This window comes from Musa acuminata, chromosome BXJ1-8, assembly GCF_036884655.1.
Source record: "Musa acuminata AAA Group cultivar baxijiao chromosome BXJ1-8, Cavendish_Baxijiao_AAA, whole genome shotgun sequence".
NCBI lineage: Eukaryota > Viridiplantae > Streptophyta > Magnoliopsida > Zingiberales > Musaceae > Musa > Musa acuminata.
Window position 1 is genome coordinate 33,693,437 of NC_088334.1, and position 72,089 is coordinate 33,765,525.

At 38.2% G+C, this 72,089-nt stretch overlaps 2 protein-coding genes across 2 annotated transcripts; both read right to left on the reverse strand.

Moving 5' to 3' along the window:
* Positions 1-29,498: 29,498 nt before the first annotated feature.
* LOC103973479 (oil body-associated protein 1A-like) lies at positions 29,499-30,999 on the reverse strand. Its single transcript, XM_009388054.3, has 3 exons — positions 30,510-30,999; positions 30,031-30,434; positions 29,499-29,960 (listed from the first exon to the last, which is right to left on the reverse strand). Exons 1-3 carry the CDS (start codon positions 30,632-30,634, stop codon positions 29,785-29,787), a joined length of 705 nt encoding a protein of 234 aa, XP_009386329.2. The 5' UTR covers positions 30,635-30,999; the 3' UTR covers positions 29,499-29,784.
* Positions 31,000-52,873: 21,874 nt separating this feature from the next.
* On the reverse strand, positions 52,874-53,815 carry LOC135680322 (pentatricopeptide repeat-containing protein At2g33760-like). The gene has a single exon (XM_065194202.1). The coding sequence runs from the start codon at positions 53,813-53,815 to the stop codon at positions 52,874-52,876; it is 942 nt and encodes a 313-aa protein (XP_065050274.1).
* Positions 53,816-72,089: the final 18,274 nt, after the last annotated feature.

The window sequence follows — 72,089 nt, forward strand, 5'->3', positions numbered from 1 at the left end:
GGACTGCCTTTTGGGTCCCTGAAGGATTATATGAATGGCTAGCCATGCCATTTGGGCTTAAAAATGCACCAGCAATATTCCAGAGAAAAATGGACGAATGCTTCAAAGGTACCGAAGAATTCATTGCAGTATATATCGATGATATACTAATTTTCTCTGAAAATGAAAAGGACCATGCAAGGCATCTAGCCCAGATGCTAAAAATCTGTCAAAACAATGGCCTGGTACTAAGCCCATCCAAAATGAAAATAGCAGTGAAGGAGATTGAATTCCTTGGGGCAGTCTTAGGAAACTCAAAGATCAAGTTACAACCCCATATTATCAAGAAGATCACGGAATACCAAGAAGAGGATCTTACCACAAAAAGGGGTCTTAGATCATGGTTAGGCATATTAAACTACGCCCGAAATTACATACCTAACCTAGGCAGGCTCTTAGGCCCACTCTATTCCAAGACCAGCCCAACTGGAGAAAAGAGATTTAACGAACAAGACTGGAAATTGATCAGGAGCATCAAAAGCTTGGTCAAAAATCTTCCAGACCTGGAGGTCCCTCCAGAGGAGTGCTTCATCATCTTAGAAACAGATGGTTGCATGGAAGGATGGGGGGGGGTATGCAAATGGAAGAAATACAAAGGAGACCCCAGAAGCTCCGAAAAAATCTGCGTTTATGCCAGCGGAAAGTTCAGCCCTATCAAATCTACTATTGATGCAAAAATGCACGCAGTTATGAAGACGCTGGAAGCATTAAAGATATATTTCCTAGACAAGAAGGAAGTTATTATCCGAACAGACTGTCAAGCAATTATTAGCTTCTTCAACAAGTCTGCACAGAATAAACCTTCTAGAGTTCGGTGGATTGCTTTCACAGACTATATAACTGGGAGTGGTGTAGAAGTAAAATTTGAACATATTGAAGGAGCCAGCAATACCCTAGCAGATTCTTTATCCAGACTAATAAACATTTTAGTTGCAGGATGGCCCAACGAGCAGGTGTTCACGCTACTAGAAGCCACCCGGGAGGTCCAGACGCAACCAAACCCGAAAGTGTTGAATCTCGGATTTTGATGATAAAATCAATTGATGGGTTATTTGATCTAATCCATATTATTGAGTTAAGTATGCAGGATTAACTACGATAACCAGAAAGCACAAAGCGAGATTACCGGAGTCAAGTTCGATGGACGTTTAAGAGTCCGAAGAATCGTCGGAGATGCTGCCAGAACCAACCGAGAAGAAATCGGGAACCTGTCGAAATTTTTGAAAGTTCGCCGAAGAGATCGTCGTAGGTTCACGGAGATCACCAAGAAGGCTCGGCTACTCATTAAAGTCATCACAAGTTCAGGAGCTTGCTAGAAGCCCGTCGGCAGAAAGTTCGTCGGAAAGCTCGCCAGAACAAGACTCGACGTTCGCGGTTGAAAATTTGCTTAGGATGTGTTTTGGTTATGTAGTCCACTTGTAATTAGGATTAGGATTAAGAGATAATCCTATATCCTGGTTAGGGGCCAACTGGGCCCAAAGTCAGAGTTGGTTTAGGCTAAAAATTAAGCTAAACCAGCGAACTAGAGAGCCAAGATTGAAGCCCAACTAGTGGCTGAAAACACTATAGTCGGGCTGAAAACACTGTAGGCGGTGGCACCGCCTAGTTGGGTGGTGGCACCGCCCAGCACCCGAGTGCTGGGCGGTGACACCTCCTTGGCTGGGCGGGTGCACCGCCCAGCACCCGAGCGTTGGGCGGTGGAACCGCCAGCACCGGGAACCCTAAGAGAATTCAAATTTTGGAGCCCAAAATTTGAATCCTCTTGAGGCCTATAAATACCCCTCAAATCTCAGCTGAGGTTACAACTTTTGAGAAGCATTTTGATTGAGAGAAAAGTCTTAGAAAGTCTTAGCAAGTCTTGTTTTCAATTTGCTAGAGAGTTCTCCTCCTTCTTTCTTATTGAAAATTTGTAAAAGGTTGAGCTGCTTGTAAAAGGTTGTAAGAGGGGTGTTTACCCTTCCATTTCAAGAGACTTTCTAGTGGAAGGTGGGAGCCTCATCGAAGAGGGGCCTCGCAAGTGGAGTAGGTCATTTGACCGAACCACTCTAAAAATCGGCGTAATCTCTGGTTTGCTTTTTATTATTGTCATTTACATTACTGCAAATCTTCTTACTACTTTAGTTCCTTATTACTCTTGCTGCGCAACTTCAAGAATACGCCTTCAAGTTAAATTTCTCAAGTTTCGTTCTTAACGTACGAAAGATTTTGATTAAAATCGAAGTTTTAATCCGCTGCACTAATTCACCCCCCCCCCCCTCTTAGTGCCTCTTCGATCCTAACAAGTGGTATCAGAGCAAGGTTATCTCTCATATTTGGTTTAATACCCAAGAGAGATGGCTTACTCCGGCATGCAAGAGGGCCATTCTATTGCACGACCACCTTTGTTTAATGGGTCGGATTACACATATTGGAAGACTCGCATGAGAATCTTCCTCATTTCTATGGACTTTGAGCTTTGGTCTATTGTCGAGAATGGATTTCAAAAATCTTCTCTTCCGATGAGCGAATGGGATGAATCGGAGAAGAAGGTTTTTGCTCTAAATGCAAAGGCTATGAATGCCTTGTTTTGTGCACTAGACAAAAACGAATTTAATCGTGTTTCAATGTGTGATTCGGCTTTTGATATTTGGAGAACTCTTGAGGTCACTCATGAAAGCACTAGCCGAGTGAAAGAGTCCAAAATCAACATCCTTGTGCACTCTTACGAACTTTTCCGAATGAAACCAAGTGAGTCCATCGGAGACATGTACACCCGATTTACGTATGTCATCAATGGACTCAAAGCTCTTGGTAAAGATTTTACTAACTTTGAACTAGTAACTAAAATCTTAAGATCCCTCCCTAAAAGTTGGGATCCAAAAGTTACGGTCATTCAAGAGGCCAAAGACCTTAAAGCATTCCCTCTTGAAGAACTCATTGGGTCTCTAATGACCTACGAAATGACATGTCAAGCTCATGACGAGATCGAGAACCCCCTTCCAAAGAACAGGAAGGATATGGCACTCAAATCACAAGAAGACCACTTGAAAGGAACATCAAGTGATGAGGACAGTGACAATGACATTGCACTTTTGACTCAAAAATTTTAAAAATATTTAAGAAAGAACAGATTTAAAAATAATACAAAAAATAAATTTGAACAAAAGAAGGACCAAGTGATTTGCTATGAATGCAAAAAACCGGGACACTACAAGAACGATTGTCCTCAAGCCAAAAAGAGGACATCAAAGAAGAAGGCGTTCAAGGCAACGTGGGATGATTCAAGCGCATCCGAAGAAGAGGAGTCCAACACCGAGCAAGTTGCTCATTACGCGCTAATGGCGTTAGGAGAAGAGGTATGTGATTTATTTAATGAAGATTTATCTTTTGAAGAACTATCTATCGCTTTTCATGAATTATTTGATGAATGTAGAACTGTTAGCAAGAAGTTAAGTATCTTAAAGAAAGAGCATGCTTTGCTACAAGATAAGTTTGATAGTCTTCAAACTCCTCCATGCTCTAAGTGTGAGCACTTAGAAGCAATAAAAAATAAAAATTTGCTTCTTAAGGAAACCTTAAACAAGTTTAAGGTTGGTAGCAAAGGATTAGATATGATCCTTGCACACAAGGGTCACATCGCAAATAGAAATGGAATTGGATTTGTAAAAGGATTACATCAAAATCCTACCACTTTCAAAAAAGGACCTACATTACATGTTTCCTCTTATATGAAATGCAACTTTTGTTGCAAATCCGGACATATTGCCTACAAATGCCCATTTAGGAAAATTAGTTCAGAAAAATTAATATGGGTTCCTAAAGGAACTATAAAGAATTCAATCATAAATAACAAAGTTAGTGGGTCAATTTTTGAGGCACCCAAAATCAAATGGGTACCTAAAAATCATCCTCTTTTGTAGACAAACCCACAAGCTAGGAGCAAGAGATGATATCTCGATAGTGGATGCTCAAGACATATGACTGGAGATCCATCTCATTTCTCTATGCTCACTAGCAAAGAAGAAGGGTACGTTACCTTCGGAGACAACAACAAGGGCAAAATCATTGGCAAGGGAACTATTGGTAACAAATTTAATTTTTCCATTGATGATGTCTTACTAGTTGATGGATTGAAACATAATCTCTTGAGTATTAGTCAACTATGTGATAAAGGTTACATCGTTAGATTTGAATCAAATATGTGCATTATTGAAAAACCAAATCATAACATGACTATGATTGCTTTAAAACAAAATAATGTCTATACCATCAATCTTGATGAACTAAGTAATGAAATGTGCTTCTCTGCCGTAAATGATGATGCTTGGCTTTGGCATAGGAGATTAGGCCATGCAAGCATGAAAACAATATCTAAGATCTCATCTCAAGAATTAGTACGAGGAATTCCAAATATAAAGTTTATTAAGGACAAAGTATGCGATGCATGTCAACTAGGCAAACAAATAAAAACAAGCTTCAAACCAAAAAATCAAATTAGCACTACTAGACCATTACAATTGATCCATTTGGACTTATTTGGACCAATTGATACAACAAGTCTAGGTGGAAGCAAATATGCTTTTGTGATTGTGGATGACTACTCTAGATACACTTGGACCTATTTCTTAGCTCACAAAAGTGATTGCTTCAAGTGTTTCTCTAAATTTTGTAAACTCACTCAAAACGAAAAAGGCTTCATGATTTCATCAATTCGGAGTGATCACGGTGGTGAATTCCAAAATCGTGACTTTCAAAATTTTTGCGAAAGTAATGGGTACAATCACAACTTCTCAACTCCAAGAAATCCTCAACAAAATGGAGTAGTTGAAAGGAAAAATAAAAACCTACAAGAAATGGCAAGAACTATGTTGAATGAACATAGTTTACCTAAGTACTTTTGGGCCGAAGCCGTAAATACGGCTTGCTACATCATGAATAGAGTTCTAATAAGACCATCCTTATCCAAAACTCCCTATGAATTATGGAATAACAAAAAACCAAACATCTCCTATTTTAAAGTTTTTGGTTGTAAATGCTTTATTTTAAATGAAAGGGATGCTTTAGGAAAATTTGATGCTAAATCCGATGAAGGCATCTTTCTTGGTTACTCTTCCGTTTCTAAAGCTTTTCGGGTTTTTAATAAAAGAACTTTAGTAATTGAAGAGTCTATTCATATAGTTTTTAATGAAATTTCCGATTTAAAGAAAAATAATTTTGATGATGATCTTGTTTTTGATAATTTGAATTTAAATGAACCCTCTCCTCAAAATAGCCATTTGAATGCATCTTCTTCCGAAATTTCTTTACCAAAAGAATGGAAGTATGTAGATGCTCATCCAAAAGAGCAAATTATAGGAGATACATCAAAAGGGGTTCAAACTCGTTCTTCTTTCAAAAATTTCTGTGCTAACGCCGCTTTCCTTTCTCAAATTGAACCTAAATGCATTGACGAAGCCTTAAAAGATGATTTTTGGATCATTGCAATGCAAGAAGAATTGAACCAATTTGAGAGGAATGAGGTATGGAAGCTTGTTCCTAGACCAAGTGACCACTTAGTCATAGGTACTAAGTGGGTCTTTAGAAACAAGCAAGACGAAAATGGTATCGTGGTTAGAAACAAGGCTAGATTAGTGGCCAAAGGTTTCAACCAAGAAGAAGGTATCGATTACGAAGAAACCTTCGCTCCCGTGGCTCGATTAGAAGCCATAAGGATGCTCCTTGCCTATGCTAGTAGTAATAATTTTAGACTATTTCAAATGGATGTTAAAAGTGCCTTCTTAAATGGTTTTATTTCCGAAGAAGTATATGTCGAACAACCTCCCGGATTTGAAAATACTCTTTTTCCTAATCATGTATTCAAATTGACTAAGGCTCTCTATGGCTTGAAACAAGCTCCTAGAGCTTGGTATGAAAGGCTTAGTTCCTTTCTTATTTTAAATAATTTTACCAAAGACAAGGTTGATACTACATTGTTTATTAAACATTTTGAAAATAATTTTCTTATTGTGCAAATTTATGTTGACGATATTGTGTTTGGCTCTTCGGATGAATCACTATGTGAATCATTTGCCAAATGTACGAGTCTTGAATTTGAAATGAGTTTAATGGGTGAATTAACTTTCTTTTTGGGATTACAAATCAAACAACTTAGTGATGGTATATTTCTTAACCAATCCAAATATACATTAGAATTGTTAAAACGATTTAACATGGATAATTCAAAAGCAATAAACACCCCTATGAGTACTGCGACTAAGTTAGATATGGATGAAAATGGTGAAAGTTTCGATCAAAAAACATATAGGGGAATGATAGGTAGTCTACTCTACCTCACTACGACTAGACCGGATATTATGTTTAGTGTAGGACTTTGCGCTAGGTTTCAATCTAATCCTAAATTATGTCATCTTAAGAGTGTTAAAAGAATATTTAGATATCTTAAAGGAACTCCAAATTTAGGATTGTGGTATCCAAAATCTGAAAAATTCAATCTAATAGCTTATGCAGATGCCGATTTTGGCGGATGCAGAATAGATAGAAAAAGTACATCCGGAACATGCCAATTTTTAGGACATGCACTTGTTTCTTGGACTTCCAAGAAACAAAATTCAGTCGCACTATCTACGGCGGAAGCCGAATACATTGCTGCAAGTGCATGTTGTGCACAAGTCATTTGGATGAAAAATATATTAGAAGACTATGGAATTCACTTTAAAAATATTCCCATAAAATGTGATAATACTAGTGCCATATGTCTTACTAAAAATCCAATTCAGCATTCTAGAACTAAGCACATCGACGTTAGGCATCATTTCATACGCGATCATGTCCTTAACAATAATGTTGTTCTAGAATTCATTGACACAAAGCATCAATTAGCAGATATATTTACAAAAGCCTTGAATGAAGACCAATTTGAATTCATACGAAGGGAATTAGGCATGTTAAATTGTCCCTAAACAATAAACTTATTTGATTGGATTTTCCGTAAAGTTTTTCATCTTCTTTCCATCTCTCATTCTCCTTCAAATTCCATATGACATGTTGTGAAATCTCGAAATCGACTTTGATGACTTGATTATGAATTTCAAGTTAGCGATTTGATTTAAATAAGTTTTATCTAAATCATAATCTTGATCTTGCAAAATTGGAATCACAAATAATATCTTTTGGCATTCATGAATTGATACTTACAAATATGAAAGTATTGGCATTCATGACTTGAATTTGATTGAAACATTGTATGCTTAAATTAATCATTCTCCTATGTTTCAAAAATTCTTTAAATGCCTTATGTGATGTTTAAAAAGTAATGTTGAGATTTTCATTAATTTGACGATTTGAATGAGTTTGTATTCGAATTATGATCTTGACTTCGTGAAATTATTACTTGAATTTTTTTTTATCCCAATCTCTCTCTTATATACATCTACAATTTCTGTTATTCATAGAAAGAAGAGATTAGATAATATGAATGCATGCTGAATTTTCCTCTAAAATGAACTCTGCGTAAATATTTTTGCATACTTAATTTTCAATGATAAAATCGTTGTATGACAAAATATGTGCTTCAAGTCTCATTTTCCTTTTTGTTGATGACAAAGGGGGAGAAAAGTGATGACTTATATCATTCTTAATAGCATGACAAAATATGAATTGCAAAATCCTTGAAAATATCGTAAGATTGATTGATCATATTGAATGCATGTCTAAAATGTATAATCATGCAATTCAAGTTGAAAATCTTTATCTCTTGTCATAGTAAAATTTGTCTCTTATCTTTCGACTTGAAAAAGATTTTCATCAAAGTTTCGCATTTACATTATGCTTAATAAGAATAACGATAAGTTCTACGGTTAGAGCTTATCGGTTTATACTTGAATTCAATGATAAAATTCATGTGTTTTATCTTCTCATAATATGGCATATAGATAGGGGGAGTTACGTTTAACTCCGTCATCAATTGATTGTCATCATCAAAAAGGGGGAGATTGTTGAATCTCAGATTTTGATGATAAAATCAATTGATGGGTTATTTGATCTAATCCATATTATTGAGTTAAGTATGCAGGATTAACTACGATAACCAGAAAGCACAAAGCGAGATTACCGGAGTCAAGTTCGATGGACGTTTAAGAGTCCAAAGAATCGTCGGAGATGCTGCCAGAACCAACCGAGAAGAAATCGGGAACCTGTCGAAATTTTCGAAAGTTCGCCGAAGAGATCGTCGGAGGTTCACGGAGATCACCGAGAAGGCTCGGCTACTCATTAAAGTCATCACAAGTTCGGGAGCTTGCTAGAAGCCCGTCGGCAGAAAGTTCGTCGGAAAGCTCGCCAGAACAAGACTCGACGTTCGCGGTTGAAAATTTGCTTAGGATGTGTTTTGGTTATGTAGTCCACTTGTAATTAGGATTAGGATTAAGAGATAATCCTATATCCTGGTTAGGGGCCAACTGGGCCCAAAGTCAGAGTTGGTTTAGGCTAAAAATTAAGCTAAACCAGCGAACTAGAGAGTCAAGATTGAAGCCCAACTAGTGGCTGAAAACACTGTAGTCGGGCTGAAAACACTGTAGGCGGTGGCACCGCCTAGTTGGGCGGTGGCACCGCCCAGCACCCGAGTGCTGGGCGGTGACACCTCCTTGGCTGGGCGGTTGCACCGCCCAGCACCCGAGCGCTGGGCGGTGGCACCGCCTAGCTGGGCGGTGGAACCGCCAGCACTGGGAACCCTAAGAGAATTCAAATTTTGGAGCCCAAAATTTGAATCCTCTTGAGGCCTATAAATACCCCTCAAATCTCAACTGAGGTTACAACTTTTGAGAAGCATTTTGATTGAGAGAAAAGTCTTAGAAAGTCTTAGCAAGTCTTGTTTTCAATTTGCTAGAGAGTTCTCCTCCTTCTTTCTTATTGAAAATTTGTAAGAGGTTGAGCTGCTTGTAAAAGGTTGTAAGAGGGGTGTTTACCCTTCCATTTCAAGAGACTTGCTAGTGGAAGGTGGGAGCCTCATCGAAGAGGGGCCTCGCAAGTGGAGTAGGTCATTTGACCGAACCACTCTAAAAATCGGCGTAATCTCTGGTTTGCTTTTTATTATTGTCATTTACATTACTGCAAATCTTCTTACTGCTTTAGTTCCTTATTACTCTTGCTGCGCAACTTCAAGAATACGCCTTCAAGTTAAATTTCTCAAGTTTCGTTCTTAACGTACGAAAGATTTTGATTAAAATCGAAGTTTTAATCCGCTACACTAATTCACCCCCCCCTCTTAGTGCCACTCCGATCCTAACAGAAAGCAGTAGCGATCCTCAACAGACTGATTGTAACCTTGTCCAGTAGTACCAACAAAAGCTGGACGAGCTCAAGGCAGAGATACGAGGAGGAATCACCTTTAGCAAGATCAAGGCAACAGAAGGAGAGCTTCTTACAATTCAAAGAAAAGCCGCCAGACAAGCCTGTGAAGCATTACAATGCTTCCATGATATCCACTCAGCAAAAGTTAGAGAATATCAAAGGAAGAGTGGGGGAAGGGATAACTGGTACAAAGACTGGCTACCGACAATCTGCCAGCAGCAACAACAGTTGGAAAGGGCTCTGGCCCTGACCAAAGATTCCACCCATAGAATTGAAAACTTCAAATTCTTGTGAATGGGCAGAATCTCGGAAGGTCTTGCATATTTGTCTACTAGTGTCGGCGCACTTAGTTTTGCGCCACTAGTTTTTGCACTGAGCCTCGGGGAGCCGTGCATATTTGTCTACTAACGTCGGCGCACCTGGTCTTGTGCCACTATTTTCTACCTAATGCACTGAGCCTCGGGGAGCCGTGCATATTTGTCTACTAGCGTCGGCGCACCTGTTTTTGCGCCCCTGGTTTTCTTTTATCCTCTGTGCCCATGTGTTGCACCTCTAGTATCAGTAAAGGCAATATGGAAAATCTTGGATAGGACGTCGATGGGGGCCAATGACCACCCAATCCTCTGTCCAAGTTTCTCTATATGAAGCCCTAAGTTCAGCTCATTACAGAGCAGGCGGAAGAGATCCGAAGTTCTACTTTGAGTCCAAAGTACAAATTCAGAGTCTGTAAGTTTCCTCCTAGTTCTTATTTCTTCCTAGTTCTTATTACCTATCTCTAAAGTTGTATTTGGCTTTCACGTTTCTCTTATATTAGTCTAAGATCACTTTCTGGTATGTCTAAGATCACTTTCTGGTATCAGAGCCTTAAGTTACGCTTATACTAAAATTGCTGGATAATAACATCTCTTGCTATTCAAAACCTGTAAGGAGCCCGAGGAAGGCAACAAGGCCAAGAGAGCCATAGTAAGACCTTTGACGCAAGCTTCTATGGTTAAGAGAGTAAGAAGACTTAAAACCATGCATTTCTAGTATATATCTAAACTTTGGGAAGAAGCTATCCAAAAGTGGTATACAGATTCTCATACCTCTCATCTTGACTATTTGAATCTAGCTGAAACCACAAAACCAACTAGGAAAGAACTAGCCCACAATATCTCTGTCATTTATGACAGAACTTGTTTATCAAGCCGAGTAAATCTAAGAAATTTTAAACTTTTGCTCGAAGAAAACCATAACCTTGAACAGAGGATAAGGAAACTTGAATCTTCTGTAAAAATATTATCCTCCTTATTTTCTGAGAACAAACCTCTCACCCAATCTGAGGTTCAAAAATTGGTCTTAGAAATATCCAAACAGCCTAAGCTTATTGAAGAAGAGGCTTTAAGGTTATCACAAGACCTTAATCAAAAACTCCAAAGAATTGAAGTTCTTTTGTCCAAAATAGAAAAGCAGATCTTTGGATGAAACACATATCCTCTAGGAACACAGAATCCTACAAAGAAGCTCTTAAGGCTACTGAGTCCATTGAACCTCCATCACTTGGATTCCTCAAAACAAGTGACTTTCCGGGAACTCTTAGCCATCAAGTTGCTGTAATCAAGCAGCACAACGTACAAATACAACTCCTGATACAAATAGACCCTCAAGCACAACTACAGCTATCCATGAGGGAGAGAGCGGCAATAGCACCTGCTGAAATATTATATCACTCAAGAAGAGATGATGCGCATCACAGGGTCTACACGCATCGATCAGAAGAGGCCATGCTAGTCACCAGTAACCAGGAAGACAGGGCCTTTATACAGGAGCAAAGCTTTGACCAACTGGTCAGAAGTGGGATGAGATATATTCATCTCGGGATTCTACAAACTAGAATCCAGACTCTCCACAGACAGGAAGAGGGAACGCTGGCACTACTAGTATTCCGAGACAACAGGTGGGCCGATGACAGGTCCATCATCGCAACCATGGAAGTAGACCTTACCAGAGGAAGTCAACTGGTCTACGTCATACCAGACACTATGATGACGGTAGGAGATTTTTACCACAATATACAAATCTCCATACTAACCCGTGGATATGACACATGGCAGAATGGAGAAGCAAATTTGTTAGTCACTAGGGGAATGGTGGGGCGTCTTTCAAATACCCCAAATGTCGCCTTTGCTTATGAAATTTCTGGGGTGGTGGATTACCTGACAAGCCATGGTGTAAGAGCTCTACCAGGCAGAAGGCATTCCACATCGGAAATCAGAGGAAGGGACTGGATGATTAGGCCGACTCAAGTCTCAATCCCAATGCAGCCTGCCGAACTCAGAAGTCGAAACCTAATTGATGGAAGAATATCCATTAGTTTCGACAATTATAAAGCCACATCAACATCTAGCCGGATCAACTACAATACTGCGGACAACGAAGCATTCAGTGATGAAGAAGAAATCCGGGGACACAAAATAGCCGTCAATATCCAATTATCATATGACAGCAACAATGAGGCAGAGGAACTGTGTAGAAATCTTAATTCCTACTTTCAAGATACCTACATCTCAGAAGAGGAAGGAGAGTTGCCATACCCCCAAAAGCCCCAAAAGGAAGTAATCGCAGCAGGATTAGAAGATTTAGCAATGGAATACCCACAACTTGCAATATTATCTCAACAGGTATATTCATCCTCCGCTGTGTCAAATTATAGGCCACCAACAGACTCAACCATGGGGCCAGCAAACTACCCCCCGGCCATAAATGTGGAATCATCAAATCAAAAACCAACATATGAAGGCTATACAAGGCAGCCGAAGTTTAAAGTAAAAGACTTCTCAGAAGCCTGGAACCTCCCATCGGCATTCCAACAACAAGGAGCTATGTTCATAATCCCATCCCAGCTCGGGATGTTTGATGAGGTATTCATGAGATGGGAATCCATCACTAAAAATTTGGTTTCCTTACAGGGATTCACAGATCCGCAAGCAAAAATGGAATTCATCGAAAATTTACTAGGAGAAGCGGAGAAGTTAGCATGGATCCAATGGCGCATGGCATACCTAGAGGAATATCAATTATTAATGGCTAACGCAGATGGATCGGGAGGAACGCAAAACATCCTCTCACAACTAAGGACCATCTTCATCTTGGAAGATCCATTCCAGGGCTCAACAACAGCACAGGAAGAAGCCTACCGAGACCTTGAAAGGTTATCTTGCACAAACCTTAAATACATTATTCAATTCTTAAATGATTACATGAGGCTGGCATCAAAGACAGGAAGGTTATTCACAAGCCCTGAGCTTTCTGAAAAATTATGGTCCAAAATGCCTGGTGAACTTGGAAAAAGAATAAAAGAGGCATTTGAAGCAAAATACAGGGGAAATACTATAGGAGTAATCCCAAGAATACTTTTCTCCTACAAGTATTTAGAAGCTGAATGCAAGGACGCTGCTTTCAGAAGGGCCTTGAAAGACCTATCTTTCTGCAGCGAGATCCCAATCCCAGGATATTACAATAAACCTGAAAGAAAATACGGCGTAAGGAGAGCAACAACCTACAAAGGTAAGCCACATTCATCTCACGCCAGAATAGAGAAAAAGAAACACTTGTTAAGAAATAAGAAGTGCAAGTGCTACCTATGTGGTGACGAGGGACACTTTGCAAGAGAGTGCCCCAATGACCGGAAGAACATCAAAAGAGTGGCAATGTTCGAACAACTTGACCTTCCAGAGGACTATGAAATATTATCAGTACAAGAAGGTGAAAATCAAAGTGACGCAATCTACTCCATTTCTGAAGGAGAAGATGTAGAGCAAGGTATACACTCATTTACCCACGAGATCTTTGCACTAATAGAAGATAGTAGAACTTGGTGGATAGGACCCGAGTCAGGCTACCGGGCCAGGATTCAAGTCTCCCAGGAACAAGCCGAATGCAGACACATATGGGAAATCAACACTGAATTACCAGCCAATCTGGAAAAGTGTAAGTGTTGCAAAAGAATATCACAAAGAAGGCACAGGAGACATTGCCCCCTATGCAAAATGACTTCATGCGGAATGTGCAGCATATATTACTTTGACAAAAGGACCCCCGTAATGATGGAAGAACCACCAAAGTATGAGACTAAAAACCTGCTTCAACAACAGCAAGATTACATCAACCATTGTGAAGCAGAAATCAGAAGGCTGAAGATGGCTGCGGAATCTGAACAACAGAAAGCCAAGGAACTGGAAGAAATGCATGTCCAAACCGTAGCTACCGCCCAGGAGAACCTTCGCATACGACAAAAGATATGCGAATGGACAGAAAAATATGATCAGCTTGAAAAGGAAATAATGGAAATGGACAGACTGAGACTAGAAAAGGCTGATCTGATAAGAGAAATTGAAAATCTAAGAACTCTGAAAAACAAAGAAGAAGAAGAAGAAGACATCTTCGTCTTACTTATAGAAGAAACGCAAAAGGTCTTATCTGTGGAGACCAAAGAAACGACTGGCTCAAGGAAATCCAAAAATATGCTGTTCAATCTAAAGGTACAAATAGAAATTCAAAATATTCCCCCTTTTAAGGTAAATGCTATATTGGACACAGGAGCAACAACTTGCTGCATAGATGAGGATGCTACACCAGATGCAGCGGTGGAAGAGAACCCTTACACTGTACACTTCAGTGGGATCACGTCCAAAACAACTGCAAACCGAAAACTAAAGGGAGGTAAAATGACCATTGGTGATAACACGTTCAGAATCCCCTATACTTACGCATTTAAGATGAAACTCGGGGATGACATTCAAATGATAATCGGATGCAACTTTATCAGGGCAATGCAGGGAGGAGTAAGGATAGAAGGTAATATTGTTACTTTTTACAAGAACCTTACTACAATTAACACACTGCCTTACATCCCAGCAGCAGCAGCCATAGAAGAATTAGATCTTGAGGAAAATGACTATGTTCAGATCCAAGAAGCAGTATTTTTCTCCGCCGAAGACCAACAAAGTGATAATACTATCAGGGCAAAGTTTGGAAGCCTACTAGACCAACTAAGGGCCCAAGGATACATTGGGGAGGACCCCCTTAAACACTGGGAGAAAAACAAGATCCAGTGCAAATTGGAAATTAAAAACCCTGATTTCGTGGTAGAAGACAAACCACTGAAGCATCTCACACCACAGGCTAAGGAGGCGTTTTCAAAGCATATAAGGGCCCTGCTGGAAATTGGAGTAATAAGGCCCAGCAAAAGTAAACACCGAACTACCGCCATAATTGTCAACTCCGGGACAACAATAGATCCCATCACTGGAATAGAAAAGAAAGGCAAAGAGAGAATGGTATTCAACTACAAAAGGCTGAATGACATCACCGAAAAAGACCAGTACAGCCTACCAGGAATCAACACCATTCTAAGAAAGGTCAGCAATAGCAAAATTTATTCAAAATTTAATCTTAAGTCTGGCTTTCATCAAGTTGCTATGCACCCAGATTCAATCGAATGGACTGCCTTTTGGGTCCCTGAAGGATTATATGAATGGCTAGCCATGCCATTTGGGCTTGAAAATGCACCAGCAATATTCCAGAGAAAAATGGACGAATGCTTCAAAGGTACCGAAGAATTCATTGCAGTATATATCGATGATATACTAATTTTCTCTGAAAATGAAAAGGACCATGCAAGGCATCTAGCCCAGATGCTAAAAATCTGTCAAAACAATGGCCTGGTACTAAGCCCATCCAAAATGAAAATAGCAATGAAGGAGATTGAATTCCTTGGGGCAGTCTTAGGAAACTCAAAGATCAAGTTACAACCCCATATTATCAAGAAGATCACGGAATACCAAGAAGAGGATCTTACCACAAAAAGGGGTCTTAGATCATGGTTGGGCATATTAAACTACGCCCGAAATTACATACCTAACCTAGGCAGGCTCTTAGGCCCACTCTATTCCAAGACCAGCCCAACTGGAGAAAAGAGATTTAACGAACAAGACTGGAAATTGATCAGGAGCATCAAAAGCTTGGTCAAAAATCTTCCAGACCTGGAGGTCCCTCCAGAGGAGTGCTTCATCATCTTAGAAACAGATGGTTGCATGGAAGGATGGGGGGGGGTATGCAAATGGAAGAAATACAAAGGAGACCCTAGAAGCTCCGAAAAAATCTGTGCTTATGCCAGCGGAAAGTTCAGCCCTATCAAATCTACTATTGATGCAGAAATGCACGCAGTTATGAAGACGCTGGAAGCATTAAAGATATATTTCCTAGACAAGAAGGAAGTTATTATCCGAACAGACTGTCAAGCAATTATTAGCTTCTTCAACAAGTCTGCACAGAATAAACCTTCTAGAGTTCGGTGGATTGCTTTCACAGACTATATAACTGGGAGTGGTGTAGAAGTAAAATTTGAACATATTGAAGGAGCCAGCAATACCCTAGCAGATTCTTTATCCAGACTAATAAACATTTTAGTTGCAGGATGGCCCAACGAGCAGGTGTTCACGCTACTAGAAGCCACCCGGGAGGTCCAGACGCAACCAAACCCGAAAGCAGTAGCGATCCTCAACAGACTGATTGTAACCTTGTCCAGCAGTACCAACAAAAGCTGGACGAGCTCAAGGCAGAGATACGAGGAGGAATCACCTTTAGCAAGATCAAGGCAACAGAAGGAGAGCTTCTTGCAATTCAAAGAAAAGCCGCCAGACAAGCCTGTGAAGCATTACAATGCTTCCATGATATCCACTCAACAAAAGTTAGAGAATATCAAAGGAAGAGTGGGGGAAGGGATAACTGGTACAAAGACTGGCTACCGACAATCTGCCAGCAGCAACAACAGCTGGAAAGGGCTCTGGCCCTGACCAAAGATTCCGCCAATAGAATTGAAAACTTCAAATTCTTGTGAATGGGCAGAATCTCGGAAGGTCTTGCATATTTGTCTACTAGTGTCGGCGCACTTAGTTTTGCGCCACTAGTTTTTGCACTGAGCCTCGGGGAGCCGTGCATATTTGTCTACTAGCGTCGGCGCACCTGGTTTTGCGCCCCTGGTTTTCTTTTATCCTCTGTGCCCATGTGTTGCACCTCTAGTATCAGTAAAGGCAATATGGAAAATCTTGGATAGGACGTCGATGGGGGCCAATGACCACCCAATCCTCTGTCCAAGTTTCTCTATATGAAGCCCTAAGTTCAGCTCATTGCAGAGCAGGCGGAAGAGATCCGAAGTTCTACTTTGAGTCCAAAGTACAAATTCAGAGTCTGTAAGTTTCCTCCTAGTTCTTATTTCTTCCTAGTTCTTATTACCTATCTCTAAAGTTGTATTTGGCTTTCACGTTTCTCTTATATTAGTCTAAGATCACTTTTGGCTTTCACGTTTCTCTTATATTAGTCTAAGATCACTTTCAAGATCACTTTCATCTAAGATCACTTTCAAGATCACTTTCACTAAGATCACTTTCAAGATCACTTTCATCTAAGATCACTTTCAAGATCACTTTTGGCTTTCACGTTTCTCTTATATTAGTCTAAGATCACTTTCAAGATCACTTTCATCTAAGATCACTTTCAAGATCACTTTCTGATATCAGAGCCTTAAGTTACGCTTATACTAAAATTGCTGGATAATAACATCTCTTGCTATTCAAAACCTGTAAGGAGCCCGAGGAAGGCAACAAGGCCAAGAGAGCCATAGTAAGACCTTTGACGCAAGCTTCTATGGTTAAGAGAGTAAGAAGACTTAAAACCATGCATTTCTAGTATATGTCTAAACTTTGGGAAGAAGCTATCCAAAAGTGGTATACAGATTCTCATACCTCTCATCTTGACTATTTGAATCTAGCTGAAACCACAAAACCAACTAGGAAAGAACTAGCCCACAATATCTCTGTCATTTATGACAGAACTTGTTTATCAAGCCGAGTAAATCTAAGAAATTTTAAACTTTTGCTCGAAGAAAACCATAACCTTGAACAGAGGATAAGGAAACTTGAATCTTCTGTAAAAATATTATCCTCCTTATTTTCTGAGAACAAACCTCTCACCCAATCTGAGGTTCAAAAATTGGTCTTAGAAATATCCAAACAGCCTAAGCTTATTGAAGAAGAGGCTTTAAGGTTATCACAAGACCTTAATCAAAAACTCCAAAGAATTGAAGTTCTTTTGTCCAAAATAGAAAAGCAAATCTTTGGATGAATCACATATCCTCTAGGAACACAGAATCCTACAAAGAAGCTCTTAAGGCTACTGAGTCCATTGAACCTCCATCACTTGGATTCCTCAAAACAAGTGACTTTCCGGGAACTCTTAGCCATCAAGTTGCTGTAATCAAGCAGCACAACGTACAAATACAACTCCTGATACAAATAGCCGAAGACATAAAGGGAATACGAACAGAACTACAAACGATACGGGAGTTACAACAAACGAGATCGACCCAATCTCAAGTGATACCTGAAGACTTGATCACCAAATTAGCAAATCTCAACCTTGGCCCCTCAGAAAGGCCTAAGGAGACAAAAGGCAAAATCCTGGTTTTCAAGGATCCTATAAAAATCCTTCAGGAAGTAAAAAGATGACCTCTAGAACGCAAACCCAGGAAGTATCCACATCAACTCCTCTTATAGAGGACCAGATCAGAAGCTATAGGAGAAACCAGAGGAGAATATTCAACGCCAGACGGCGACTTGGGCAATTCATTTCCAGGAGCCCAGACCCAAGCATACAAGTTTTAGAACAACAAATAGACCCTCAAGCACAACTACAGCTATCCATGAGGGAGAGAGCGGCAATAGCACCTGCTGAAATATTATATCACTCAAGAAGAGATGATGCGCATCACAGGGTCTACACGCATCGATCAGAAGAGGCCATGCTAGTCACCAGTAACCAGGAAGACAGGGCCTTTATACAGGAGCAAAGCTTTGACCAACTGGTCAGAAGTGGGATGAGATATATTCATCTCGGGATTCTACAAACTAGAATCCAGACTCTCCACAGACAGGAAGAGGGAACGCTGGAGGAAACTTACAGCGTTCTACTTTGAGTCCAGAGTACAAATTCAGACAAGAGGAAACTTACAGATCCGAAGTTCTACTTTGAGTCCAAAGTACAAATTCAGAGTCTGTAAGTTTTTGAACCTCTACAAAAAGTAACAATATTTTTGAACCTCAGACCTTTATCAGCCTATTGTTACTTTTTACAAACTTTATCAGCCTATTGTTACTTTATCAGCCTATTGTAGAACTTCGGGGTTCAAAAATATTGTTACTTTTTGAACCCCGAAGTTCTACAATAGGCTGATAACAAACTTTATCAGCCTATTGTTACTTTTTACAAGAACCTTACTTTTTGCGCCACTAGTTTTTGCACTGAGCCTCGGGGAGCCGTGCATATTTGTCTACTAGCGTCGGCGCACCTGGTCTTGCGCCACTATTTTCTACCTAATGCACTGAGCCTCGGGGAGCCGTGCATATTTGTCTACTAGCGTCGGCGCACCTGGTTTTGCGCCCCTGGTTTTCTTTTATCCTCTGTGCCCATGTGTTGCACCTCTAGTATCAGTAAAGGCAATATGGAAAATCTTGGATAGGACGTCGATGGGGGCCAATGACCACCCAATCCTCTGTCCAAGTTTCTCTATATGAAGCCCTAAGTTCAGCTCATTGCAGAGCAGGCGGAAGAGATCCGAAGTTCTACTTTGAGTCCAAAGTACAAATTCAGAGTCTGTAAGTTTCCTCCTAGTTCTTATTTCTTCCTAGTTCTTATTACCGATCTCTAAAGTTGTATTTGGCTTTCACGTTTCTCTTATATTAGTCTAAGATCACTTTTGGCTTTCACGTTTCTCTTATATTAGTCTAAGATCACTTTCAAGATCACTTTCATCTAAGATCACTTTCAAGATCACTTTCTGGTATCAGAAAGTGAGCCTCGGGGCTAGATCTTCCAATTTTAGTACCACTATTTTCAGTAACTTAAGCTTATACTTGATTCAATTTAAAATAAAATTTCTATCAAAGGGCTATAGTCCTCATCGATTGGCTGTACAAAGGCTAAAAATATATCAAATTTGAAGTATACAATCATACTATGCCCAGACAAAGCAGGCTACGTCTTAAGGCACTTATAGCTCTTTATGCAAACTATAATTTGTAAAGAAATGTTGATAGAATCTCCACCAAATATGCTACACTCAGCCTATGAAAGCATTCAAATTTCAACACTCATTCCCCAATAGCTCAATCTATAATTCATGATATAGTATTTACCAATTAACCAACAATATATTTCTATGAAGAAATATCTTTTCACTATTATTGCTGACCAAACCATCTTATATTATTATAAAGTAACGATTTGTCAAGTCAATTTCTTTGTTAATAATGTGTGTCTCATCTCATAGAGTCATATCGACCATTTGATCGGTGCCACTCTATCAATTTTGTAAGTTTGGGCCTTGATATGTTAATCAAGTCAAGTATTAGCCAAGTGAAGCTAACACGTTAGCTATGTATCGATTGAGTCAGATGGAGATGACAGTACTCTCTTTCTCCCATAATATCAAAATATCTAGCCTAACAAAAAAAAAAATCATGGTAAAAAATTATCACGTCCACTCATCCTATTTACAACCAATTTGCTACACAATTAACACGTGTTAATTGGAGAGTTTGGCATGCTCAAAACAATTCAACAAGATAACAATATCATGGACAATGTTGGAAATAATCCATAGTCTTACACTTTGCCAAGATATGTTGGTAATTAAGTCGTCCACTTAGTTTTTTTCTCTCAATCATCTTATCTCCTGTCCTTTTTTATTTTGTGGGCTTAACCTAACATCCATTACCTGCAAATACAACAATCCTTTCACTCTCTTAAATTAAAGCCTATCCCATCAGTGGGAATCAACTGATCAGACCCAACAATGTTCAACTTATGTCCAAAGTGACAACCATAGGGCCCTCAGATTTAACGCCTTCAACAAAAATGTTGCAAGATTAGTTTGACATACGAAACACTTAGTTGTCTTCATGATGTCAATGATCTTTCATCTGAGCTCTACTCGTCAGCTAGTTTAGGGTACCCACCTCAGTGGTTACGCGTGTGATCAGGATAAGCACGAGGACGGGGCATGTGAAGGTCCAAATAGGTTCGTGTCACTCCAATTGTGACACGAATCCTGTACTGAAACAGTAGGAAGAATTGTTAAGGCATGCATGTTGATCATCTTCGTCCCTGCCACCACGCAAGCATAGGAGGGGTGAAGGAGGTAAACAAGCCTTCGCATGCATGGCCGAAGGTGTCCATGTGAGGTGGGGACGTATCGGGGAACTGAAACGGCTGCATACATGCACGGTACAAAAGGTATTATGAAATTCTGGATATGACAATTTAAATTATTTTGGATGAAAATTACGAAGATCTTAAATTATAACAAAATAAATATTTTATTTTTTTTCACTTTGTCTTAAATTTATGTCTAAATATTTTAAATGATCTTATAATATTTATAATCATTTATTATGAATGATTAATAATAAAAATAAAACATTATTACTCAGTTACGCTCAGTAATAAAAAATATTTTAGGTCTATTAAATTATAAGACCGATTTAGCTCAAACTAGATTTTTACCATAAACCACATTTTGAAAGGGTATTTTGAACTTTTTACAAAGAAGAGGAGCTCTTTTGAGAAAATATAGAAACGACGGACATTATGCGATAAAATTCCAAAATTGGAATTTTTTTATAGGAAATTTCCAAAAGGATAAGGGCCTTTTTTATATTTCAAAGTTCGGGAATAGCATATTTTTCCTTCCCCTGTACAAGTATAATGTAGTATATGTAATATCCATCCACATTTTTAGACCTTCTAAGAACATGAAGTTACCCACTAAAGGTGGATTTTAAAATATTAAAAATTGAAAAATATTTAAAACATCATTTGGTACTTTTTAGGTAAAAAAATTAAATTTAAAGAGGCAGTTAGAAAATTACTAGTTTATAGGAGTATCTATAATGTTATTTTTGAAGGATGTTAATATCAATTTTTTTTCAACGTCACTACGTTAAAAGTTAATTGATGGATATTAATGATATTTATATTATTTTTCGAGTCATGTTGTTGTGCACGTAATAAATAAATAATTTTATTAAAAATTTAAAATTAAAGGTGCAAAATATTGGATTATGGGTGTATTATTTTTAGGATATCAATGTTATTCGTAGTAATAACGTTATCATGCTAAGGTCAATTGACTGAGATTAATTATAATGGTACATTGGCAAGTTTCTGAATCTTGCAACACGGTGAATTTAAATTTTGAAGAACAAATACCAATAAATTCAAGTTAACCACTATCAGCTTTAGTTAGTAGTGAGTTTTAAAAACATTAAAATTTAAAATATCTAAAATATCCTTCCATCCTTTTTTTTAAAAAATTTTTTAATTCTAAAGAGTGTAAACAAAAATTATAAATCTCAAGAAATAACAACAAAATTATTAATTTGTATGAATGTACGTAATATTATTTTTAAAGAATAATAATGTTATTTATAGTCTTAAGAGCATCACGCCAACTATCCACTGATGAGATTAAATGTAATGGTATTTATGTAAAATTTTGAGTTATATAGCGATGCACTAAATTTGAATTTAGAAAGGTAAATACAATAATCACTAACTAACTAACTAACTAACTAACTATATATATATATATATATATATGGGCGATTGTTCGAGGATATTTTCTAGATGGCATCCCTATTTAAAATTCTCAAATCATCACCCTCAATTCAAAAATCCCAAAGATACTCCCCTGAAATTATTTGCAGTGTTTTCTCACCCAAATCTAAAATTGTTTTTCTGCCAGTTATTTACAATATTTTATGGGTTATTTTTATCCATGAAATACTGCATAGTGTTTTTAAAATAAAAAACTATATAATGTTTCTAACAAATACTATACTGCATTTTAAAAATATTATATAGTGTTTTTAAAACATTAGAGATTGAGGGATGATAATTTGAGAATTTCAAAAAGGGGGACTATTGGGGAAAATAAAATAAAAAAAGTACTTTCCCAGACAACGGATATATATATATATATATATATATATATATATATATATATATATCCAAAAAATCTCATTACACTTTTATTGGATGATATTTTTCTATTAAGAATTTATTCGTTTCTATAAATTTATTGAAAATTTTATTTATTTTATTTTTTAAAAAAATTAATGAATCAAATCATAGGTGAACCGATTCAAATCAACCCAGGGGCTTCTCTCAGCTTCTCGTCGTCTCTTCCATTGTGATTTTCTTCTTTATTATCCTCCTTTTTTTTTCCTTAATCTCTTCCTCCTCAAGGATAAGAAAGAAGAGGTAGAGGGGCAGTGACAAAGAAGAGAGAAAATGAAAAAGAAGAGAGAAAATGAATGAAAGAAGCTAAAAAGGAGAAGATCGAATAGGGCTGCACTAGTCCGATTTAGTTTGATCTCATTTAATATAAAACCACTTAATAAATCTGAAAGATAAAAAAATATATTTGTTCCTTCACTAAAAAAAAAGACTCAATAGATTGATGCTATCTAATAAAAAAAATAACTAGTGAAGGATCTTATTTGGGTGAATTTTCCAAAAAAAGACTCATTTTTTTCGAACAATGCCCCCCTCCCTTTTGGTTTTTCTCAAACAGTGCCTCTAATTTAGAAAATATCCTTCAGCAACTCTTTTGGTCAAAATTTTTCATTAGTTTTTTTCACTAGTTTTGAATTATTATAGTGTTATTATTCAATTTATTTATAATATTTTTTAATAATATCTATAGTGTTTTTATTGAGATACTAAAAATACTGTAAACATTATAGAAAAATACTATAAATGATATCATAGTGTGTCTCTTTAATTGTCATTACTCGTACACCATTATGATATCATATGTTTAAGCTTGTAATATGTTTAGTTGAGGTTAGAAGTCCATTTAGATCATCTACATTGTTTTCAAGTAGATTTTATAATGTTTTTAATAAGACAGCCAAAATGCTATAACAAACTAACTTTTGATTTTTATTTGGGTATTGTTATTCGTAAACTATTATAAATACATATTTGAATCTTAATATGATATATCAAATGGTTTCTAATGTATTTTGATTTTATTTAATTTATTTATAGTGTTTTCAAGTATGTTTTTATAGTATTTTTATTGTAGTAGCCAAAACACTGTAATAGGTCAAAAATATTATAATAGATCAAAATACTATAACAGTCATAAAAAATATAGTTAATTTTTTTAGGAGCAATTTAAGTATTTTTTTGAACTAGGAGATACTGTTTAAGAAAAATAAGAAGGGGAGTTCCGGTTGAAAAAAAAAGGCCTAAAATAAAAATATTTTTTTTAGAAAAATAATCTTTTTGTTCTGGATATATTGCCATACTTAATAATTCTATCTAGGAATTGAAATGAAAAAAATAAGCTTGCTTGTCCCCCGTTCACGGCAGAGACACAGATCGGCCTGCAGCTTACTGGAAATGTGTGCATTGCTCATGAAATTTTCAAAAGTCAATCGGTCGACTGGGCTGAATCACCCTTGAAAAGTTTCTGGGAACGATGTGTCTTCTGAGTAACTCACATGTATGGTTACCGCTGACAGTTTTGGGGGTGATTCAGTCATTGGAACTTAGGTTTGAGACTTGTCAGTTCAAGTCATATGACTTGTTGACTTGATCAAATTAGGTAAGTTCATAATCGTTAGATATAGACAGAATCGAGTGGAATCGGGTATTGACATAATCGTCAATGTTTTAAATAAAGAAATATAGTCATTTTGACAGATGTCAAACTCGTAGATGATATTCTATCTAATGTATTTTATTTATTTATTTATTTATTTAATAGCATGGATCATCTAAGTCTGATCAAATCCTAGTTGCATTCAATATCTTACAATAATAACCATAAAATTATAAACTTTTAACTATTTAGGGTCAGTTAAGTTGCATTCAACATCTTCTTACATAAAGATCGATGTATTTTTCCCTGTAACCCAAGTTAGGCGCCGCCCCGTCTTGAGATTAGAAGGTAAGGGAGATGTGAAAGAGTTCAAACTCGTTAACCGTATTTGCTCTCACCTTTTATAACATATTCTTCCCAGTCACTTATGGTCAGGGAGGGTATCCTACCTAACAAAAAATATTCTTTCAATATTTTTCTGTTCAGATTTTGCTAATATAGCGATATCGTTGATTGTGACCTTTTGTCATTTTCTGAAGACACGAGTGTTGATAGAATGAGAGAATGAAGAATGAAATTATAAGGATAAAGCAAAAGGCACACTTCAAGTAGTATCATGTGAAGTCTATTTATATATAGTGAAAGAGGATATTTCTTTAACTAATAACAGAGAAATTTCCTCATGCAGTTGAGGAAATCTCATCTGCTATGCAGTTGAGAATATCTCTCTCTTATCAGAGAAAATCTCTCTGTTATCAAGTGTCATGTGTCGAGCTGTGGATAAAAAAGAAAAAAAATAGAGAAAATAACTTGTTGAAAAAGTTTGCTAGACTAATAATATATAGAGGACTGATTCACCCGAAGAACCACAATCTATTTTGTTTAATCATGAAACAGGTCTTGAGATGTTTTTCTTGAAAAAAAATATAAATTATGTTACATATGCAAATTATGCTTGCATTCACTCTGTACATTTCTACTGGACAAGATATGTGTTAGTACCTACGGCATGAGTAAGCAAGCATGTAAATAGGTGACTAAACGTATCTCCAGCCAACATTGTGCATTAAAAAGGCCTATAAAATATATAATATAAATACGCAATAACCAAAGTTGATTTTTATTTTGGATAGCATCTCAGGCAGTATTGATAAAAATAATAATAATAATAATAATAAATTGATAGCTCTTACTTTGACTAATTAGTGATTAATGAATGTTATGTTAAGCAACCACTAGACGTAGTTATCCCACGAGACATGATCTCATAATGGTTTTATTTGATCAAAAATTCTCTAAAACCAGCAATTTCAATACTTGTCATCATACTTTTCCAGTATCAGAAATGGTTCCATAGATCTTAACATTGTTGATAGTATGGACAACACAAAATTAACGTGTAAAAGAGGTGTTTAGAGTTGCAGTACTTCCACTAGTATCTAATGCTCACCTAAAAGAACAAGATAAAAATGCAGCAGTAAAAAAAGCAGTAAAGTTTGACAACAAGATACACGATCCAAAGAAGCAAGAGATAAGCTTGTTTATTGAGTCTTCTTGTCCACAACTAGTGAGACTAGGGGACACCACAGCAGCGACTGCCGTCTACAGAACCTTCAATGGCTGAAGTCATTCACCATCTTGAGCTGCAGTCCATGGCTATCAAGCTAAGAAAACGCCAATACGAGAGCCCCCAAAGGAGTGCATGCACTTAACTCGGCCGACATATCTATGGCTTTATTTCAAACACGTTGCAGGGTTTCCGTGAAACGCCAAAAGGATCCACATTACATGCATCGTCTCTTTGCTTGATTGGTCACATACGCACAGGAGGGCTCATGGCAGAGGGGCTAAGCCATCACGTCATGGAGCTAGCGAGGTCATCCGTGAATTATTGGTGCTCATGTAAGCTATTTCCTGCGTGTTCTCCCTGTCAAAGTTACCGGCGGCAAGGAGGAGGAGACTGATCTCCTTGCTGCTGCAAGGTTAAGCTGCGCTATAAATAGATCGGTCGCGGCCTGTGGGAGGTACCACTCAGGGCTGCCTTATATTGGAGGACGCAAACTCACGAAGACCCATGGGAGAAGAGAGAGAGTACAGCTTCGGCTCTCGGCACATGCAGTATGTTGCAGAAGGGGAGAAGACGCTGTACCCTCTCTCTTCTTCTCTGTGTCTTCTGGTGAAAACACTCATACACCACTGATTGCTTCATTCAGAACCTTCCTTAAACACACTAGTGGAAATCATTTGATGGACTGAAAGTTGAGAGAGAAATATGAGTTGTCGTGATACCATTTTCATGACCATAGTATCTTCTTCTTCTTCATGAATTCTAGCTGTCCTCTGATGTGTAAGATGTCTTTTACTTGCGAGTGTATACTAAGCAGATAGAGAAGCTAGAGAGACACGTCGGTGTTGAACATGGCGGTGCATGCAGTAACATGAGGAAAAGGCACTCGGTACCTCTGCTGCCATTTTTTGGTTGTAGAGCTGGTAAGTTCTAATCTGTAATCATCCGAACTTTGCTTCATTTTTTTGACAGGTGATCAGCTTTTGTTGTGTTTTTTGGCCTAAACATTCTGGCTTTCATTTCTGGGGTTTCTGAAGGTCTTTTCCTACTTGCCTTTGGGTTCATTTAAATCAGTTTGTTTGCCATATTACTTGATAAACAGTTTGCAGTGGAAGATTATCGAAATGCTCTTGGTTTTCCAGGAACTCCCCCATAATCAGTCTTGTTAAATTAGACAAAGATTGCTCTCTCCTAGCTTATAAGGCATGTGATATGACTATGCACCCACAGTCAAGTTTTGTCTAGTTTTATGGTGAATTAAAACCAATTGACTGGTGACCTACTTTCTTCTTCTGAATGCATTGGATCTTATCCAAATAGTAGAAAGATGGAAATACCACATAATATCAGTAAAAAGGAAGGATTTGCAATTATGTTGTGGTTATATACAGCAAAATATACAATAAACATCATATATTTCTATACATCTGCAATCTACTTTTGGTTTTGTTTTGAAAATAAAGAGAAACATCAAGTTTATCCAATATATTTTAAAGGTGCTAATTATTTTACTTGGTAAAGTTTTTATCAAATTATCATAAAGTCCTACAACCAAAACCTACCTTCAATATTTACCTTTTGAAAAAAAAGATAAACAATAAATATTTTTATGATTTTCCAAAATTTACTAATTTCCATCATGCAAAATGATATGGAATGAATGTGGTGAAATAAAGAAAATAATGAACAACCTCTCTCTCTCCATCTCCAGGAGTTGCCATTAGATTCACAGCACCAAAAAGGTGGACTCCACAAGAGGCACAAATAAAAAGGTCAAGTACTATAATTCTGGAGATCTTTTTCTTGTAAGTTCGAAAAATCATATGGAGAGTATAGAAGACATCTGTGAGGGAACATAGCTTCCTACAATGATCTTTTGTCATTTTCCTAATCTCTAGGTGTATAAAAGAATAAAAAGAAGCTAATTGATAATAGTTTCGTTTGTTCTTACTTTCTGGCGGGATTTGCTTTTGAAAAAGTTGCTTGGGGGTGTTAGAAGCACCAATTCATACAGAATTAAATGTAATGCCATTTTTTTTTTTGATTATTTTGATCTACTAATTAAGGAAGAAAATTATGATCTTCATTTATTAGGGACTTTAAGAAGAATGATATTTTAGGGGTTAACATGGCGGACTCTGAATAAATTATTTTTGAGATGTCTAACTTGAGGTCTCACAAATGAAAATTTAAAGAAACTTCATTTTCCTAATGTTCTTTTCTTTTTTCTGAATAACTAAAACTGTCATAAATTTTATTACTATTGATATGATTATTATACATTTCTCTTAACTATAGATATAAACTAAATAGTGAACAACTACCACATGTTGCTTGTAGCTACTCTATTTATGATCAATTTTGTCTTAGTATTTACTTTGTTTAAAATTTTTAAATCCTCTTGTTAAAACTTTCATTAATTCTACATGGTGAAGTTTTTTATATTGAGAGAAAGTCCTAAATTATAAGTATTTAATTTGTCTAAGATTTTTGCTTATCGCAATTAAACGCAGCAACTAAGCATCTAGGAGATGAAATAGTTTAAATTAGCACAAATGAAGTAATCAGATTAGTAAATAAATTAAAACTCGTTATATATATGAAACATAGCTTGAGACCATGCAGAAGATTGCAAGTTACTTTGGTCTAATATTTTACTAGAATTAGGGTATACATAATTATGTAAAATCTTACAGAGAAATTTACAGATTTCTATCTTCTGAAAATTATTGCGACTTAAATTTGTTCATGAAAGCCCTATTGTTTTACTGTATAGGGCACCTCATACCACATGTTAAGACATTAATTACTACTAACCTTTTAGAGATACTATAGAGTAAAATATATAATCCATTATTATTTTCTGGTTTTAGACAATTTTCTTATATCATTCGTTTAAAAGGGAATTCTTCGTTTAGACAATTTTCTTATATCGTTCTTGATGATTATGTGTTCCATAGAGTTCCATGGCATTATGTCCAATTGGATGGCAGTGACTAACTCATTTGCATGAGCCAAAAATATAGTTTACTAAACAAAAGACATTTCAATACTGATATGCCACGATTCATGTGATATTTGATCAACATTACGTCCGCTTGGTTAAAGCCAAGGTAATGTCATACAATTTGATTGGAACAGCAATACATGCTTAAGAACATAAATTAAGCTAGTTGTTGTCATGGGAACTAAATATCATGTTCTAAAAGCCCATAAATATTTTTATCACATGTGATAAAAAAAATATATGACCTTTTTGGGATGATTTCTTTGAAAAATAAAAAATCCTGTAGATGATACCTTTTTCATATTTCTTAAATACCCCTCACTCCTCCCAATAAACCTGTTTCGGCCCACACCAATATCACTCACGCCTCGAAATAAAATCATTTTCGCCCACACTCATAACGGATGGTGCCATTTTCAGATTTCTTATTTGACGCACTTTTTTTTTTTTTTTTCCTACGGTATATTTTTCTCTAATATCTTAAATATTCTTCCTCTACTCCCAATAAAACCTAAAATATATTAAATTATAAAAAATAAACTAAATTATACTTCTATGCAAATCGGATCCTTGATCCGACCAGTGGGACCCTATTGTGCCTATTGATCAGATGGGAACTGTTTTATTGTTTTATTGGGAGGGAATAAAAGCATTTAAGGTATTAAAAAAAATTGAGACATCAAATGAAAATTTTGAAAAAAAAATACATCATAAAAAAAGAAACTTTTTCATGAAAATTTTATTAAATATTTTGAGATGGATATCTCACGATGAGGAAGAGAAGATTCAAAAAAAAAAAAAATTAATATTTTGAGACAGGGACATCTAAGGATCAGAAAATGAGAGGGAGATAATTCATTTAATACAAAAAAAATAAATCAAGTGAAAACAATCAATGATTGATAGAAAATAAGAATATAAACCATGTTTGCTATTCTTTTGACATTATAATTGAGGTTTGATAGCTAAAAAATCTTCATCATCTTACCAAGATCGCCTCACTATTTTCTCTGAAAGCATGCACTTTTATTCCCAACTGTACAAGTAGACCAAAATATTTGACTACACCAACAAGAAACTGTAGGTATGTAGTAACTTAGACCGATGATTACTGACTCCAACAAGTTATCATTCATATCAAATGAAGGCTCTTGGCACAGAGCCAACCGGAGGAACATCGACCTCTCTCAGCTCCAATCTCCGCCCTTTCCCTGGTCCATTAGCCAGTGGGTGAATTCCATGATCTGGACCTGCCATGTACCTCCTCTTCTCCCTCTCCTCCTCAAAAGAGATCTCGTACCGGCGTTCGATATCTGCAGCAATACGCCGATTAATAGACCTAAAGAACAAGTCAGGAGGAGATCGATCAGTCCTGCCGCAAACCTTTGGCTAATTCCTGTCGCAGCTGCCCGTCTCGGGTGAACGCCATCATGAGCTGGGGAAGGCCGAGCGGGAACTCATCGCCGCGGTCCACCTGCCAGAAATGGTAAGTCTTGCCGTATGTCTTGCAGACCTGCTCCATGTCCGGTCGCTGGACGGCGCCGGGCACCTGCGGCATGAACAGCATCCCGCTCTTCACCTCGTACTCGTGGGAGTGCCACAGCGGCTTCTCGTCGTCGGGCAGCGCCAGGAACAGCTTCTCCGACACAATGTACTCCACGCCGATCAACTTCGCACGCGGCCCCTCGCCGTCGTAGATCAGGCACTGCCGCATCTCCTCGTTCTGGTGCGAGCAGAAGTGGTGTGCTTCCACCTGCCGCGTCATGTCGTCCCCGTAGAAGTGGAAACTGCACAGGAACCTTCTCAACAGCAAATACAGAGAGCAAGAAAACCAACCGGCCTATGAGGTTGACGAGACATACGCGCAGAGGTGTTGGTGGATCTTGTTGAGGGGATCGAAGCCTTGGATGGCAGCGGCGGCCGTCTCCAGGAGGGCGGTGCCAGTCTCGGTGGGCTTACCGGGAACGTCGACATGGGTGGACGCCATGGTGGCACTTGTTGCACGCACGCTCCACACCGATCTCTGGGTTGCAGACTGTCAAGAACGTGTCAAGGGCTTCGTTATGTTCATGGCATATAAAGCTTGTGAAGCGGTGAGCTCGTTGTGATGCGGATCCACACGTTGACTGGGGAAGTACGTGTTCATGCTGGGAGAGCTCGAGGAGTACACATGGGATCGGTCCAAAGATGAACGCGTCCGCTTTCAAATGGCTGACTTTGTCTGATAGCATAAAAAATCATTCCACATCTATTTTCTACCTTTGCATTCAAAGAGACCGAGGAGAAAAAGAATCCTTTATAATTTATACAAGGGTAGACATAAAGATTTGAAGCTTGAATTTTAAATTTACATTAACGAGATATAAATTTATAATTAATAACAACAGTATTTATAGGATAATAATAAAATCTTAATGTTTTATAAAATAAAATAGATATAAATTTGATTGCTTAGATTCAACCTTCAAGTTAGTCGAAGATGATTTTGAGTTCATATTTTATTGCTTCAGAAAAGTAGTCAAAAACTCCTGTCATATATATATATATATATATATATATATATATATATATATATATATATATATATATATATATATATATATATATATATAGTTATTAATCCTTAATCAATTAGGACTAGAATTTATAAAATAAAAATAATATTTCCTAATTTGATATATGAAAGGACTCCTAAAACTCAAGAACTCCTATCAAAAAAAATAAATAAAAAAATTAATATTAAATCCATAAAATTATGGACATCAAAAATTAAAGAATTCTAATATTTTTTGCCTCTCCAAAATAGTCTTGTCCTCAAGATTGAGCAACAACGAATTCTAGAAACTTCTTCGACGCTTTGTAAGACTCCCAAGTGGTAATTGGTAAGTTGGACAATTAAACAAGCATCTTAGTGAGAGGATATATTGGACGCATCATAATACATCAGTCAAGTATGACTTAAGGTAGGATTTGAACATCACCAATAGAAGAAATATCTAACAAATGGTGTTGCACCACATTATTTTCACCTACCTTCTTTTTAAGGCAAGAAACATGAAAAACTAGATGTATCTTAGAGTTTATTGGCAAGTCCAAGCAATAAGCAACTAGGCCAATACATTCTAACACCTTATAAGGCCTAAAGAATGAGGAGACAGCTTCATAGAAAGCCAAACCTTTATAGAAGTTTACTTATAAGGCTGAAGTCAAAGAAAAACCCAATCACCTATTATAAATTCTCGCTCACTATGATGCTTATTAGCTTATTGTTTTATTCAAGCTTATAAGACTACAAGATTATCTCTTATAAGTTGAATAATCTTATCTCTATTAATCAAATCCTTGTTCACTTGATCAACTTTAGAAGAACTAGATATGTATTTTGTAATCATGGGAGGAGGTTGACCATAAATCGCTTCAAAAGGAGTCATTTTAGTAAAAGAGTGATAAGTGGTATTGTACCACCATTTTGCCCAAGAAAGTCATTTCATCCACTCCTTTGGCTTATCACTAGTAAAACATCTGAGATAGTTTTCTAGACATCTATTCACTAATTCAGTTTGCCCATATGTTTGTGCATGATAAGTAGTACGTATATTCAATTGGGTGCCCTACGAGCGAAAGAGCTCCTTCCATAAGTTGCTAGTAAAAACTTTATCTCGATCACTGATGTGAAATTCCATGCAACTTCACTATATTCTCGATAAAAGTGCAAGCAACACCTGCAGTAGTATAAGGATGTCGTATAGCACAAAAATGAGCATATTTTGTAAGGTGATCTATAACCACAAAGATGGTGGTTTTAACTTGAGATGCTGGAAATCCGTCGATAAAATCTATGGATTTGTTAGTCCAAGCATCATCAAGAATATGAAGAGGCTGAAGCAAACCATGGATAGTAACTATCTCACTTTTATGACGTTCGTAAACATCACATTTTGCAACAAGCTTCTTGATGGTTTTCTCCATACACTTTTAATAAAAAAAGTTGACAGATGCGTTTGTATGTATGAAGAAATCCAAAATGACCCATAGTTTGTGATGAATGAAACTCCTTTAAAATTATATTTTTAGTAAAAAGAATTTAATGCTAAGATAATTTTGCCATTCTAGTGCAAATCTATAAGATCCCAACTATAATTAGGAATAGAAGTTGGATCTTCTTCTAGCTTTTTAATAATATCTTGAATTTCAAGATCATTTTGTTGAATCTCATATTTTGATGATGAAACCAATTGATAGTGTTTATGATTTGATCTGTGTTTTGAGTGACGTAGGAAGCTTCGATTAGGGAGAGATAATTAAAGCAAGAAGAATCATATTGGGCTAGAGTGGAACATGTTAGAAGATTGGACGTCGAGCCGGAGGATCGGTCGACATATCGACAAAAGGCCTTGGGCCATGGGATCGGGTATCAGCCCAAGAAGAGTAAAAATTGCGCCAAGAAAATCGCAGTTACGGAGGTCAACTGGCCAATTAGATAATAGGCCGCAAGAGAGGACGATGCGCCGAAGAATCGGACGAGGCGTCGATGAACCAATGATATGCCGAAAAATATTTGATTAGCTTGGCAATAATTGTCTAGATCGAAGTAGGTTTTAAGTGTGCAGGATTAACTATGATAGCAATCAAGGCATAAAGAAAATGAAATCCCGGAGTCAAGAACAAGATTTCGTTGGGAGTTCGAGAGTTTGTCGGAAGTCCGGATGTTCATCGAAAGTTCTGTCGGAATTGACCGAGAAGTCCAGGAGCTTACCAAAGAAGCTCGTCAGAACTCGCTAAGAAGATTGTCGTGAAGTCCAGGAGCTTGCGGGGAATCCGCTAGAACATTGTCGAGAGATCATCGGAAGTTCATCGGAAGATCATCGGAAGCTCGCTGGAAGAAACCTAGTCTTACCAAACTTATTTAGCTTAGTGTATGCCTTAAAATTCGTAGTTAGCACATAATTGGGTTGGAATTGGGCCAACTCAATTAGGGGCTAATTGGGCCTAAGTTTGGGTTGTGTTGGGCCAAGTGAAAGGCCAAACAGTGACCCAACAGTGGAACCGTCGTGGCACAGTCTCCGAGACTGTGTCTGGCAGTGGTACCGCCCAGACATAATCTCCAAGAGATTGTCAGGCAGTGGTATCACTAGATTGGGCAGTCGTACTGCTTAGTGACAGGGTGTCAGGCGGTTGTACTCCTAGACTGAATGGTGGTACCACCTAATGTCAGTGCTACATGCTGTGGTACCGCTAGGACCCTGAAAACCCAGGATGAGACACTTTTAAACTCCAAGTTTGAATCCACTTGAAGCCTATAAATACCCCTCTTATCCTTGGTTAACATACATAAGAATTGAGAGTGAAAAAGGAAGAAAACATGTAATTTTGTGTGAACTCCTCTCAAACTCTAAGTGTTTAATGTAGTTTAAGAGAGGAGTAAGTGGGGTGTAAAGGTTCTTTCTTGAACCTATCAAAAGAAGAATCGAGTGTAAAAGGCTAGTTGATCTTCGCCCATTGAAAGAAGATTGGTAGTGGAAGCCAGTGGCCTCAAGTGAAGAGGAATCGAGAGTGGATGTAGTTCATGACGACCGAACCACTATAAAAATCCGGTTTGCATTTCTTTTATGTAATTTACCTTTACTGCAAACTGTTTTACTTTCACTATGCTTTCATACACTTTCAAGTTATCTTCAGAGATCAGTTTTTATCATAAGAAGAATTTCAAACTGATGTTTTTATCCCCTCTTAGTGCCGACTCGATCCTAACACGTTTAACCATTCACTCCTGATAAGTTATAGTGTTTTGTAAGTAGAAATAGAAATAATTACTAGTTCACTTGTTCTAGAAGGAAAAAAAGTGCATCTGCAACTAAATTATCACTCCCCTTCTTATAAATAATCTCGTAGTCAAAACCTAATAGCTTAGTGACACATTTTTGTTGTTTTAAAGAAGAAACTCTTTGCTCAAGAAAATATTTTATGCTTTTATAATTGGTGCGTATTTGAAACTGTCGACCAATTAGGTAACATCTCCACTTAGTGACTACATGAACAATGACTAACATCTCCTTATCATAAACTCAAATTAGATGAGGAAAGTGCCTTACTAGTACAAGTAGTTGGACGACCTTCTTGCATTAGTACAACTCCAATACCTGCTCTAGAGGTATTAGATTCAATCATAAATAACTTACTAAAATATGGTAAAGTGAGAACTTGCGAACACACTGCATACTTTAGAGAATAAAAGTTTGAGTAGCTTCTTCTATCGACTTAAATGCATCTTTTTTCAAAAGTGATGTCAAAGGAGTACTTCTTCATAAACTTTCGATAATAACCATTGAGTCCTAAGAATCCTCTTAGAGCATTAATTGATTTTGGAATCGACCAATCTTTCATTATCTAGATTTTGGAAGGATCAACTGTAACACCCTCTCAAGAAACAACATGGCTAAGATTGCGTAAAGTTGCATCTCGATTTCTTGATAAGAAAACAATACTCACGAAGAAGGGTAAAGATAACCCGCAAATGTAATAAATGACTTTATGAAGAGGGATTATATATGAGAATATCATCAAAGAAAATCAGAACAAACTTACGAAGATGAATTCAAAAAATATCATTCATTGAAAAGTAGACAACGCATTGGTTAACCCTGTTAGGATCAAGTTGGTACTAAGAGTGGGGGGTGAATTAGTGTAGCGGATAAAAACGTCGGTTTAAAATTTCTTCATACGATAAAAACCAATCTCGGAAATGCTTAACTTGAAAGCATGCAAAAGTATAGTGAAAGTAAGAATTCTATTTGCAATAAAGATAAATAGAAGGAAATAAATGCAAACCAGACTTTTATAGTGGTTCAGTCGTCGTGACCTACATCCACTCTATCGATTCCTCTTCCGTCGCGGCCACCGACATCCACTAACGATCTTCCTTCAATGGCCGAAGATCAACTACCCTTTTATACCTTCTACTTTTCACAGATTTAGGAGACAATTTTTACACCCCTCTTTTACTGGGTTTCCCTCACACACCTCCCTTAGAACTCTTTGTAAGCTTTAGGGTTTACAATTTTAGCATCATAGATTTTTGCTTAGCTTTCTTGTTGTTCCATGCAAGAATAGTTAGGGTATTTATAGACCCCAATTGGCTTAAAAAATAAAGCCAAAAAAGGTCTCATCTCGGGTTTCCTAGGTCCTGGCGGTAGCATTGACACTGGGCGGTACCATCGCTCAGTTTGGTGATACTATCACCCGATACAGTCTGGGAGACTGTGTTTGGGCGATACCACTGCCCAGTCTGGCGGTACCACCACCTGACACAATCTTAAAGATTGTGTTTGGACGATACCACCGCCAGACCCTATTAGAGGACCCTGAATGAGCCGAACAATAGGCCCAATTCAGCCTTGATTCAGGCCCAATTAGTCTCTAATTGAGTTGGCATTGTTTCACCTCAATATCTCCTTTTGATGATTTTAGTAAATAACAAAAAATAATCTTAGGAGATTAAATAGTCAACGATCTTCAAAGGTAATCTTATGTTATAAATCCCGAGAAATCAAGAAAAAAGTCATGATACATTTGGATAAATCTCAATAAGAAGATACGAGAACACATAATAGGAGATCTTGATTCATAAATAATTTCAAGTTATAAATCTCGAGAAATTAATATCATGATTTCGATAAAACCCATTAAATTTAATTTCATGGTTCATAAAATTCATAACATAAATAGATTCATTAATAAGGATCTCTAAGACAAAAACTTGATAAGATAGAGATTGAGAAATTTTCAAGAAATGTATTCTCTTTTTATTTCATATAAGTATGCATTTGCTAAATAAAAATATGCATCATTGTTTAAAAGTAAGGTTCATCACGACAAAGATCAATAAGCCATACATCACAAAGATTATCATGCATAATTTCGAAATATAATGCATAGTATAGAATCATCAAGCATGGTACCAAAACTTTTCAAATTTTCATTATGCATCATTAAATCATTAAAATTGATTTCATCAAGCATAAAGCATTTTCAAGCAAAATTATTTTATTTTTTATAATTATGTATTTTTCTTTTGAGGTGAATCTAACTTTTCATGCTTAGTCTTCCATACAAAAACTATGCATCATCATTTATAATCGAAAGATAATATGAAAATCATTAGGATATACATAATTGCTTCTTAAAACATGTATAGAGTTAATCTTATTTGATGTACAAGCATTATTACACAATATGCAATTGTCATGATCATATATATATATATATATATATATATATATATATATATATATATATATTAAAATTAATCATAAAAAGTACTAAATAATTAAATGGTAAGGAAAAAGAGATTTGATTGAGTCGCTTACATTGTTGACAAAAGCCGTCAAAGCGTAATTTGCCACCTTGCACTTGTTGGTTTGCTCATCGGATGATATCGATTCGTCCCAAGTTGCATTGAATACTTTTTTCTTCTTTGGCAACTTCTTTTTAAGTTTACTTTTATTCTTTAATTCTTGTTTCATGAACTTTTTAAATTTTATAGTGAGAAGTTCAAAGTCATCATCATCATCACTTGAGTTATCGCTCAAGTGGTATTCTATTGTTCGAAGTGTCAAATCCTTCATGTTCTTTGGAAGGTTGTTCTCATGTTCGTTTTGTGCCATACAACTCATTTCATAGGTCATTAAAGACCCGATAAGTTCTTCAAGTTGAAAATAGTTCAAATCCTTGGCCACTTGAATGACCGTTACTTTATGGTCCTAACTTTTTAGAAGGGATCTCAATATTTGTTAACGAGTTCAAAGTTAGAAAAACTTTTACTAAGCGCTTTTAGACCGTTGATGATATCCGTAAACCGAGTGTACATGTCTCCAATAGTCTCACTTGGTTCCATCCGAAATAATTCAAAATCATGCATTAAAATATTTATTTTTGAATCTTTAACTTTACTAGTGTCTTCGTGTGTAATTTCAAGTGTATGACAAATATCGAAAGTCATTTCACAAATAAAAACATGATTAAATTTATTTTTATCTAAGCACAAAATAGAGCGTTCATAACTCTAGCATTTAAAGAAAAAGTCTTCTTATCCAAATCATTCCAATTGTTCATTGGAAGAGAAGACATTTGAAATATGTTTTCAATGATATTCCAAATATTAAAATATAAAGAAATCAAGAAAACTCTCATTCGAGTTTTCCAATATGTGTAGTCCGTCCCATTGAATGTGGGAGAACGAATGATAGAGTGACCCTCTTGAAAGCCGAAAAGAGCCATTTCTCTTGGTTGTTAAACCAAACGAGAAAAACATGGCTTTGATACCAACTGTTAGGATCGAGTCGGCACTAAGAGGGGGGGTGAATTAGTCTAGTGAATAAAAACATCGGTTTAAAATTTCTTTGTATGATAAAAACCAATCTCGGAAATGCTTAACTTGAAAGCATGCGGAAGTGTAGTGAAAGTAAGAATTCCATTTGCAATAAAGGTAAATAGGAAGAAATAAATACAAACTAGATTTTTATAGTGGTTCAGTCGTCGTGACCTATATCCACTCCGCCGATTCCTCTTTCGTCGAGGCCACTAGCATCCACTAATGATCTTCCTTCAATGGGCGAAGATCAACTACCCTTTTACACCTCCTTTTCACAAGTTTAGGAGATAACCTTTACACCCATCTTTTACAAAGTTTCCCTCACACACCTCTTTTAGAACTCTTTCTAAGCTTTAGGAGGAGGGAACTCAACTTTCTAATAGGGTTTACAATTTTAGCATGGGAAACCCGGGAGTTTTGCTTAGCTTTCTAGTTGTTCCATGTAGGAATAGTTGGGGCATTTATAGACCCCAATTGGCTTAAAAAATGGAGCCAAAAAAGGTCTCATCCCGAGTTTCCCAAGTCCTAGCGGTACCACCATTGTGTTGGGCGGTACCCCCGCCTGCAGCATTGACATTGGGCGATACCACCGCTCAATCTGGCAGTACTACCGCCTGACACTATTTGGGAGACTATGTCTGGACAGTACCACCGCTCAGTCTGGCGATACCATCGCCTGACATAATCTTGAAGATTATATCTAGGCGGTACCATCGCTAGACCCTACTAGAGGACCCTAAATGAGCCAAACAATAGGCCCAATTTAGCCCTGATTTAGGCCCAATTGGCCCCTAATTGAGTTGGTATTATTTCACCCCAATACCGACTCAATTAGACCTAAACTAACTCGATCTAGACAAATTATTATAAGCATGAATCCTATGTTGTCCGACATGTCATTGGTTCATTTAGCGCTTCGTCCGATCCTTCGACGTATCGTCCTCTCCTTTAGCATATTGCCCAATCGGTATATTGTCTTCCCGCAACATCTGATCTCCTTGGCGCAATGTCCGATCTTCTTAGCCCGATGCCCGAACTCATGGTTCGACCGATCTTGTGGCTCGACGTCCAATCTTCTAACATGTTCACTCCGGCCCAACGTCTGATTCCTCTTGCTTTAATCCATTTACCTCTCCTTGATCGAAGCTAGTCCTTCATAACTTAAACGCACATTAGATGACTAACACATCAACTGATTTCATCATCAAAATCTGAGATTCAACAAACCCAAAATGCATTACCAGAAATTCATAGTGACTATCATGCATTCTAAAAGAAATTTTCCGAATATCATCTTCATGCACATGAATTTGGTGATAGCCCGATCATAAACCCAATTTAGTGAAAACTTGTGCACCTCTCAATTCGTCAAGTAACTCATCCACCACTAGAATATGATACTTGTTTTTCATTATAATTTTATTGAATGCTCGCTAATCCGCATACATTTACCAAGTACCATCTTTCTTTCTTACTAATAAGTCTAAAGAGGAGTCTGAACTAACACTAGCCCTTTTGACCCCTACTTTAAACATCTCCTTAACGATTTTTTCTATCTCTATCTTTTGAAAGTGTAGATATCAATAGGGCTGAACATTAATTGGTACACTCCTAAGCAGTAAAGGAATTTGGTGATCATGTGATCGAAGAGGTGAAAGTCCTTGGGGTTCTGCAAATATATCTATAAATTCTTTGAGTAATGATTGAATATTTTCATCTTGTTTAGGTACTATAGCTTCCTCTTTAATGTTCTGTAATTATACTAAAAATCTATAATGTGCCTTCCGAAGAACCATCTCTATTCTATGGCTAGTAACAATTGTGATCTTACTATCACGCTTTCCCTTTAGGATCATTTGCTTTCTATTGATATAAAACTTCATAATTAATTTTAAAAAAAATTCAAGAGATATCACTCAGAGTTGATAATAACTCAATTCTAAGTATAACCTCATAGTCCTCCAATGGCAATAAGAAAAAATCCACAAGAAATTCTTGGTCATGTATAACAAGCTTTACTTTGGAACACTTACTATCACAAGTTAAAATTCGCCCATTAGCAACCTTTACATCGAATTAATCATAGCATTCAATGCGATAGGTCAATTGCATAGCAACCTTGTTATCCATAAAATTGTTGTTGCTAATAATATCAATTAAAATAGTAACACACTTACGTTTCAAAGTTCCTTCAACTTTCATAGTTTGAGGATTAAAATAGCCAGCTAATACATAAACAGTATGTGTGACAGGTTCAATAATCTCATCGTTATTCGTACTTTCATGATCAGAGTCTACAACGTCAATCTTTGGTTCCTCTTTAATTGGTTCGATCATCAAAAGTTTTTCTTGCTTGCATCGATGCTCCTTACTCCACTTTTCATCATAATGGCAGTACAAACCCTTTGTTGATTGTTCTTTAAGTTCCTCTTAAGTCAATTTTCTAGTATTAGGATTTCGATTATGAATGGTTGGAGTAGTTGACTTGCTAGTCACCTATTTATTAATACTCATAGTTCAACGATTTTCCATGTTAATTTTTTTTTTATGTAGTCATGAAAGAAATTGTAGCTGTAATAGTGTGTGATTGGTGAGTCTTCACTTCACAACAAATGTCTGAATTAAGACCTTCAATAAATATTCCTACCAATTATCTTTCAGATGAATCTTTAGCCTTATTTGATAGTCATTCAAATTGACTTTGATACTTTAACACAGTAGAAGTATAACGAATCTTGGCAAGCTACCAATTAATAATCTCATATTTGGATGGTCTAAAACGAATAAGAAGCCCTTTCTTGAATTGCTCTCACGAGAAAACTTCATGGTAAGTTTCATATCAATCATACCATTGAATAACATCTCTTCTAGTTGGATTGAAGATATTTCTACTTTAGAATCTTTTGGAGTTTAATGAAAGCGAAAAAAATTCTTTGCTCTAGAAATCTAACTAGTCGGATCTTCATCTTCCCATTTGGAAAATTCTACTTTCATATGAGGGTAGCCATTATTATGCTATTGGTAACCTCTTCTATTATTTCAAAATGATCAAGTTGTTTACTTGTAGAAGTCGAACTTCTATCTTGTTGAATTTTGCTAAAACTCTCAAGCAAACAATTTTTGAAATCATTAAGAGTTTCTTATAACTTGCTCTTAATTTTTGCTTCCAATGCTTCAAATTGGGCTTTCATAGAATTGTCAATAGTCATTGCGTATGATTGTAGATCTGTAATTCTTAAGTTTTGTTTTTGATTTTGGGTCAAGGGCATGAGCACTTCTTACTTGGCATTGAAGGTGAAGTCACTATTGGTAGTGTGGGCATCGAGGCCTATGGCAACGTCCGAAAGGAGATTGAGGGTACGACGAAGAAGCACCATAAGAGCTTTAGGAACATCAAGAAAATGTTGTTCTGATACCATATTATAATGCTAGTTATAGGTGCCTTATAAGCTAATCATGTGAGTGATGCCACGTATGACATGCTGCATAATCTTTTTTGTTATTATTTTATAGTGTTTTCTCACTTTATATTGGATGATGTATATATTGTGATATCCTTGGATTTGTGTAATGGGAATTGGATTATGATAAAATCATGATAATGAGACCAATTCACCTTTAAACATAGATTCTAAACATCCTCGATCATAAGTTACTCAAGAGGGACATCGAGATAACCAGACAGATCGGTGTACTATATACTCGTTCATATGATGGAGGCAATTGATCTCATAACTACTTATGTAGAGACATTAGGGATAAGTGCAAGTGCTTATTGGAGAATGAGTTCACTGAATGATACGCTTACGGAATGCTTAATGGTTAATGATACTGCTAGTCATAAGTGCCCAGCAAGCCAATCACGTGAGTGATGGCACGTGTGACTTGATACAGAATCTTTTTGCTTATTATATTTTGGCGTATATCACTTTATAACTATTGCATAAATGCATATATATTGTGATGTCCTTGGATTTGTGCAATGGGAATCGGATCATGATGAGATCACGATAATGAGATCGATTCACCTTTAAACACATATCCTAAATAATCCCGGTCATAGGTTACTCGAGAGGGACATCGTGATAACCGGATAGACTGGTGTGCTGTATACCCGTCCATATGATGGATGCAGCTGGTCTCATAGCTGCTCGTGTAGGGACACTAGGGATACAGTACAGGTGCTCATTGGAGAATGAGTTCACTGATTGATCCGCTTACGGAATGCTGGATGGTTGATGATGCCTTATTGTCAGACAACAATTCCGTAGTCCTAGTGGTGTATCTGGTTCTTAGACTTGAGACACCAAGGATGTCCTGTATGAGTGCTCCACTCTTTGATACCAGACTTATAGGTTTGGCTGTTCCCAGATCTAGTACAGCTGGTCATTGGGAGTGGTAGTCGACCTTACGAGGGCTATTGAGTGTCGATAGAGGATCATCCACTCTCGGTATCATGAGAGGAATATCCCATGTGTTCTTGCTCAGACAAATCCCTGGCCAGGGTCATTCGGGTTGAGAGAGAAAGAGTTCTCCGGGAGAATCCGATTAGAGCGAGACTCGAGTAGAAACCGTATGGGTCTGACAGCACCATGCTCGATATACGGTCTCTGGGATATTAGATGGATGAGGGACTATAGGTACATGGTAACTGAGGACAGACAGGTCCAATGGATTGGATTCCCCTGTATCGTCTGGGGACTACGGCGTAGTGGCCTAGTACTTCCGTAGTCGATGAGTCAAGTGAATTATTACAGAGATAATAATTCACTTAGTTAGAAAGGGTTCTGACAGGTATGACTCACGGCCAGCTCGATATTGGGCCTAGAGGGTCACACACATATGGTAGGCATTGCGATGAGTAGAGGTTCGGATATGAGATATCCGACGGAGCCCTTGTCTTATTGGATGCAGATCCAATACCCACTAGGGAAAGGACCCATTAGGGTTTTGACACGGGATCTCTATAAATAGGAGGGATTCACAGCCTCATAGGCTAGAGTCTTTGCTTGCCCTTCCTATTCTCCTCTCCCTCTCCACCTCAGAGTAGGCCTGGAGTTTTGAGGAGCGTCGTCGCAACCCTGCTGTGTGGATCACCGCTAGAGAGGAGGACGCTTGACCTCCTTCACCCTCTCCTAAGGATCTGCAAGGAAATAGGGATATACGATCTCCCTAGGTAACACAATCTCTATACGCAGTTTTGTGTTTTTGCGGATTTTGCGCACCAATCTTCGCACGACGATGAACATCTTTTTGGGAATCGGGGATTTTTTGTTTTCTTGTTCTTCCGCTGCGCATATGATGTCGCCCCCCCTATGATTTCCCAACAGTGGTATCAGAGCAAGGTTGTTCGTGCGAATGATTGGTTTTGAACTGCGTGTGTTGTGTTTAGGAAGAATATTGACGTCAAAATCGTTGACGCAAAAGCGAGAAAGGGCAGCAACAGTTGCTGCCCTCGATCTACGTGCGTGAAGCGCAGCCGAAGGCGGGCAGCGCAGGGGCTGCGTCTGCAGCAGCCGGCCGGCGGCCTGTTTGCAGCAGGCTTGCTGCCGGCGGGGCTGGCAACCCACGGGCAGAGGCGCCGCAGGGCAGCGGCGCCTGCCGCCGAAAGGAAGCGGCGCCTGCCGCCGTAGGGCAGCGACGCGCGACGCCTGCCGCCGCTGCTCCCGCGGGCGAAACCCTCCCACAGGGGCGGTCGCCCGGCGGTACAGCACCGCCTGCGGAGGCAGCGGCGCCCGAAGGGGGCGCCCACCCGCAGTGGCATCGCCGCCAGCGGGCGTGCCGCCTGCAGGCGAGGGCAGTGCCCTCGCCCCGCCGCACAGGCCGCCGCCGGCAGGATGGCGGCGGCGGCAGCAGCGAAAAGGGGAAAGGGTATTAGGGTTTTCTACGCAAAAGACAGTTTTGCCCCTCGGAATTTGAGAAATTCCAGTTTCTGTCTTTTGTCCAAATTACGAAAATACTCTTAGGAATTGAGAAATTCCCTATATATCCCTGATTTCAGAAAATATTAATTAATTAAAAGGTTTAGTTGATTATTATTTTTATTATCTAGTAGTCCTACATAATGACGATTATTTATACATGTGATGTATGATGAGTGGACGGATGATCATGGACCGTGTGATGTGTGTACTTGTGATTATTATTATTGAGGTCTGCGAACCTCCATTATATTTCTCGTTTAGTGTCGGGCCTGCGTGCCTATGATTAAGTTGTAATCACATGAGGAGGCGCAGCGGGAGCGTGGAAGCCATAGCGGGACCCACGAGACGGACGATCGTGATGCATGAAGATGCATCAAGATGTCGACGGAACCAACGAGGACGAGATGGACGATCACAAGGCATGGAGATGCACCGTTGCACACATAGATCTTGATGTGAGTGATTAGGCCTACTGGCTCGGGCCTAATCATATTAGGTTGTGGTCCATGATCATCTGGTGTGATTGCTTATACACATACTAGATATGTATATATATTTGCATGCGATGTAGATATATATTAAATATGTACATGTGTGACATGTCATAATAGGAGACCAAATCATAGAAACATCTCTCGATAATATTAAGTCGGTAAACGTGAGGCAATTAGATTGACCCACGTGGCCTTCCATCGTTATGAGTAGGAACCGAATCCCGGTGTAGGTTGAGTTGGTCGAGTCCCTCGAGACTCACCTATATCGCGATTCGCTATCTTGCTTACGACATAGAGATGTCACCGGTGACCTGAGGGCATGATATGCTTGGTCGAGTCCCTCGAGGGTATATCATCAAATCAGACTCATCTTGTAACGAAGGTGTTGACTTAACCGAGCATCATGGTTGGTCGAGTCCCTCGAGGCCATGGTGATTCGGAGGCCGAACAGGACGGGAATCACAAGGAGTTGTGATCGGCAAGAGTTGTCTACCTTTTAGGCTTAGTGTGATTGGTCGAGTCCCTCGAGGTTACACTAAGACGCTGATTGGATCCTGATCCCCACTAGAAGTCTGCCGAAGACTTCCGTTTCACGTGCTGAGGGTGTCGCGTGACTCGTTAGTAAAATAGTGGGAGCATATTAAGATAGAAGTCCATATCTTGATAGTTTATTTCTTGCAAAATCTGCATGTTATTCATTTTTGCTACATCTTTATTTTCAGAAAATGTCGCTTTCAAATCCCTTACGTGGCATACTTGATGTCAACCGCCTCACTGGTCCAAATTATACGGATTGGCTCCGTAACTTGAGAATTGTTCTCACAGCGGAGAAAATCGTGTACGTCCTTGATACAGTGATGCCTACGCCCGAAGAAGGGGCAAGCGAGGATGAGATCGCTCGCTACGTGAAGTACATTGATGACTCCACTCTTGCTCAGTGCTATATGTTGGGCTCTATGACTCCAGAGTTACAGAGACAACATGAAAAGATGGATGCCAGATCCATTCTCCTACATGTCCGTAAATTGTTTGAGGAACAGGGAAGGACTCAACGATATGAGATATCCAAGAGCCTTTTCCGCGCTAGGATGACTGAGGGGACACCGGTTCAGAACCATGTCCTAAAGATGATTGAGTGGATAGAGAAACTCACAGGTCTAGGAATGGTCCTAGAGGATAACTTGTGTGTGGACATTGTGCTTCAGTCCCTACCAGATTCCTTTTCACAATTCATAATGAACTTTAATATGAACAAGCTTGAGGTGACTCTCCCAGAGCTCCTCAATATGTTGAGGGAGGCAGAGAGTACTATTAAGAAAGAGAAGCCAGTTCTCTACACTGGTGAGACCAGAAAGAAAAGGAAAGCAGAAAGGTCCCTTAAGAAGGGAAAGGGCAAGGGCAAACAAGGTAAAGCAAAGGTTGCTAAGAAAGACCCAGCAAAGGACAAAGGCCAGTGCTTCCACTGTGGTAAAGATGGGCATTGGAAGAGAAACTGCAAAGAGTACCTTGCAGAAAGGGCGAAACAAAAGCTTGATGAAGCTTCAGGTACATTCATGATCAGTCTCCATTTGTCAGACTCTTATGATAACACATGGGTATTAGATACCGGTAGTGCTTATCATATATGTAATTCGTTGCAGGTTCTGGCAAGGCCTAGGAGACTAGAGAGAGGCGAGATGGACCTCAAGATGGGTAATGGAGCAAAAGTTACTGTATTAGCTGTTGGCGAGGTCGCCCTACATCTGCCTAGTGGAGCTTTTATTGCATTAGATGCATGTTATTTTGTTCCTTCTATTATCAAAAACATTATCTCCATTTCATGTTTAACAGTTAGTGGATATAAATTTGTTTTTGAGAACAATGGTTGTTCGATATTATTAGATGATAAGATCATCACGAAAGGAACATTGCATAATGGTTTATTTATGTTAGACACCACTCCACATATCATGAATATAAATGTGTCCAAAAGGAAACGAGATGAGTTGAACAGTGCATACCTGTGGCATTGTAGGCTAGGTCACATCCATGAAAGAAGGATTCAAAAGTTGCTAAATGATGGATATCTAGATCCATTCGACTATGTGTCATATGCAACTTGTGAGCCTTGCATTCGTGGAAAACTGACCAACTCTCCATTTAGTGGAACTGGAGAGAGAGCCACTGAGTTGTTGGAACTCATACATAGTGATGTATGTGGACCCATGTCAACTCATGCCATTGGAGGTTACTCCTACTTCATTACATTTACTGATGATTTCTCAAGGTATGGATATGTGTACTTAATGAAGTACAAGTCCGAGGCCTTTGAGAAATTCAGAGAGTATAAGAATGAGGTGGAGAACCAGATTGGAAAGAGTATCAAAACTCTTCGATCAGATCGAGGAGGTGAGTACTTAAGTACAGAGTTTACTCACTTCCTCAAGGACCATGGGATATTATCCCAATGGACACCTCCTTATACACCTCAGCTCAATGGTGTCTCTGAAAGGAGAAATCGTACATTATTAGATATGGTATGGTCTATGATGAGTTTCGCTGACCTACCCATCTCATTCTGGGGATATGCCCTAGAAACCGCAGCTTACCTTCTGAACAGAGTTCCAACTAAGTCGGTGGTGTCTACACCATATGAGATATGGAAAGGGAAGAAGCCTGATCTTAAAGTAGTTAAGATTTGGGGCTGCTCTGCCCATGTTAAAAGACACAACCCCGATAAGTTAGAATCAAGGACAGGGCGATGTAAATTTGTGGGATACCCCAAGGAAACTTGTGGGTATTATTTCTATCATCTCGAGGACCAAAAGGTCTTTGTAGCTAAGAGAGCAGTGTTCCTTGAGAAGGAACACATTCTTGGCGGAGACAGTGGGAGAATGATAGAGTTGAGCGAAGTTAGGGAACCAAGCTCAAGCACCACTCTACAGCCCGAGTCTGTTCAGGTATCTAATACACAAGTTTCAACTTTACGCAGGTCTGATAGAGTATCCCATCCTCCTGAGAGATATGTGGGACATATTAGAGCAGAGGATGTAGAGGATATTGATCCTCAGACCTACGAGGAGGCTATTATGAGTATAGACTCCGGGAAGTGGAAAGAAGCCATGAATTCTGAGATGGATTCTATGTACTCCAATAAGGTTTGGAACCTAGTTGATGCACCCGAAGGTATTGTACCCATCGGTTGCAAGTGGATCTTTAAGAAAAAGATCGGAGTAGATGGAAAGGTAGAGACCTATAAAGCAAGGCTAGTGGCTAAGGGGTATCGTCAAAGGCAAGGTGTTGACTACGACGAAACTTTCTCACCCGTAGCAATGCTAAAATCCATCAGAATTCTATTGGCTATTGCAGCACACTATGATTATGAGATCTGGCAGATGGATGTGAAAACCGCATTCCTCAACGGGAACCTGGAGGAGGAGGTGTATATGATGCAACCTGAGGGATTCGTGTCCAAGAACTGCCCAGATAAGGTGTGTAGGTTGCTTAGATCCATTTATGGACTAAAGCAAGCTTCCCGAAGTTGGAACATAAGATTTGATGAGGCAATCAGATCTTATGACTTCGTTAAGAACGAAGATGAGCCTTGTGTATACAGAAAGGTAAGTGGGAGCGCTATTAGCTTTTTGGTGTTATATGTGGATGACATCCTCATCATTGGGAATGACATAGGAATGCTATCCACTGTAAAGACTTGGTTATCTAGACACTTCTCCATTAAGGACTTAGGGGAAGCATCCTATATCTTGGGGATTAGAATCTATAGAGATAGATCCAAGAGGATGCTTGGCTTGTCCCAGTCCAGGTACATAGAAACTATTGTCAAAAGGTTTGGCATGGAAAATTCCAAAAGAGGTCTCATACCGATGAGACATGGGATATCGCTTTCTACGAGTATGTCCCCAAAGACTCCAGAAGAAAGGGCGAACATGGATATGATACCTTATGCCTCAGCAATAGGGTCTATCATGTATGCCATGCTATGTACTAGGCCTGATATAGCGCATGCTCTGAGTGTCACGAGCAGGTATCAGGCGGATCCAGGCTTGGAGCACTGGAAAGCAGTAAAGTGTATCCTTAAGTACTTGAGAAGGACTAAGGATCTTTTACTAGTATATGGAGGTAATAGCCTTAAGGTTGAAGGCTACACTGACTCAAGTTTTCAGTCTGATGTCGATGATAGCAAGTCGAATTCAGGGTATGTGTACACCTTGAATGGAGGAGCAGTGTGCTGGAAGAGTTCCAAGCAAGATACCACTGCTGACTCGACCACAGAGGCGGAGTACATTGCTGCATCAGATGCAGCAAAGGAGGGAGTCTGGTTGAAGAAGTTCATCACAGATTTGGGAGTCATGCCGGATAGTGAGGAGCCGATTTCCCTATATTGCGACAACAACGGGGCAATTGCTCAAGCGAAGGAACCTAGGTCTCATCAGAAATCTAAGCATGTTCTGAGGAGGTTCCACCTTATCAGAGAGATCGTGACCCGAGGAGATGTAGCAGTGGAAAGAGTTCCATCCGAAGATAACATTGCAGATCCACTAACAAAGCCATTGTCTCATATTGTCTTTGAGCGTCACAGGGGTCTGATGGGGATCAGACACATAGGTGATTGGCTTTAGGTCAAGTGGGAGATTGCTAGTCATAAGTGCCCAGCAAGCCAATCACGTGAGTGATGGCACGTGTGACTTGATACAGAATCTTTTTGCTTATTATATTTTGGCGTATATCACTTTATAACTATTGCATAAATGCATATATATTGTGATGTCCTTGGATTTGTGCAATGGGAATCGGATCATGATGAGATCACGATAATGAGATCGATTCACCTTTAAACACATATCCTAAATAATCCCGGTCATAGGTTACTCGAGAGGGACATCGTGATAACCGGATAGACTGGTGTGCTGTATACCCGTCCATATGATGGATGCAGCTGGTCTCATAGCTGCTCGTGTAGGGACACTAGGGATACAGTACAGGTGCTCATTGGAGAATGAGTTCACTGATTGATCCGCTTACGGAATGCTGGATGGTTGATGATGCCTTATTGTCAGACAACAATTCCGTAGTCCTAGTGGTGTATCTGGTTCTTAGACTTGAGACACCAAGGATGTCCTGTATGAGTGCTCCACTCTTTGATACCAGACTTATAGGTTTGGCTGTTCCCAGATCTAGTACAGCTGGTCATTGGGAGTGGTAGTCGACCTTACGAGGGCTATTGAGTGTCGATAGAGGATCATCCACTCTCGGTATCATGAGAGGAATATCCCATGTGTTCTTGCTCAGACAAATCCCTGGCCAGGGTCATTCGGGTTGAGAGAGAAAGAGTTCTCCGGGAGAATCCGATTAGAGCGAGACTCGAGTAGAAACCGTATGGGTCTGACAGCACCATGCTCGATATACGGTCTCTGGGATATTAGATGGATGAGGGACTATAGGTACATGGTAACTGAGGACAGACAGGTCCAATGGATTGGATTCCCCTGTATCGTCTGGGGACTACGGCGTAGTGGCCTAGTACTTCCGTAGTCGATGAGTCAAGTGAATTATTACAGAGATAATAATTCACTTAGTTAGAAAGGGTTCTGACAGGTATGACTCACGGCCAGCTCGATATTGGGCCTAGAGGGTCACACACATATGGTAGGCATTGCGATGAGTAGAGGTTCGGATATGAGATATCCGACGGAGCCCTTGTCTTATTGGATGCAGATCCAATACCCACTAGGGAAAGGACCCATTAGGGTTTTGACACGGGATCTCTATAAATAGGAGGGATTCACAGCCTCATAGGCTAGAGTCTTTGCTTGCCCTTCCTATTCTCCTCTCCCTCTCCACCTCAGAGTAGGCCTGGAGTTTTGAGGAGCGTCGTCGCAACCCTGCTGTGTGGATCACCGCTAGAGAGGAGGACGCTTGACCTCCTTCACCCTCTCCTAAGGATCTGCAAGGAAATAGGGATATACGATCTCCCTAGGTAACACAATCTCTATACGCAGTTTTGTGTTTTTGCGGATTTTGCGCACCAATCTTCGCACGACGATGAACATCTTTTTGGGAATCGGGGATTTTTTGTTTTCTTGTTCTTCCGCTGCGCATATGATGTCGCCCCCCCTATGATTTCCCAACAGATACATCATTGTTAAATAGTGATTATGTAGTCCCAATTGTATATCTGATCCTTAGACTTGAGATACCAAGGATGTCTTGTTGGAGTACTTCATTTTTTTATACCGGACTTATATGTATAAAAGTTCTCAATCTACGATCATTGGGAATGATAACCAACCTTATGAAGTCAATTGGGTGTCAATAGAGGATAATCCACTCTCGATATCATGAGAAGAATATTCCTTATACTCTCACGTAAGCAAATCTCTAGCCAAGGTCGATTGGATCATAATAAATCTGATAGCATTAGAATCAGATTAAGAAAAAAGGAGTTCTCTGACATAATCCGATTAGAGAGAGACTCGAATGAATTTCGTATGGGCTTGACAACACCATGCCCCGTATACGATCTCTGGGATATTAAATGGATAAGGGACTATAAATACAAGGGCAAACATGTCTAATAGATTATATCCTCTTGTATATTATAGGGATTATGACATAGTGGCCTAGTACGTCCATAGTTGATGAGTTGAGTGAATTATTATGGGGATAATAATTCATTAAGTTAAAAGAAAGTAATTGAGGGCAAACATATCCAATAGATTATATCCTCCTGTATAGTCTAGGGATTATGACATAGTGGCCTAGTACATCCATAGTCGATGAGTTGAGTAAATTATTATAGGAATAATAATTCATTAAGTTAAAAGGAGTTCGGTTAGCTCGATATTAGGCATAAAGGGTCACACACATATAGTGGGCAACGCGATGAGTAGATGATTAGATATGAGATATTCAATAAGCCCTTGTTTTATTGGATCTATTGGGTGAGATCCAATAGAGCTTAGAGTGGTTATTGGATAGGGATCCAATATCTATTAAGCTAGGATAATTGGATGAAGATCCAATATCCATTAAGACATGATTCATTAGGTAAGTAAAGAGGGCTCTCTATATATAGAAGTTGAGAATTAAAGGGATCATAAGCTAGACCTTTGTTGTCGCCACCTCCTTCATCTCCTCTTTTCTCCTTACTCCAATCGACTACCCCTTCTTTAGTACGAGAGGACAACAAGATAGATCGATTCCTCTTTGGCTGCTGCGGTGTGGTGGTGTGTGAACACGAGGAAAGAACATGCTGTGTGAGGAGGTATGTCGTCGTCGCATCCGCTATGTGGATCACCGCTAGAGAGGAGTTTACGAGAGCTCCTTTATCCATGGATTGGATCTACATATTAGGGGATATATGATCTCCCTTATGTGAGAACATCTCAACCACTTTATGCAGTTACGCAATGTTTTTATTTTTCACAACACATGTGATGCTCTCTGTGGTTTCCCTATGATAAAACCCTAGAGCTTTATCTAAGAAAATAGATAGGAATTTGATTGGTTCAAGGGGATCAACCTCTTTTGATCGTTTCGAGGGAATCAACCTCCAAGTTAGCGAAAGACTTTGAGTTACATTTTATTGCTTCAGAACAATAACGAAAGACATTATATATAGAGTTATTAATCCTTAGTCATCTAGGACTAGGATTTATAAAATAAAAATATAACTCCTAATTTAATATATCCAATGGCTCCTAAAACTGAATAACTCTTACCGAAAAACTAAATAAAAAATAAAAATTAATATCAAATTCTTAAAATTAAGGACTTATGAAATTAAAGAATCCTAATAGATAACTTGAGGGACAATTTCATATTTTATCTATTTACCTGTTTCACGTATATAAAATATACTTCCCTCGATTAAAAATATTGATAGGCTTATTAGTTTTTCCTTTTGCCTCCTTATTTATTGTGAGAATGTGAGAGGTATATATATATTGGTGTGTCCCGTCTTACAACTTCTACTATGTGTTAGCTTTTCTTTTTATAAAAAATAAAAACATCTATCATTATTTCGTTTAATAAGATATAAATTGCTTTAACATCGCTTATGGAGCTCTTCTTAAATGTTCAATTGAGCATCTGCTCATAAAATGAGGAATACATCAAGAAAAAGATGAGATTTACCATGCAGAAATATCTCGGTAACTTTGTCTCGTATCATGATCGAGCTTATGATCTTATGGCACGATTAGTGACTCATGTGAGCTTATGATCTCATATGATGATTCCATAAATCTTTAACAAGACTGCTATTCGCATGCATGGTAATAATTAAGACTATAATTAACAGGGAATTGTGCGTACAATTGCCACCTTTTTGTTTGCTTTGGCTTCTTACATCTGCAACAGCTTCTTTAAGCCTGCAATAAGGGAGATACGTGGGCTGTATCCTCGCAGAAGTTGATGAATTGGTGGGTCGAATGGGTTCAGACGGTGTGCCCGTAGACCAGGTCGGCCACTCTCTCGGCCACGTCGAGCCGGCCATGCGCCCGGCACGCGCCGAGGAGCGCTGCCCACAGCGCGTCGTCGGGCTCCCCGTCCATCTCCCCGATCAGCGCCTCCGCCTCCTCCACCCGCCCCGCACGCCCCAGCATGTCGACCATGCACGTGTAGTGCTCCACCCCCGGCCGCACCCCACCGAAGCGACCCTCCCTCATCATCTCGAACACCCGCCGTCCCACCTCCGCCTCCGCGGCGTCTCCCCTCGCGCACGCCGCCAGAACCGCTGTCATTGCCGCCCCGTCCAACCCGGCCTCCCCCACATCGGCCACCATACCCCCCAACAGCGCCACGGCATCCGGCGCCTGTCCGTGGGCCCCGCACGCGGCGATCATGGCCGTCCACGAGGCGACGCTCCTGCGGGACATGCGGTCGAACACGCGGCGGGCAGAGGCGAGGTCGCCGCACTTGGAGTACATGGCGACCAAGGAGTTGGGGACGAGGGGGTCCGGGTCGAGGAGGAGACCGGAGGCGAAGGCGGCGGCGTGGAGGAGGCGACCGACGCGGAGAGAGGAAAGGGCGGCGGCGTGGTGGAGAGCGGAGGCGAAGGAGCGAGAGTCCGGGGGCGGGGAGCGGCTGGAAAGCATCCGGTGGAAGAGGAGGAGGGCGGAGCGGGGGGCGTCCGCGCGGAGGAGGGAGTTGAGGAGGAAGGCGGAGGGGCGGGGGCAGAGGAGGATGAGGTGGCGTGCCTCGGGAAGGCGGGAGCAGCGTGCGTAAGCGGCACAAAGTTTGGAACGAAGGAAGCGATGGTGAGCGAGACCTCCGACGAGGAGACGCCCGTGGGCTCGGCGGAGGGTGGCGAGGTCGCGGGAGGCGGAGGTGGCGTCGAGCAGGGCGGCGTAGGAGGGGATGTCGATAGGGGCTCCCATATGGTTCGGAGAACAGAAACGGGAAAGGCAAGTACGGTCTAGTAGTAGTAGTTGAGTTGAACAGTGAAAAGGGCCGAAGACCGGCCCAATTAAGATGGCCAGCAACAATGTGATTTCGTACAATGAATTATACATATATGACATGTTACCGAAGAAAACTCTCACTCTATCAGAATATAGAATGTATCATAAAAAAAATTAAGAATAAAATACGTAAATAATCATATCAAGAGTATGAATTTGAGATAATATAAAGATAAAAAAATAGAACATATAAATTTTGATGCTTGTCTTCACTGAGTTCTTAATCTTTAACCTGGATTTGTTCAGGAAGATAAGATAGATATTTAGAATGACATGGTAAGATTTTTCTCTTATATTTAAGTTTACACGTAATTATCTAATTAGGAGGATATGGGATAAATGTTAAGAAAATATTTTATTTATTTTTTAGAATATTTTTTGAGTTAAGTGTACTATAAAAGACCACATAGGTACCATAATCAATATCAACCGGTATTCACTAAGATTACTCTACTCTTGTGACTTGAACATAAGGGATTATATCGAGAAACTCACTTGACTTTGATCATTGTATAGGCCAATCTTAAAGCATACACTTGAGCCCACCTTTAATAGAGTAAGTGTTGGAACCCTCCTTTTTTTACCACCTCAAATTTCTTGTATACGCAGCTCAAAATCAAGTTGGAATGACCCAAATATCATATACATTCACACTATGAAAACCAAATATAAAATTAGTGTGTGGAATAAAGATGAAACTAAGAAGAAAGTTGATGTCTTAATTAGAGAAATGCTTTACGTAGGTGGTCTGATCTTATAGATTGACAAACTTAATAAGCTCTTGTAGACTAGGGATGCTTATTTAGATTTTTTTTTAAAAAATATGTAGCATCAAGGATACTTGGTCTTTTGTCATCACTAATAATAATGATTCATAATGTTCTTGGATAGACGACATCAATTTAATATTTATGTTTATGACATCTAACATATGATGTTAACTACAACTTTAACATAACCTTTATCTTTTTCATCCTGAGATTCACATTAGCACTATAGTTTCACAAAGTATAATCTCCATGGAAAATATTTACTCAAAACTGATACGTGATCGCCACAATAATGAAAGGACAAAACCCAACGAAACAAATCTATAAAATAAATGGAATCAAAACGAAAAAAATATTCTTTGATTATTTTTTCATTTCAAGGCATATTTCTTAAACCATAGGTAGTTAAAGAAATCTTGACTATATAAAAGAGGCTGGTCGACACAATATCCGAGTTCAATCTTTCCTAAGTTGAGGGCCTCGATAAAGAATTCTCTTTCAATATAGGTCTTATGATAAGGAAAGTGTATTAAGAGTTCAACAATTGGTATCATAGCCTAGTTCTCTAAGTTAGATTTGTTGAATCTCGGATTTTGATGATGAAGTCAATTGTCATTTGTTGTCTAATCTATGTGTTGAGATAAGTGTGCAGGATTAACTACGATGAAAGATAGACAAGCAGCAGGAGTTGCGCCGGAGTCAAGTTCATGATCACGTTGGGAGTTCGAGAGTTCGACGGAAGTACGGACGGTCGTCGGAGGTTCTGCGGGAACAGATCCGAGAAGTCCAGAAGCTTGCCAAGCGAAGCTCGTCGGAACTCGCCAAGTGGATCGTCGCAAAGTCCAGGAGTATGCCGGATGTCCGCAGAAGGATCACCGAGGGTTATCGGTTGATCGACGGAAGTTGGCCGGAAACTCGCCGGAAGAAGCGATTGACGCATCGGAGCAAAGCTGCAGAAGTTGTCTTAGAGTTAATCGTAGTTAGCATGATGATTAAGCATGAAAATGGGAGGTGATCCCATTAGCTTAATCTTGGGGCAATTGGGCCCCTGAAAAGATTCAAAGTGGGCCGAATGGAGTGAACCATTCGGACCCTGATTGCACCAGGAGGTGCAACCGCCCCAGCCAGGAGGTGCAACCGCCTGGGCTGTGGGGTTGGGAGGTGCAACCGCCCCAGCCAGGAGGTGCAACCGCCAGGGCTGCGAGGCTGGGAGGTGCAACCGCCCCAGCCGAGAGGTGCAACCGCCCAGAGCTCAGTCTACGAGCTAGACTGGGCGGTGCAACCTCCTCTGCCAAGAGGTAGCACCGCCAGAGCTCAAGTTTCGAGCTCTGCCAGGCGATGCAACCACCAAGCTCAGTCTTCGAGCTCTGGCAGAGAGGTGCATCAGCCTGAGCTCAGTCTCGAGCTCTGCCAGGTGATACAATCACCGAGCTCAGTCTTCGAGCTCTGGCAGAGAGGTGCATCAGCCTGAGCTCAGTTTGGAGCTCTGCCAGGTGATGCAACCACCGAGCTCAGTTTCGAGCTCTGCCAGGTGATGCAATCACCAAGCTCAGTCTTCGAGCTCTGCCAGGTGATGCAATCACCGAGCTCAGTCTTCGAGCTCTGGCAGAGAGAAGCAATCGCCTGAGCTCAGTCTTCGAGCTCTGCCAGGCGGTGCCACCTCTCCAGTCAAGAGGTGCAACCGCCTGATCCCAGAATTCTGGGATTTGATCGATTTGATCGTTTTGAGCTCCAAATTTGAACTGGGTTGGGGCCTATAAATACCCTACCCATTCAGCACTGAAAAGATACAGATCCACACCGAATTCTTGATCTTTTCAGTGATTCTAAGAGCTCAAATTTGTGTAAAGTCCTAAAGTTCTCCTCCTTCTGTTCTTCAAGTCTTGAGTTGTAAAGAGAGGAGAGAAAGGATCTGTAAAGGTTGTCTCCTGAGCCTGTCAAAAGGAGAGAAACTGTAAAAGGGCAGTTAGCCTTCGCCCATTGAAGGAAGGCAGCTAGTTGACGTCGGCAACCTCGTCGGTGGAGGAAGCCAAAAGTGGAGTAGGTCAAGGCTGACCGAACCACTCTAAATCTCTGGTTTGCGTTTATTTTTGAGCACTTTATCATTACTGCAAACCTCCTCCATTACTACTGCTCTCTGCGCTTTCACGAACAAGTTCTAAGTGCTGTTCTTTCAGAATCTGCATTCAAACGTAAATCGTGTTTTCGTACGATCTTCACACTGCAGTTTACGCTTACATTCGGACTCCATTTATAACTGCAAATTGCTTTCTACGTAAAACGCTTTTCAAGGTTCAAAACTGCTTTTAAACGCAAAACTACATTTAGACGTAAATCTGAGTTTAGACGTAAATCTGCGTTTAGACGTAAAACTACGTTTAGACGTAAATCTACGTTTAGACGTAAAACTGCGTTTAGACGTAAATCTGAGTTTAGACGTAAACTGCGCTTAGACGCAAAACTGCGCTTAGACGCAAACTGTGTTCAGACGCAAACTGCGCTTAGACGCAATCTGCGCTTAGACGCAAACTGCACTTAGATACAAACTGAGAATTAGCTTTTGCATCATAATAGTTTTTATTGAACGAACGCAGCTTTTGGTTTTTAATCGCTGTAAGATTTCCGCTGCACTAATTCACCCCCCCCCTCTTAGTGCTCTCGATCCTAACAAGATTAACACCTAAGAGAGATTTAATGACATTTTCTAGCAATCAAAAGAGGTGACTCTATCACTCGTTCTCCTACCTCAATTGGATTAAAATCTTCTTTTCCTGACAATCAAAATGACTTTTTCTTATAGATTTTCAAAGAGAGATGTAACATATCTTTTACATATATATAGTTTTCAGCTTTGTAGAATTTTGTAAACTAATCTTCGAACGACGACGAGAAACTTTTTCTGCAGAAAATTCTAGGATTTTATTTTTTTGTTCTTTTGTTACGCATATGATACTACCCTAAATTTCCTTACATGCTCAAGACACATGACCAAAGATCCAACATATTTCTCAAAGCTCACTTTCTAAGATAGAGGATATGTCATCTTCGGAGATAACAACAAAGAAAAAATTATCAGAAGAAAATATAAGTAATAAATCAAATCTTTTGATTGAAGATGTTTTGTTAGTATATTACTTAAAACATAACTTACTAAGCATTAGTCAATTATATGATAAGGGATATAACATTAAATTTGAATCTAATGCTTATATTATAGAGATAACGCATAAAAATAAATCTATGATTGCTAAGATAGTCAATTATAGAGATAATATGTATACTATTGATCTTGCTGATTTTCATGATGAAACTTATTTTTTGGTTTTAAACGATGATACATAGCTTTGGCATGGGAGATTCGATCATGTAAGTATAAAATTGATCTTACAAATTACAATTAAGAACTTGCAAAATGAATGTCTAAAATTAAATTTATCAAAGATAAAGTTTATGATGCATACTAACTAGGTAAACAAAAAAAAAAAAAGGTTTAAGTCTCAAAATCAAGTGAGTACTTCTAGACCGTTACAATTAATTCATATGGATTTATTTGGAACAATTGATATTATAAGTCTAGGAGGTAGTAAATATGCTTTTGTGATTGTTGATGATTATATTTTATAAAGTTTTATAAATAAGTTTAAAATAAAAAATATTTTATGATTTATTCTATTCATAATGATCATGGTGGTGAATTTAAAAATAATAATTTTCAAGAATTTTATGATTCAAATGGGTATGACCATAATTTCTCTACTCCAAGAAATCCACAACAAAATGGAGTTGTTGAGAGAAAAAATAGGAGTTTACAAGAGATAGCAATAACCATACTTAATAAACATAGCCTACCGAAATATTTTTGGGCCAAAGCTATTAGCACGACATGCTATTGTTAGGAATGAGTCGGCACTAAGAGGGGAGGGGGGTGAATTAGTGCTATGGTAAAAACGTCGATTTTGGATAATTCTCGTATGATTAAAATCGATCTCGGAAAGATGATTAACTTTGAAACGTTTGCAAGAATGTCATCAGCAAATAAAGTAAGTAAATCAGTTTGTAATATGAGAATTAAAAGTAGAACAAAAATGCAAATCGATTTATAGTGGTTCGATCATCATGACCTACATCCACTCCATCAATTCTCCTTCCGTCAAGGCCACCAGCATCCACTAACGATCTTCTTTCAATGGGCGAAGATCAACTACCCTTTTACAACCCTCTTTTCCTTTTTATAGGATTAGGAGACAACCTTTACACCCCCTTCACTCCTCTCTAAAGCTATACTAACCCTTAGAGCTTTTAGAGGAGTTCTCACAAGATTATAACCGAGTTTTTCTACTTTTTTTTCACTCAATTCTTGTGTAGGTTAACTAGGGATGATAGGGGTATTTATAGGCCTCAAGTGAATTTAAACTTGAAGCCTAAAAATATCTCATCCTCGATTTTTAGGGTACTAGCGGTACTACCGCCAATGCTAGCGGTACCACCACCAATACTTTTTAACACTAGGCGGTACCATCGCCCAGTCCAATAGTACTATTGCTTGGAAGATTGTGTCTAGGCGGTACCACCGCCTAACACTAACACTAGGCGATACCACCACTTGACATAGTCTCGGAGATTGTGCCACGACGGTGCCACCTGTTGGGTCACTATTTGGGCCTTTCACTTGGTCCAACACAGTCCATACATGGGCCCAACTGGCTCCTAATTGGGTTGGCCCAATTCCAATCCCAATTATGTGCTACCTATGAAATTTAAGGTATACACTAATCAAATCCGATCCGGTTAGTCTAGATTTCTTCTGACGAGCTTCCGACAATCTTATTACAAACTTCCGATGATCTCTCGAGAATGTTCCAGCAGACTCCCAGCAATCTCCTGGACTTTACGATGATCTTCTTAGTGAGTTTCGATGAGCTTTTTCGGCAAGCTCCTGGACTTTTCGGTCAATTCCGACAGAACTTCCGACGAATGTCCGGACTTCCGACGAACTCTCGAACTCCCAATGAAGTCTCATTCTTAACTTCAGGACTTCATTTTGCTTTATGCCTTGATCACTATCATAGTTCCTGCACAAATAAAACCTATTTCGATGTAGAGAATTATTACAAAACTTGAATCATGTTGTCCTGTATGTCATTAATTCATCGACGCTTTATCTGATTCTTCGGTGCATCGTCCTCTCTTACGGCCTATTGCCCAATCGACTAGTTGACCTCCACAACTCCGATTTCCTTGGCGTAATTTCTGCTCTTCTTGGCTCGATGCCTGAACTCATGGACCAAAGCCTTCTACCGATATGTCGACCGATCTTCTTGTTGAATCTCATATTTTGATGATTAAACCAATTGATAGTATTTATGATTTGATATGCACTTTGAGTGACGTAGGAAGCTTCAATCAGAGAGAGACAATTAAAGCAAGAAAAATCATGCTCGATCGATGAAAAATATGTCAGAAGATTGGACAACGAGCCGAAGGATCGGTCGATGTATCGACATAATGCTTTAGGCCATGGGTTCGGGTATCGAGCCAAGAAGAGTGAAAATTATGCTAAGGAAATCAAAGTTGCGGAGGTCAACTGACCGATTGGGCAATAGACCGTAAGAGAGGACGATGCGTCGAATAATCGGACGAAGCATCGATAAACCAATGACATGTCGAATAATATTTTATTAGCTTTATAATAATTATCTAGATTGAAGTGGGTTTTAAGTGTGCGGGATTAACTATGATAGCAAGGTATAAAGCAAAATGAAGTCCTGGAGTTAAGAATGAGATTTCGTTGGGAGTTTAAGAGTTATTTGGAAGTTCAGACGTTAATCGGAAGTTCTGTCAGAATTGATTAAGAAGTCTAGGAGCTTGCTAGAGAAGCTCATTGGAACTCACCAAGAAGATCATCTTGAAATCCAGGAGCTTGTCGGGAGTCTGCTAGAACATTGTCGAGAGATCATTGGAATTTCGCCAGAAGATCGTTGGAAGAAACCTAGACTTACGAACTTATTTACTTTAGTAAATGTCTTAAAATTTGTAGTTAGCACATAATTGGATTGGAATTGGGCCAACTCAGTTAGGGGCCATTTGGGTCAAGTTTGGGCTATGTTGGGCCAAGTGAAAAGGCTTAAACAGTGACCCAATAGGTGGAACCGATGTGGCACAGTCTCCAAGACTATGTCAGGCGGTGGTATTGCTAGTTTGAGTGGTGGTACCACCCAGACTCGATCTTCGAGACTATCAGGCAGTGGTACCACCAGTCTAGGTAGTGGTACCGCCCAGTATCAAGCTGTAAGCGGTGGTACCGCTTAGTTCAGGCGGTGGTACCGCTTGTACCCCAAAATTTTGGGGATTTGAGATTTGGCTCCAAGTTTTGAAGTTATTTGGGGTCTATAAATACCTCAGTTATTCCTACATGGAATATAAGAAAGGTGATCAAAAACTCTATGTTTCTAAAGTTGAAAACCCTTGTAAAGTGTAGAGTCCCTCCTCCTAAAGTTTAGAGACCATTCTAAGGGAGAGTGTGAGGGAAGCTTTGTAAAAAGGGGTTGTAAAAGTTCTCTCTTGAACCTGTCAAAAGGAGAATTAAGTTGTAAGGGTAGTTGATCTTCGCCCATTAAAGGAAGATCGTTAGTGGATACCGGTGGCCTCGACGGAAGAGGAATCGGGGGAGTGGATATAGGTCACGATAACCAAACCACTATAAAAATCTGGTTTGCATTTATTTCTTGCTTTTACCTTTATTACAAACGAAATTCTTACTTTCACTACACTTCTGTATGCTTTTAAGTTAAGCATTTCTGAGATCGGATTTTATCGTATAAGAAATTTCAATCCGACGTTTTTATCTACTGCGATAATTCACCCTCCCCCCCCCCCCCCCCCCCCCCTCCTCTTAGTGCCGACTCATTCCTAATAGTTATTATCAGAGCCACGTTATTTTTCATTTGGTTTAACGCTCAAGAGAAATGAGTCTTTTTGGATTTTAAGAGGGTTTTTCTATCATTTGTCCTCCTATGTTCAATGGGATGGACTACACTTATTGAAAAACTCGAATGAGAGTTTCTTGCTTTCTATAGATTTAAACTTATGGAATATCGTTAAAAACAGATTTCAAAAGTCTTCTACTCCAATAAATGAATGGAATGATTTGGTGAAGAAATTTTTTTCTTTAAATACTAGATCTATGAATGCTCTATTTTGTGCATTAGACAAAAATGAATTCAATCGAATTTCTGTATGAAATGGCTTTCGATATTTGGCACACTCTTGAAATCACACACGAAGGCACTAGTAGAGTAAAAGATTCTAAGATAAATATTTTGATGTATGATTTTAAACTTTTTTGAATGAAGACAAGCGAGACTATTGGATACATGTACACCTGTTTTACGGATGTCATCAATAGTCTAAAAGCACTTGGCAAATGTTTTTTGAATTTTGAACTTGTTAATAAAGTTTTACAATCTCTTTCTAAAAATTGGGGCTCTAAAGTAACGGTCATTCAAGAGGCCAAGGATTTGAATACTTTTTTGATCGAAGGACTTATCGGGTCTTTGATGACCTACGAAATGACCAATGTGCCACATGATGAACTTGAGAACAACCTTCCAAAGAACATGAAAGATTTTACACTTAGAACAAAAGAAGACCACTCGAGTGAAAGCTCAAGTGATAGTGAACTTGAACTTCTCACAATAAAGATTAAAAAGTTTTTAAAACAAGAATAAAAAATTAAAAGTAAACTTAAAAAGAATGCAACTACTTATTATGAACGCAAGAAGAAGAAAGCACTTTGAGATAAAACGAGTACCTCCGAAGATTAGGAACAAACCAACAAAGGCGAGGTGGCAAACTATGCCTTAACGGTTTTTGACGATGAGGTAACCAAAACCTCTTTGCCTTATTTCAAAATTACTTGATGCTTTTTCAAGAGTTATTTTTAAATTAGTTAGTAAAAAATATAAAATATAAAATATAAAAAGGTTATGTCATGCTTCTTTTTATTTTGAAAAAATGATCATGAAAATTATATGTTTTATGATAAAGGAATAAAATGATAATTAATCCTATGTATGTTTTTTTTTTAAAATAATATGTATCTTGATGATTTTTTATTTTGATTGAAAATGCTTTATGTCTAATGAAACCATACTTGATGTCTTAATGAAAATGTTAAGAGGTTTGACATCAGGCTTAATGAGTTTATAGTTGCATGTTATGCCTTGAAAACTTGAAACCATATTTTGGTATCATGCTTAAAGTAATGATGCATAATGATAATACTTAATGAGTTTATATTTTAAAATTATGCATGATGATTTTTGTAATTTATGGCTTATCGATCTTTACCTTAATGAAAGTTGCTTTTTCGTTTTAAATGTTGATGCTTGTTTTTATTTGGATAAAAATTTGGGCATGTTTATATGAAATCAATTATATGAATTGAAATGCTAAAAAGAGGAAAGCTTTCTCCTTACAAAATTTCTCTACTTTATCGATTTTTCAAAAAGAGATTAATGAATATATTTATGTTACTTTTATTGAATATCTTGAAAGTGATTTTGATGATTTGTTGATTTGAATTTGGATGAGTTTCATATAATCATGATTTTTATCTTGATTTCTTGATATTTATAATTTGAGATTTACCCTATATAAATCAAGATATTTTATCCTCGATGTTTCTTTTTACTATCTACTATCCAAATAAATCGTGAATTTTTGAAATTATAATTTTTATGATTATAATGAATTGAGAGATATTATACATGAATCGAGATATTTTATGTATTCTCTCATGACACCTTTTGCTATAAGAATGTCTTTATCTATATCATGATCTTGAATTCTCGATATTGATATTTGAAATTTTTCTATGAATCAAGATCTTGTTTTTGAACTCCCATGTTTCTTTTTGATATTTCCTAAAAGGGAGATTCGTTAAAATAAATCATGTTATTTAGTATTCATGATCTTTGATATTTTATCTTTCATGACATGATTTTTATGTACAATTCCTTGTATTCATGAAGTGTTTATCTCATCACTCAATTAATTTTTCTTGATATTCTTCATATGATGAAATAAAATTATGCATGAAATGCTCATGAGAAGTTATGATCATGCATGGTAGGATGTAATGTAATTTGACATTTTGATACCATCATGATTTGAATTATTTATGATTTGGAATGATGCATGCAATACTATGATTTGATGATAAAATTATGTATCATGAATGCTTGAGTATCATGTATGATATGCCCATAGTGATTATTTATTTTTGGTATTATGCATAAAGTAAGGATGATATGTAAGGTTTTGAAATTATGTATATTTTAATTTAAAACTATAATGATGCACAAATAAGATTGATACTTTACCTTTGTCATAATTTCAAAATGGTTGTAAAGGAAAAAAGAATTACAACATTGTATTCTTCTCTTCTATTTGATAATGAGAAAGGGGGAGTAAAATTTGCTAGCTTGCATATTCTAAAATGATGCATTGCTATCTTGCATTCTTTTTTCAAACACTTGCTAGCCTTTATACTTCAAAGCGAAGTAACACTTGTCAAATTACTAGCTTGCATACTTCAAGAAAAAAGAAAAGGTTGATAGTTTGCACATCATAAAGAGAAGCAAAAAAGCTTGCTCATCTCAAAAGATGCAAAAATTTTGCCAACTTTCATATGTGTAAAATTTGCTAGTTTGCATATTTCAAAATTATGTAAAATTTACTAAATTTGCTAGCTTGCAAATCATATGGAGAAATAATTACTAGAAAAGCAAAATTTGCCAGCTCAAACTTTGCAAATGAAGCAAAAAATTGCACTTCTCAAAAGAGAAGAAAATTACTAGCTTACATGATGATAAAACTTAAGACTATGTTTATTATGCAATAATTTGAAATTATGTTTCAAAAAAATGCTAGTTGCATTTCTCCTTTTTGTTGATGACAAAAGGGGAGAAGATATGAGAATAATGTATAATCATGCATGGAAATGTATTGGATAATTTGATTATGCATGACTTTATGATTACATGTTGTAAATATTCATGATGAAATATTGCTTTGACTTAAATTCATTTTGAATTCAAGGTTTATCTCACATGTGCCATATTGATCGGGGGAGTTTATTTAAACTCCGGGAGTTAAGGTTAACTCCGTCATCAATTGGTTGTCATCATAAAAAAGGGAAAGATTATTGAATCTTAGATTTTGATGATGAAACTAATTGATAGTGTTTAATGTTTGATCTGCATTTTGAGTGATGCAGGAAGCTTCAATCAGGGAGAGATAATTAAAGCAGGAAAAATCATGTCAGAAGATTGGAGTCGAGTCGAAGGATTAGTCAACGTATCGATAAAAGGCTTCGGGCTAAGAAGAGCGGAAATTACGCCAAGAAAATCGGAGTTGCAGAGGTCAACTGACCGATTGGGCAATAGGCTGCAAGAGAGGACGATGCGCCGAATAATCAAATGAAGCGTCGATAAACCAATGATATGTCAAACAACATTTGATTAGTTTTGTAATAATTATCTAGATCGAAGTGGGTTTAAGTGTATCAGATTAACTATGATAGAAAGGCATAAAGCAAAATGAAGTCCCAGAGTCAAGAACGAGATTTCGTTGGGAGTTCGAGAGTTCGTCGGAAGTCCGGACGTTCATCAGAAGTTCTATCAGAATTGACCGAGAAGTTCAAGAGCTTGCTAGAAAAGCTCATTAGAACTCGCCAAAAAGATCATCGTGAAGTCCAAGAGCTTACTAGAGAAGCTCATTGGAACTCGCCAAGAAGATCATCGTGAAGTCCAAGAGCTTGCCGAGATTTCGTTGGAACATTTCCGAGAGATCATCTGAAGTTCGTCGGAAGATCACTAGAAGAAATCTAGACTTATGGACTTATTTAGCTTAGTAAATGTCTTAAAATTTGTAGTTAATACATAATTGGGTTGGAATTGGGCCAACTCAATTAGGGGCCAATTGGGTCAAGTTTAGACTATGTTGGGCCAAGTGAAAAGGCCCAAATAGTGACCCAACCGATGGAACCGACGTGGCACAGTCTCCGAGACTATGTCAGGCAGTGGTACCACTAGTCTGGGTGTTGGTGCCACCCAGACTCAGTCTCCGAGATTGTCAGGCGGTGGTACCACCCAGTGTTAGGCTGTAGGCGATGGTACCTCCCGTCTTCCAAAATTCCGGGGATTTGAATTTTGGCTCTATGTTTTAAAGTTATTTGGGGTCTATAAATACCATAGCTATTCCTGCATAGAGTAGTAAGAAAGGTGATAAAAAACTTTGTGTTTCTAAAGTTAAAAACCCTTGTAAAGTGTAGAGTCCCTCATTCTAAAGTTTAGAGACTATTCTAAGGGAGAGTGTGAGGGAAGCTTTGTAAAAAAGGGTTGTAAAGGTTCTCTCCTGAACCTGTCAAAAGAAGAATTGAGTTGTAAGGGTAGTTGATCTTTGCCCATTGAAAGAAGATCGTTAGTGGATACCGGTGGCCTCGACGGAAGAGGAATCGGGGGAGTGGATGTAGGTCACGATGACCAAACCACTATAAAAATATGGTTTGTATTTATTTCTTGCTTTTACTTTTATTACAAACATAATTCTTTCTTTCACTACACTTCTGCATGCTTTCAAGTTAAGCATTTTCGAGATCGGATTTTATCGTACGAAGAAATTTCAAATCGATGTTTTTATCCACTGCACTAATTCACCTCCCCCTCTTAGTGCCGACTCATCCCTAACACTTCCGGCTCGATGTCCAATCTTCTAACATGTTCAAACTCCAGCCCAACATAATTCTTCCTGCTTTTAATTGTCTCTCCCTAATCGAAGCTTCCTACGTCACTCAAAACGTAGATAAGATAAATACTATCAATTGGTTTCATCATCAAAATCTGAGATTCAACAGCTATGTCATGAACAAGGTTCTCAAAAGACCACTACTATCTAAAACTCCTTATGAATTGTGAAACAAAAAAAGATCTAACATTTTTTATTTTAAATATTTTATTTTAAATGAAAATGATACATTATGAAAATTTGATGCAAAATCCGATGAAAGCATTTTTATTGTTTATTCCTCTATTTCTAAAGCTTATCGAGTTTTCAATAAAAGAACTTTAATTATTGAGGAATCTATTAATGTTATTTTTAATGAGTCTCGAATTAAAAAAAAATAATTTTGATGATGATTTTGAATTTGATATATTAAATTTGAATAAGAATTCTCCTCTTCAAAGCAACTTGGATGCATCTACTTCTAAAGAATCATTCCCCAAAAAACGAAGATACATCAAAAGGTATTCAAACTCATTCTTGATATAAATTTTTTTATGTAAATATTATTGTTTTAATCTCAAATTAAACCTAAATGCATTGACGATGCTCTTAAAGATGACTCATGAGTTTTTGCAATATATGAAGAATTAAATCAATTTGAAAGAAATAAGATTTGGATGCTTGTTCATAGACCTAGTGATGATCTTATGATTGGCATTAAATGGGTCTTTAGGAATAAGCAAGCTGAATAAGGTATTATGGTTTGAAACAAGGCTAGATTAGTGATCAAAGGTTTCAACCAAGTAGAAGGTATAGACTATGAAGAAACCTTCGTTCCTATAGCAAAACTTGAAGCCATAAGGATACTCCTTGTCTACGTATGTTTTAAAAATTTTAAGTTATTTCAAATATATATCAAAAGTGTTTTTCTTAATAGTTTTATTTTCGAAGAAGTTTATGTTAAGCAACTACTTGGATTTAAAAATGTTATTTTTCCAAACCATGTTTATAAGTTATCTAAGTCTCTCTATAAGTTGAAGCAAGCTCCTAGGGCTTGATATGAGAAGCTTAGTTCTTTTTTTATTCAAAATAATTTTTTGAAAGACAATGTCGATGCCACATTATTTATTAAATATTTTAAATATATTTTTTTATTATTTAAATTTATATTGATGATATTATTTTTGGTTCTACAAATGAATCTTTATGTGAATCATTTGCTAAAAGCATGAGCCAAGAATTTAAAATGAGTTTAATGGGTGAATTAATTTTTTTTAGAATTGTAAATTAAGCAACTAAGTAATTGAACTTTTATTAGTATACTTTAAATTGGTTTCACTTAGATAGTGCTAAGTTCATTAATACATCGATGCACATTTCTACCAAATTAGATATGAACAATGAAGGAGAATGCTTTAATCAAAAGATTTATAGAGGTATGATAGGTAGTTTATTATATATTACTGCAACTAGACTTGATATAATGTTTAGTGTTGGGCTTTGTGTAAGATTTTAATCCAATCATAAATAATCTTTTATAAAGTAGTTAAAAGAATTTTTAGATACTTAAAAATAATTTCTAATATATGATTATGGTATCTAAAATATAAAAATTTTGATTTAATTACATATGCTGATGCTGACTTTGTAGGATGTAGAATAGATAGAAAAAGTACCTCTAGAATATATCAGTTTCTAGGTCATGCACTTGTTTCTTATTCTTCCAAAAAATAAAATTTTGTTGTACTATCTACAACTAAGACTGAATATGTAGCGGTAAGTGTGTGTTATGCACAAGTAATTTGGATAAAGAATACATTAGAAGATTATAGAATTTACCTAAAAAACATCCATATAAAATGTATAATATTAGTGTAATTTATTTAATAAAGAACCCTATTCAACACTCTACACTAAATACATTGATGTTAGATATCATTTTATTATGGATCATGTTAATCATCATCATATATCTTTAGATTTTATTGACACAAAACATCAATTAGCAAATATTTTTACTAAACTATTGAATGATGAACAATTCAATTTTATTAGAAGAGAATTAGGCATGCTGAATCATTCAAATGTATGAATTCTTCTCATATTATTATTTTTTATTCATTTAAATGGATCATTATCTTAATTTCTTATTGTTTTTGTATTCATGACTTGTATACTCCTTCATCAAATTGATCTCTTATGACTTGAATTTATTTTTGATATTAATATCCTTATGTGATATCAAAATAACACCATGAATCTATGATATCCTTCTTTTTTTTTTTATGATGACAAAGGGAGAGAGAGAAGTAGTAGCTTGCATATTCGAAAGAGAAGTAAAAACTTGCACATATCTTATTTTTGTTGATGACAAAGAGGGAGAAGTCGATTGTACTCTTTGATGACGTAAAAAAATTATGATGTTTTAACTCATGATGATTTGGAACTATACATATGAAGTGTGCAATGATTATTTTGATCTTTATAATGAAAAGTGAAATTATATATATGACATTTGCAATGAAAGTCACCATAATTTTTTTTATTTCGACTTAAATTCAAAGAGTTGCATTAAAAGGTTATTATTTTTTAAAATTCGAGTTCATTTAAAAATGACATATACATACGGGGAGTTTAGTTAAAACTTCATCATGGTTGCCATCATAAAAAAAGAGAAGATTGTTAAATCTTAAATTTTGATTATAAAATCAATTGATAAGTTTATGGACTAATAAGCATTTGAGATAAGTGATGCAAGAGAAACTTCGATTATATATTTGAACTATCGAAAGGAACATCATTGAAGTAGGAGAATCAGATGTTGGGCTATAGAGCATCATGTTAGATATTTGATTTAAGGCTGGAAGGATCAGGTATTGCGCCAAGAAGATCGGATGTTGTGGGAGGTCAACATGTCGATAGATCGGGCTGCTAGTCATAGGTGCCCTACAAGCCAATCATGTGAGTGATGGTACATGTGACATGACACACACTCATTTTACTTATTATATTATTTAATATTTTATCACTTTATATTGTCTATTGTATGAATATATTGTGATGTCCATGGATCTGCACAATAGGAATTAGATCGTGATGAGATCATGATAATGAGACAAATTCATCTTGAAACACAAACTATAAATAATCTGAATCATAGGTTACTCAAGAGAGACATCGAGATAACATGATAGATTAGTGTACTATATACCCATCCATATGATGGAGGTGGGTGGTCTCATAACTGCTCATGTGGAGACACTAGGGACACAATGTAAGTGCTTATTTGAGAATGAGTTCATTGATTGATCCGCTCATAGAATGCTGGATGATTGATGATGCCTTATTGTCAGACAACGATTCTGTCATCCTAGTGGTATATCTAGTCCTTAAACTTGAGATACCAATGATGTCTTGTATGAGTACTCAACTCTTTGATACCAAACTTATAGGCTTGGAAGTTCCAGATCTAGCGTAGTCGGTTATCGAGAGTGGTAGTCAACCTTATGAGGACTATTGAGTGTCGATAATATGCTCTTGGTGTCATGAGAAGAATATCCCATGTATTATTACTCAAACAAATCTCTAGCTATGGTTATTTAGATTGACAAAAAAATAGTTCTCCAAGAGAATCCGATTAGAGTGAGGCTCGATTAGAAATTGTATGAGCCTTATAGCACCATGCCCGATATACGATCTTTGGGCTATTAGATGAATGAGGTGCTAGTCATAGGTGCCCAGCAAGCCAATCACGTGAGTGATGGCACGTGTGACTTGATACAGAATCCTTTGCTTATTATATTTTGGCATATATCACTTTATAACTATTGCATATGTGCATATATATATTGTGATGTCATTGGATTTGTGCAATGGAAATCGGATCGTGATAAGATCATGATAATAAGATCGATTCACCTTTAAACACAGATCCTAAATAATCCCGGTCATAGGTTACTTGAGAGGGACATCGTGATAACCGAATAGACTGGTGTGTTGTATACCCATCTATATGATGGATGCAACTGGTCTCATAGCTGCTCGTGTAGGGACACTAGGGATACAGTACAGGTGCTCATTGGAGAATGAGTTCACTGATTGATCCGCTTACGGAATGTTGGATGGTTGATGATGCCTTATTGTCAGACAGCGATTTCGTAGTCCTAGTGGTGTATCTAGTCCTTAGACTTGAGACACCAAGGATGTCCTGTATGAGTGCTCCACTCTTTGATACCAGACTTATAGGTTTGGCTGTCCCAGATCTAGTACAACTGGTCATTGGGAGTGATAGTCGACCTTACAAGGGCTATTGAGTGTCGATAGAGGATCATCCACTCTCGACGTCATGAGAGGAATATCCCATATGTTCTTGCTCAAATAAATCCCTGGCTAGGGTCATTCGGGTTGAGAGAGAAAGAGTTCTTTGGGAGAATCCGATTAGAGCGAGACTCGAGTAGAAATCGTATGGGTCTGACAGCACCATGCTCGATATACGGTCTTTGGGATATTAGATGGATGAGGGACTATAGGTACACGGTAATTGAGGACAGACAGGTCTAATGGATTGGATTCCCCTATATCGTCTGGGGACTATGACGTAGTGGCCTAGTACGTCCGTAGTCGATGAGTCGAGTAAATTATCACAGAGATAATAATTCACCGAGTTAGAAGGAGTTCTGACATGTATGACTCATGGCCAACTCGATATTGGGCCTAGAGGGTCACACACATATGGTAGGCATTACGATGAGTAGAGGTTCGGATATGAAATATCCGACGGAGCCCTTGTCTTATTGGATATCCAATTAGCCCATGAATTATTGGATCCCATGGACGAGATCCAATAAGAGCCCATGAGAGATTATTGGATAGAGATCCATTAATCTAAAAGGCTTGGGTTATTGGATGCAAATCCAATACCCACTAGGAGAGGATCCATTAGGGTTTGATAGGGGACCTCTATAAATAGGAGGGATTCAGAGCCTCATAAGCTAGAGTCGCAACCCTGCTATGTGGATCACCGCTAGAGAGGAGGACGCTTGACCTCCTTCACCCTCTCCTAAAGATCTGCAAGGAAACAGGGATATACGATCTCCCTAGGTAACACAATCTACTCTATACGCAGTTTTAAGTTTAGCGGATTTTGCGCACCAATATTCACATGACGACGAACATCTCTTTGGGAATCGGGGATTTTGTTTTCTTGTTCTTCTGCTGCACATGTGATGTCACCCCCAAGATTTCCCAACAGTGGTATTAGAGTCAGGTTGTTCATGCGAATGATTGGTTTTGAACTATATTTGTTGTGTTTAGGAAGAATTTTGACGTCAAAATCGTTGACGCAAAAACAAGGAAGGGCAGCAACAGTTGCTGCCCTCGATCTACGTGTGTGTAGCGCAGCCGAAGGCAGGCAGCATAGGGGCTGCGCCTACAGTAGTCGGCCAGCGGCCTGCGCCTACAGCAGCCGATGGGGCTAGCAGCCTGCGGGTGCCCCACCCGCGGTCGTTGCCGCACGGCGCCGGCAGGCAGGGCTACAGGCAAGGCGGCCACCTAAGTGGGGGCACTATGCCCGCGCGTAAGGGCGACGCCTACGGGTGCTGGACCCGCGGGCAAAGGCACCGCGGGGCGAGGCA

What these genes read in the sequence shown, in the direction of transcription:
- LOC135680322 (XM_065194202.1), bottom strand. Translation starts at nt 53,815, where the DNA reads ATGGGAGCCCCTATCGACATCCCCTCCTACGCCGCCCTGCTCGACGCC.
- LOC103973479 (XM_009388054.3), bottom strand. Translation starts at nt 30,634, where the DNA reads ATGGCGTCCACCCATGTCGACGTTCCCGGTAAGCCCACCGAGACTGGC. An exon ending in ATCCACCAACACCTCTGCGC is followed by an intron (nt 30,435 to 30,509) that starts GTATGTCTCGTC and finishes GTTCCTGTGCAG; the next exon opens with TTTCCACTTCTACGGGGACG. An exon ending in GCGACAGGAATTAGCCAAAG is followed by an intron (nt 29,961 to 30,030) that starts GTTTGCGGCAGG and finishes GTATTGCTGCAG; the next exon opens with ATATCGAACGCCGGTACGAG.